General features: G+C 37.0%; 2 protein-coding genes and 1 long non-coding RNA gene across 4 annotated transcripts; 1 reads left to right on the top strand and 2 right to left on the bottom strand.

Moving 5' to 3' along the window:
* Window positions 1–19,560: 19,560 nt before the first annotated feature.
* On the bottom strand, window positions 19,561–24,454 carry LOC113470749. The gene is made up of 3 exons (XR_003393693.1): window positions 24,346–24,454; window positions 21,497–21,819; window positions 19,561–19,760 (listed from the first exon to the last, which is right to left on the bottom strand). It is a non-coding gene; the product is annotated as an uncharacterized LOC113470749 (long non-coding RNA).
* A 4,436-nt stretch (window positions 24,455–28,890) lies between these two features.
* On the top strand, window positions 28,891–53,476 carry LOC103517303. The gene is made up of 3 exons (XM_026829440.1): window positions 28,891–29,005; window positions 52,560–52,929; window positions 53,329–53,476. Exons 2-3 carry the CDS (start codon window positions 52,681–52,683, stop codon window positions 53,443–53,445), a joined length of 366 nt encoding a protein of 121 aa, XP_026685241.1. The 5' UTR covers window positions 28,891–29,005; window positions 52,560–52,680; the 3' UTR covers window positions 53,446–53,476.
* A 2,873-nt stretch (window positions 53,477–56,349) lies between these two features.
* On the bottom strand, window positions 56,350–58,539 carry LOC103517300 (ATPase inhibitor mai-2, mitochondrial-like). 2 transcript variants are annotated; one of them, XM_008482325.3, is made up of 3 exons: window positions 58,343–58,539; window positions 57,082–57,214; window positions 56,350–56,670 (listed from the first exon to the last, which is right to left on the bottom strand). In XM_008482325.3, the coding sequence occupies exons 1-3, from the start codon at window positions 58,402–58,404 to the stop codon at window positions 56,533–56,535; spliced, it is 333 nt and encodes a 110-aa protein (XP_008480547.1). In that variant the 5' UTR covers window positions 58,405–58,539; the 3' UTR covers window positions 56,350–56,532. The 2 variants fall into 2 exon arrangements, with proteins under 2 accessions (XP_008480547.1, XP_008480549.1); XM_008482327.3 differs by lacking the exon at window positions 58,343–58,539 and adding an exon at window positions 57,631–57,787.
* Window positions 58,540–62,206: the final 3,667 nt, after the last annotated feature.

Below are 62,206 nucleotides of genomic sequence, written 5' to 3'. Positions count from 1 at the left end.
GGCTTCGGATACTTTGGTTTTCTTCTCAGTGTAAATAGGCACTCGAAATACGAATGATTCGTTGGAATGTCAAGATTCGTACAAGGCGTACATTGAAAAGTTACGAACTAATTTTCATAATGAAGGCACCTAATGCCGGACACGGAAGGTAAATTGATGATCTATTAACAAATTACCAACCTACTAGATGTACATAAGTAGTCGAATAATTATCTTCACTAAGAAGTAACAAGGTGCGGAAAAAATCAGGGAATAGGTAAAGTTACAACGTAGTAGTAGATAACTATGTAGATTAGTAGAACACACATATGTACCAATTGGATTATTGGACCAATGGAACATGCTCTATTAAGAGTACAACATGCCATTGAGGAAAACATGGATGTAACAAGCTCCCGAACATAATCATTAGGTTACCTATAATTAAAATGCCAACGTAGGAAAGACCAAATGCGAGAACAATTTTCCTCATTACACGTAAATTCCTCAAAAATGTGAATTGTGTGCTATGTAATGATGCTGTGCGGAATGTCATTAGGCTAGCCACTCACTATCAGGTAGACCTGACAGGTACACTTGACCAGGTCCGCCCGTTAGGTCTAACTGATACCTGATGAGTATACACACGAATCAGGTCGATCTGACAGGCGCACCTGTCAGGTTTATCTGATAGTGAGTGGCTGGCCTAAGAGTACTTATAGTCGAGGCAGACGTATGTCTATTAAACTTGAAAATTAAAGATTCTTGGAACGTGCCCAGATTACAAACGTATTTTCCAGTCAAGCCGATACGACCTACGACAACATAGTGTTTGAATTCAGCTGGTTTTCCTGCTTGAAATAGAAACACTTAGGCCTTGTTTTAGCTTTCACCTTGACACCATAAAGTTTACCAGGAAGTGGACTGAGGACTTTATTGTTTATTGATCAAGATCAAATAGAGTGTTATGGTATCTAAAAACATCTGAGAGATACAAAGAATTATAGTCATGTTAATGTTAGTATCTATGTCTGCAAAACTGTTGGGTAGGTCTGGGACAGTTGTCGATAGGTATTCTCTGGAAATAAAGGGTAGGTTCTTTCCACTTGCAGTAGCGTAACTTTTGAAGGTACGCTACTAAATTGCATCTTTATATGCAGTTCTATTAGATGCCGGTCATTCGTGATTGACTCCTAAAGACCTTCAATTAAGACTTTAATGCTAATTCAGGTAGATAGGTACTCTTCATGAAGGGTGTGTATTTTGTTCTTACTTTATAGATACACCAAGCAATAGAAAGCGTAGGCTGAGATGTCTGCAAAACTGTTGGGTAGGTCTGGGACAGTTGTCGATAGGTATTCTCTGGAAATAAAGGGTAGGTTCTTTCTACTTGCAGTAGAGTAACTTTTGAAGGTACGCTACTAAATTGCATCTTTATATGCAGTTCTATTAGAAGCCGGTCATTCCTGATTGACTCCTAAAGACCTTCGATTAAGACTTTAATGCTAATTTATGTATAGGTACTCTTCATGAAGGGTGTGTATTTTGTTCTTACTTCATAGGTACACCAAGCAATAGAAAGCGTAGGCTGAGAGCACTACCGAAAATACCTACACACCAATTCGAAAACATAATTGACTTCCATCAAACCAACACTCAATAGTCCCATTTCACGGAAAGTTCCAGACCAAAACAAAAACAACACAATGAACAAATATTAAATTGCTATTAATACACTGAAAAAATGACTTGCACTTTATTTTGAATGTGTCAGAAATGAGCGAAGACTGCATTGTAACCCACGATGTGTCAATCTTGTGAAAGACGCTAAAGCTTGTCAAAACACATTTCAAACTAATAGACCTCCACTTCATTAGTCACTTGTGATATGGTTGTTTACCAATGGAAAATAACCAGACGCGTTGGAGGAGTTGGTAATTTGTCTTGCAACTCTGAGGAACAACTTGTAGGTACTGTTTGTAGCGTTTAGGACAGGTCAGGAAATTTTGATCACCTTTTAAATTCTCAGAACTAAACGACTTACATTCATTCATCATTCTGACCTTTGTTTTAAGTGTTATCTACAAAACAAGATTGACTTTGAAACTCAATCATAACAACAGGATAAGATGTGGAACCATTTAACCAATAAACAAGGTTGATACCCAAGTCATTTTGTACCACACAGACACAATCCTCACAGGCACGCATTTTACAAGCTTGTAGGTACTGTTTGTAGCGTTTAGGACAGGTCAGGAAATTTTGATCACCTTTTAAATTCTCAGAACTAAACGACTTACATTCATTCTGACCTTTGTTTTAAGTGTTATCTACAAAATAAGATGTGGAACCACAAGTGGATCTACAAAACAAATAACAACAGGATTAGATGTGGAACCATTTAACCAATAAACAAGGTTGATAGGTTGATACCCAAGTCATTTTGTACCACACAGCCCTCAAATTGACGCATTTTACAAGCAAGTTCTATCAATTGATTAAAAACAAGGTACCAAATACATAATATTTGGTACAGAATAAACAATAAATTCACAAATTATTTAAATAAAAATCTTCTTTAAATTAAAAAAAAATAAATAAATAAATTCGATTTTTAAAAGTCTTAAGCCAAAGTGCCTTGTTTTTTTTTTTTAATTATTATTATTATAGGTACATAAGATTTTTCCCACCTAACCACTAATCGAGGAAACAAAATGAAGTCCGACTTTCGAGCAAAAAATTAGGTACAGAAGAGTCTCCTCTAAGTGTTGTTTACGAAACTGACAAGGCAAAGATAGATGAAAGACCTATCATTATTAACAAAAGTAGCTCATGCAGGACCAATCTTTCCTTAAAGAAGTCTAGGGATCAAACAATATTACAATAACAATATTGAACGAACGAAGTGACTCCAATTTGAATGAAATTTAACAAACATGTTCAATACCTTGCTCATTAGATTTTGGGACATATGAAGCAAGTGGGGACCCCATAAAGGTCCTTCTTCTGAACAAATTCTACACTTCAATGAACCACACGTATAAAAAGAGATTTAAAAGAAAAAGAACCAGGAGTAAAGGAGCTGCTTTTGGCCATCTTTGCTGCAAAGCACAGCAAAGTCATCTTCTGACCGGTCCTGCTTACAATTCATAAACTATCTAATCATATCATTAGACCTTAATGTTGTTGTTACAACGAGGCCTACAATTATTACAATAACATATTCTACTACAATAGGGTTTACTACAGATCACGTGGTCCTCACATGACTGCCAGTGTTAACTGGTTAATCATCTTCTACAAATCTATAATCTAGCCGTATTATGATGCATGATGTGCTTCGATTACTGTTATTATACTGCTCAATCTCGACAATAGGCGTTACATAGCGTAAAGCTGCGTGCATACTTTTGCAGTAGCAGGAGATTTGATGTAGGTACCTACTGAGAGCAACATAGGTACATATTTTGCAAAGGACCATTTATAGCTTTAGAAAATTCGCAGTAAGTGCCTAATATAATATGCTTCCCAAGGGAATTCTGGAACATACATTACACAATTAATCAACCTGTAGAGACGAGTAAAGGTACCTACTTACCCAAATTAGGTAGATATGGCAAGAAGGTTTGAAGAGTTTGGACTCAAATAAAATAATGATATCAACGAAATTTCAAAAACAAAAGCCCAAGATCAAAGAGTAATGAGTTCTCCCTCTGATTACTCCCACTCACCTTCTAATCTCCTCATTTTGAGTGTGTTGACATATAGCTGGCCTTTGAGCTCCATATTGTTTATTGATTCCGAGTTGTTTTTCAAAACTTTATTTTTATCGCTCTCATTTCCCAACCTGTCTGCAGCTATTGTGGGAATTTCAACGTGCAGCAAATCACATGACTGCTTCTGAAAACGGAACAAAGTGGAATCGGAGATTAGGTTCCATTTCCATTGAATAGAGGCAGAAAGGCACGTAAAGAGGGTAGGAAATGGAAGATGTTGCCTGTTTACCAATAGATGTTGCCTGTTTACCAGAAGATGTTGCCTGTGTAAACCATGCACGAACTCTTCTTATTACAAATAATTACCCTCTAATATCCTACTGAGAAAATGAATGAGAGAATGGTATCAAGAAATAATAAGATTAGCCGATTTGATTACCAACGTTAATTAATAGACATGGTACTAGAAGAAGAAGAATGCCCTACTAATGACATTTAACTAAAATCCTTTGTTCAGTTTCACAGAATAATATGTAGTTGAAAAACCAGCAATCCACCGACCCTTTACCGCTCTTAGATCACACAAACCTACTAAGGATCAAAGATTTCTGACCGAAGCCGAAGGGTAAAAAATTGGCTATCTCACTTCGTCATCAAAAAGCAAGTTGCCTGGGTAGCCAAATAGTAGATCCTCCCTCATATCTTTAGCTTGGTGTTTTTTTTTTTTTTTTTAATGTTTTTCCTCGTCTTATGATAAGGGAAAATGCTGTCTCAGGTTTCAAGAAAGTGGGGTTAAAGGTCACAAAATTCTTTCAATGACGTTGCAGGGTCACATTTTTTTTCATAATTTTCAAATGATTCAATCAGCGAAACAATATTTTGGTCGGGATTCCAGAAATGTAGGGTTCGGCCGTTATATGCAGGACCAAAGTTCCGCTTTTGAAAGGAAAAAGTTCAAAAGGAGTTGGGGGTTCTCAGGACTTTACCATTCACATCAGATTGTCTTTTGAAAGGAAAAAGTTCAAAAGGAGTTGGCGGTTCTCAGGACTTTACCTTTCACATCAGATTGCCGAAACTTTCCAGAGAGATTCGATAAATCATATAGATCAGAAGTGTCCTTGGGGCTGGTTTCAAGAAATGTACGGTTCGGCTGTTATTCAAAGTCATAACTTTGGATTTTAGCCCAAGTCGCTGAAACTTGACAGAGAGATGCGATAATTTATGTAGATCTAAAGTGTACTTGGGCTGGATATCCAGAAGTTATATTGCCTGGACACTGGACAGCTTTCGCCCACACCGAATCTGCAGTCTGCAACGAAGAATAAAGTCAGATTTCAAGAAATGTACGGTTCGGCTGTTATTCAAAGTCATAACTTTGGATTTTAGCCCAAGTCGCTGAAACTTGACAGAGAGATGCGATGATTTATGTAGATCTAAAGTGTACTTGGGCTGTATATCCAGAAGTTATATTGCCTGGACACTAGACAGCTTTCGCCCACACCGAATCTGCAGTCTGCAACGAAGAACAAAGTCAGGCCTCAAAGAAAAAAAATCAAACTATTCTAATCAAAGAAACAAATGGCTCCTTGCTTTCAGGAAAGAAACAAATGTCAAGTTTATGTAACAATAAAATTTGCCTCCAATGTGCAGGTCTGTCTTCAGACTGGATGGCTGTCAAGCGACATCGAAACGTTCGTACCCGTCAGTGATTCTCGATATGATTCTGAGCTTTTCTTTCATGGCGAATCAAAGCAACCGATTCCGAGCAATTAATTAAATAACCGACTCCTAACTACAACGCCTTGACGTCTTCAAATCTTCAGTGAATCAGGGTTCACAGTGACAGCCACTTCTGAATAACGGCCTTCAACGTCCAATCTAAAATTCTTTTCAACAGGGCTCATATCATCTGAACAGATTTTAAGTCCAAAGGCTCAGCAAGGATGATATCTTTGAGATCCTCAAAGGGGCTTCTGGAAAACAGTGATCCAGGTGTGATTTACACGAGATGATTTTGAAGAATTTAAGAAAGACAACGGATAATTTACTTTCCAGACCATCAATCTTTTTCACAAATGGTCTGTCACGGCAGTGCGACAGCCCTAGTTCCAGTTTTCTTTTTCACCATCCAAATCTTGGCCATTCGTCAAATCAAAGATCCTCTTCGTCACAGTCAAATAGATCCATCTAGTTCCAGTTTTCTTTTTCACCATCCAAATCTTGGCCATTCGTCAAATCAAAGATCCCCTTCGTCACAGTCAAATAGATCCACATACTAATGATAGAAAGGACCAAGTAAATAGTAAGAAGACATTTTCAGGGTTTCCATTCGTCTTTTATTGGTGTTCAATAAATTTATTTCCGATCACGGTCAGATGATCAATATAAACAAGAGAATTGATACTAATGATAGAAAGGACCAAGTAAATAGTAAGAAGACATTTTCAGGGTTTCCATTCGTCTTTTATTGGTGTTCAATAAATTTAGTCCCGATCACGGTCAGATGATCAATATAAACAAGAGAATACAACAGAAGATAGATATGGCTGTAGACAACTAGACAGTATGTATGACATTGACAATGTACACTCATAATCAAGAAACCAAGATACGCTCGACACAACATTGTAGTGCAGATTATTTTGCAGAAGCAGAATTGACAGCTAGGTGCATCTATCAAGTCTGGATAAATATGAGTTTCTTGTTATAAGTACTTGAAATCAGGGCCGTAAAAAGACAGGTCGGTATATTAGGTACAGAAGAGTCTCCTCTAAGTGTTGTTTACAAAACTGACAAGGCAAAGATAGATGAAAGACCTATCATTATTAACAAAAGTAGCTCATGCAGGACCAATCTTTCCTTAAAGCTTAATTGACAGCTAGGTGCATCTATCAAGTCTGGATAAATATGAGTTTCTTGTTATAAGTACTTGAAATCAGGGCCGTAAAAAGACAGGTTGGTATATTAGGTACAGAAGAGTCTCCTCTAAGTGTTGTTTACGAAACTGACAAGGCAAAGATAGATGAAAGACCTATCATTATTAACAAAAGTAGCTCATGCAGGACCAATCTTTCCTTAAAAGGCGCGTTTTATTGAGCCTAAATCCAGGTAGGTAAACATGGTGAAATGGCATCTTAGCGGGAACTTTGTTCTCAGCCTACCGGAGCTGGAAACTATGTCAGCTATAATGTTTACCCCACATATCCCGGATAACAAAATAGTGCGTTTTTAACTCTCGTGTGATCGGTATGTTTCCAGATGAAATCTTGATTTCAACCGTTTACATAACAAAGTTATACTGGGTTCGCTATCGCTAGGAACACTTCAGACTCTAAAAAAGGGGTATCTTGATTCTTTAAAGGTCTGACAACAAAGTTTGATCCAACCTACCAAAGGAGTAGCTTCCTTCTCTAAAGGTCGGACACAAACTTTGAACGATTCTCTTTTAAAAGGCGAAGAAAAAGTAAGCCATTTGTTTCAATAAAATGGAATGCCTAGAAAGAGTTCTAGATTGTGCAGTTGGTCGGGGCAATCCTCTTTTTAGAGGGTCCGCGATCGCGATTACAATCCCAGCAGCGACTTGAGAAATTTGGGGTATTGAGGAAGGTCATTGAAAGAATAAGTTTTAAGTTTGAACTTTATTATTATTATTTTTTTTTAGAATAATTGAAATTTCATATCTTGTTGAAAATAGACGGGTGAGACCAAAAATTCCTTTTGCCCCAGCAGTGACCAAATGACCTATACCTACACTTACCTGAAAAGTAAGAGACTCATTAGAGTTGTTCTTAGACAACCACTTGTTCCTTACACAACAAATACAAAGTAGGTCTTGGTAAATTGGGGGCCCTTTCCCCACTTGTCCAAACCCTGCTGGGCGACCTCTGACCGTTTGACCTAGTCTGAAAATAGAGATTAGAATGTAATGGGTGGATAAATGTCTGATAGGACTAACCAGATAGTTCCGGGTCACGACAAAAACTGTTTCAGTGAGAGGTGGATATTCAAGGGGGGAAGGGGGTCATTTCCAAGCCTCATTTTTTTCCAACAACAAAAAGGTCATAATCAAGAGGGTGGAAAAAATAATGAAAAAATTATATAAAATAAAATAGTAAAATTAGGACAGCTTATATGAGGAGGAAAACACAGGATGTTAAAGGTGTGTCCATAGTTGACCGGCCGTTGATAGACGCCGTGAATGTTGTCGAGGCAGTGAGGACGGTTCAGCCGACATCGATTTATGAGCGGCCGAAACAAATAATAGAAGGGGGAAAACCCCTAGTCTGAAAATAGCAGAAATTGAAGAAAGTCATGGCTGAACAACCTGAAAGAATATGATAGCTCGATACATTTGATCCCAGCAAGCTATCGAGGATAAGAATATGAACCATAAGAACCAAGCTGCCACAGATGCCAAAATGATTAATTGATTACCAACCTCCATAAGGAGTTTAACAATAAGAAGAAGAAGGTTCTCGAAAAATACTCCTCGGAGGCTGTTCCTCTGCCTCACTGACTTCGCCCGGACCCCCCTCAATTTTTTCCACACTCACGTCCTTGGTTCCCGTAGTATTCGAAGCCTTATCACAAAAACAGGAAACGCCGGAACTTATACAGGGTGTCAGCAAAGTCGATCCATTCGTAGAAGGAGCCATAAACATCCTGTATAGAAATTGAGGCCAAGATTCACCTTGGAGCTGGTGAGAGGTGAAAAAGCCTGGGATGGAATAATTAACCAACCAAGGCCAGACAACCAGACACACGTGTCGCGGTATTACATAAGTTTCGTTCAGCTATCGTCAGCAAAACCGATATGGCGAACTAAAAATCCTAGACACACAAGATATGGCCTATTTTTTTGATGATGTTCGTTTATGTAATGGCTCATGACATGACTCAGCATTGAGTTACATCTCTGCTAGCTTGAATATTTAGCTATGGGTATATACGTATATATAAAGAAGTCGTATTCAAGTCTGCAAGCTGAATCAGCACAATAGATACTACATAATAGGTCCAAGAAGTTATATGTGTATTATTTTATTATCTAGCCTAGACCAAGAGAATTTGCCTGTAAGTACGTATACCTCTCTATCAGCAGATTCAGCAGTTAGGAATGAAAATTACATAAAATGTCAAGAATAATAGTTATACCTAAACATTATGATTTCCAAAATTGATTACTCAAAAAAAAATATTGTGACAAATTTAATTTCTTAGAGTCCATATTATTTATTAAACGGTTTGTAGGTACCTTTGTTTTCGAACGATTACATAATACCTAACGTTCGCGTATACCTGTACGCGTATTTGACGCCAGTTCGATTTTTTCGAGGGTTACTATTACTTGGAGAGCTAATAATAAAAAAAAAACTTGGTCATTCAAATCTCGGTTGACCTTTGGTTATTTTTTGAAGAGCCACTCTAACCTTTACACGGAATCAAAGTAGGTGGACGAAAATATTATCAACTTGGCCTTCGTCTTTTTTAAAACAAGGGCCGTGATTAGGTTTGAAGGGGTCCCTCTGTCGGTTTGTTCCCAGTTCCCATCTAATAAGGTTTATTGAAGTTTATTAACTTTATTCCCAAACCTCGTTGGACAGTACATAATTATTAGACTATAGGCTTGCACTTCAATTGTCCAGAATTCAACTCCCAGTAGAATCAAAATTTAGCTTTGTGCTCCTCAAGCGTTAGAAGTACAAAGGCCGTAATCACAGCTCATGGTTATTGGTTAAAATAACTAGATGATTTGACATTCAGACATCAGCGAACTGAAATAAAGAGCAATAATTTTTTTTTTTTTTTTTGAATAGCTAGCGCCACAAATCTGCCTCTTGGTCTTCCTCATTGGGAATTCTGGATCTCCATATTTCAGATGGTTAGAAGTACAAAGGCCGTAATCTTAGCTCATGGTTATTGGTTAAAATAACTAGATGATTTGACATTCAGACATCAGCGAACTGAAACAAAGAGCAATAATTTTTTTTTAATAGCTACATACATATATTGGTTAACTACCTACACCCATCTCCTGATGGGATCTTGAACGAAGTTTCCTATTCCAGGCATCAAAGCCATTTTCTTCTTTAGATGATACCTTTTATGCTATTACCAAAGAATTGACTTGCACTATTTTTAAATGCTGCCAAAATCAAACCCCTTGCAAATCTCTCCTAACTTAATCTCACAGAAAACAAAAGTCAGCTATTCTTGACCCTTGCGATCTTGAACGAAGTTTCCTATTCCAGGCATCAAAGCCATTTTCTTCTTTAGATGATACCTTTTATGCTATTACCAAAGAATTGACTTGGACTATTTTTAAATGCTGCCAAAATCAAACCCCTTGCAAATCTTTCCTGACTTAATCTCACAGAAAACAAAAGTCAGCTATTGTTGACCCTTGCGTTTTATATATCCAGATTTTTTTACCAACCAAGGCCAGACAACCAGACACACGTGTCGCGGTATTACATAAGTTTCGTTCAGCTATCGTCAGCAAAACTGATATGGCGAACTAAAAATCCTAGACACACAAGATATGGCCTATTTTTTGATGATGTTCGTTTATGTAATGGCTCATGACATGACTCAGCATTGAGTTACATCTCTGCTAGCTTGAATATTTAACTATGGGTATATATAAAGAAATCGTATTCAAGTCTGCAAGCTGAATCAGCGCAATAGATACTACATAATAGGTCCAAGAGGTTATATGTGTATTATTTTGTTATCTAGCCTAGACCAAGAGCATTTGCCTGTAAGTACGTATACCTATGTATTCGTCAATATTTCCATTGAATTCTTGGAATTGATTATCTTTTAAATATGACTGGACCTAGAATCGACAGGAGATAGAACACCATTTACAGCACGAATGATATGGTTGTTTACCAATGGAAAATAACCAGACGCGTTGGAGGAGTTGGTAATTTGTCTTGCAACTCTGAGGAACAACTCAGATGAACCATAAGATTAAAACATCTTTAAGCGATCTTAAGATTGAATCATCTTGAATATTCAAATTCACAGGACTCGTAAATGATAATCCTTAATAGTACGTACGACTCACACCAAAGATAGCTCGATCAGCAAAGTTTCGTACTTCCAGCTGACTTGGCTCGTGTTAGGTCAGGTTGAATGACAGATAATCATATGCCAAACGCCACTCATTTCTAAAGGGTGCGCCAGAAGAATGGAATCACAAAATGAAGTTGATAAAAGGCTTCAATTTATGAATTTGTGGAGCCTTTTAGCAAATGAAATCACCATTTCAAAATGAATCACAGAGGAACAACTCAGATGATACCCCAGGCAAAGAACTGATTCAAGAAATGGTGCTGAAAACTTTCAAGGTTTCGACAGAGATCGAAACACCACCAACAAATGGAGATCCAAAAATAATAGAAGAAGCTGCAAAGTACATAGGTACTTACCATTCCCTTGTTGTGGCTGATACTAATGATAGAAAGGACCAAGTAAGTAGTAAGAAGACATTTTCAGGGTTTCCATTCGTCTTTTATTGGTGTTCAATAAATTTATTCCCGATCACGGTCAATAAAATAAATGCTATCGACTATCGATAGATTAGGCCACAGAGATTAAACGCGGTAAGCATTCTGATTGGTTGATTTCAAAATTTTCAGGTTAATCCAAGAGTTAAACTTGAACCGAGTTCAAGCTCTCATTGTAGCTATGGGTAGCCGTTCAGAGAATGTCCCATTTACCTGTCCTAACTTACCAAACATAAACAGTTAACGGGATCTCATTGGCTCACTGTGCGACGCAAGCCGTCCAACATTGGGAACAAATTTGATGAATTCCGGACCCATAAAGTTAGGCCAAAAACAGAGAGGAGCGGAAAGCATCGATCTTGTACAGGGAAGCGACGAATTCAAACCGACAGAGCGGAGAGCAAGCTCTATGATCTCCACTCTGTTTTTAGCCCAAGTTGTTTGGTTTCTATTCTGACAACGCCTTGGAAAGATAGCCTGTCTATCCGTGAGTCACAACTCACAAGTGCCATTTCATTGTTAATCATTTGGAGCAGAAGTGTCAATTAATTTCGCAAATTCAAGGATGACTAAGAATACTGAGATGATTTGCATCATAATCGGAATCGTATACAATGTATGGAACTGAAATGTCTAGACAGGGTATCTATTCTATTGTGATTAGGAGGTCCTTGACTGCCAAATATTTTGGGCGTACGGTCGTGCGTCAAGTCAAGTTACGTTGGTTCTATGTGAGCAACTCATTTATCTCGGAATTTGTGATGCCCAGATTATAAAACTGCTCATTCCTCATATTTCCATTGAATTCTTGGAATTGATTATCTTTTAAATATGACTGAACCTAGAATCGACAGGAGATAGAACACCATTTAGAGCACGAGTCAAGTCAAGTTACGTTGGTTCTATGTGAGCAACTCATTTATCTCGGAATTTGTGATGCCCAGATTATAAAACTGCTCATTCCTCATAATTCGTCAATATTTCCATTGAATTCTTGGAATTGATTATCTTTTAAATATGACTGGACCTAGAATCGACAGGAGATAGAACACCATTTAGAGCACGAATCTTCTATTGGCAGCCAGCAATCACTAAAGCATATTCTACTACAATAGGGTTTACTACAGATCACGTGGTCCTCACATGACTGCCAGTGTTAACTGGTTAATCATCTTCTACAAATCTATAATCTAGCCGTATTATGATGCATGATGTGCTTCGATTACTGTTATTATACTGCTCAATCTCGACAATAGGCGTTACATAGCGTAAAGCTGCGTGCATACTTTTGCAGTAGCAGGAGATTTGATGTAGGTACCTACTGAGAGCAACATAGGTACATATTTTGCAAAGGACCATTTATAGCTTTAGAAAATTCGCAGTAAGTGCCTAATATAATATGCTTCCCAAGGGAATTCTGGAACATACATTACACAATTAATCAACCTGTAGAGACGAGTAAAGGTACCTACTTACCCAAATTAGGTAGATATGGCAAGAAGGTTTGAAGAGTTTGGACTCAAATAAAATAATGATATCAACGAAATTTCAAAAACAAAAGCCCAAGATCAAAGAGTAATGAGTTCTCCCTCTGATTACTCCCACTCACCTTCTAATCTCCTCATTTTGAGTGTGTTGACATATAGCTGGCCTTTGAGCTCCATATTGTTTATTGATTCCGAGTTGTTTTTCAAAACTTTATTTTTATCGCTCTCATTTCCCAATCTGTCTGCAGCTATTGTGGAATTTCAACGTGCAGCAAATCACATGACTGCTTCTGAAAACGGAACAAAGTGGAATTGGTGATTAGGTTCCATTTCCATTGAATAGAGGCAGAAAGGCACGTAAAGAGGGTAGGAAATGGAAGATGTTGCCTATTTACCAATACTGTGTAAACCATGCACGAACTCTTCTTTTTACAAATAGGTAATTACCCTCTAATACCCTACTGAGAAAATGAATGAGAGAATGAAATCAAGAAACAATAAGATTAGCCGATTTGATTACCAATGTTCAGTAATAGACATGGTACTAGAAGAAGAAGAATGCCCTACTAATCACATTTAACTAAAATGCTTTGTTCAGTTTCACAGAATAATATGTAGTTGAAAAACCAGCAATCCACCGACCCTTTACCGCTTAGATCACACAAATCTACGAAGGATCAAAGATTTTTGACCGAAGCCGAAGGGTAAAAAATTGGCAATCTCACTTCGTCATCAAAAAGCAAGTTGCCTGGGTAGCCAAAAAGTAGATCCTTGTTAACTATATATAATTATAATATATAGCCTTGACTAGTCCCCGATAGTTATCCCCAACCAAGGCCAGACAACCAGACACACGTGTCGCGGTATTACATAAGTTTCGTTCAGCTATCGTCAGCAAAACCGATATGGCGAACTAAAAATCCTAGACACACAAGATATGGCCTATTTTTTTGATGATGTTCGTTTATGTAATGGCTCATGACATGACTCAGCATTGAGTTACATCTCTGCTAGCTTGAATATTTAGCTATGGGTATATACGTATATATAAAGAAGTCGTATTCAAGTCTGCAAGCTGAATCAGCACAATAGATACTACATAATAGGTCCAAGAAGTTATATGTGTATTATTTTATTATCTAGCCTAGACCAAGAGAATTTGCCTGTAAGTACGTATACCTCTCTATCAGCAGATTCAGCAGTTAGGAATGAAAATTACATAAAATGTCAAGAATAATAGTTATACCTAAACATTATGATTTCCAAAATTGATTACTCAAAAAAAAATATTGTGACAAATTTAATTTCTTAGAGTCCATATTATTTATTAAACGGTTTGTAGGTACTGTTTGTAGCGTTTAGGACAGGTCAGGAAATTTTGATCACCTTTTAAATTCTCAGAACTAAACGACTTACATTCATTCTGACCTTTGTTTTAAGTGTTATCTACAAAATAAGATGTGGAACCACAAGTGGATCTACAAAACAAATAACAACAGGATTAGATGTGGAACCATTTAACCAATAAACAAGGTTGATAGGTTGATACCCAAGTCATTTTGTACCACACAGCCCTCAAATTGACGCATTTTACAAGCAAGTTCTATCAATTGATTAAAAACAAGGTACCAAATACATAATATTTGGTACAGAATAAACAATAAATTCACAAATTATTTAAATAAAAATCTTCTTTAAATTAAAAAAAAATAAATAAATAAATTCGATTTTTAAAAGTCTTAAGCCAAAGTGCCTTGTTTTTTTTTTTTAATTATTATTATTATAGGTACATAAGATTTTTCCCACCTAACCACTAATCGAGGAAACAAAATGAAGTCCGACTTTCGAGCAAAAATTTCCATTCCTGTATAGATCTATCACCGAGATGATGATCTTCATGTCAATCTCATGACAAACAAACAATATTGCATGCATGACTTACGTCAATCCTGACATGCACACATATTAGCGCTGGTTCAGGATATAATGTGATCCAATTTATTTTCCAATCATCATCAATAATGGGTAACCTAATCATGGAAATGCATAGGAACTGGTGTAAATTTCCATTCCTGTACAGATCTATCACCGAGATAATGATCTTCATGTCAATCTCATGACAAACAAACAATATTGCATGCATGACTTACGTCAATCCTGACATGCACACATATTAGCGCTGGTTCAGGATATAATGTGATCCAATTTATTTTCCAATCATCATCAATAATGGGTAACCTAGTCATGGAAGTGCATAGGAACTGGTGTGAAGTATCAGGCAAAGAAGTGAGAAATATTGTGGGACAAAAAGAAACTGGTTAAAATCTCGGTAAAAGAACGGGAAAGTTGGCGAAAGAAGACATCTCGAGAATGATGAAAACACGAAAAAGACGAGTGCCCATTATTTCTAAAATTGGCAAAAGAAAAGAGCTAAAGAAAGAAATACTGACACAGACCTAATATCATATGATTGAGAAAAGATTTTCCCTTGAATTGATTTATGGGCCCAGATATGAAAGGTTTGAAGGGGTCCCTCTGTCGGTTTGTTCCCAGTTCCCATCTAATAAGGTTTATTGAAGTTTATTAACTTTATTCCCAAACCTCGTGTGACAGTACATACTAGACTATAGGCTTGCACTTCAATTGTCCAGAATTCAACTCCCAGTAGAATCAAAATTTACCTTTGTGCTCCTCAAGCTGAAAATGTTGACTTTATTAAAATTAATAAATATGTAAATAAATAAATTAATAAATAATAACAATATGTAATTAATATAGTCACTGTTAATGATTGACTTTTTATAGGGAAGTGTTGGACAAATCATCTTTTAGGATTTTGTTCTGGCCCTGATATTGTCTATTTCTTAGTATACTGAACGGATTTTTGCAACTGGTTACTATTAATAAATTAATATCAGTCTAGTCTGTCTTTGGTTCTTAGTGAATCTTCAATCTGATGTACCGAGACACTTCCCAGAAGGTTATGTAAAGTCTTAGGTAGGTTCTATTTTGCATGAAGGCCAAAACGGTATTTAAATTTATTGTGTATAGATTCCTACTAAAAAATAAATAAAGCACTGTTTATAGTTTATGTTTATACCAATCCCAATTTATTGCAGTTTACTTTAAAACTAAACTATTTTAATTCAATAACAGTTCTACGCACCTAGCAGCTGACACGTACAGACACACGTGACTCTGTCCTTAGCATTTGATCAAATCTGTCACCTATGTGGGTCTCGATAATAAATAGTTCGTCTTCATTGAGTACTGATTGTACCCAATTTGTCAACGTCAATGAAAAGTGCATACGGAGTGACCTTTGAACCCTAATCAGTCTCTTCTTTTGTAGTGTCTCAAGGAAGCAGACAGAGGCAAAGTTCAAAATAACGCCAGAAAGGACATGGAAGATTTGAGCACAATTCTACGCACCTAACAGCTGACACGTACAGACACACGTGACTCTGTCCTTAGCATTTGATCAAATCTGTCACCTATGTGGGTCTCGATAATAAATAGTTCGTCTTCATTGAGTATTGATTGTACCCAATTTGTCAACGTCAATGAAAAGTGCATACGGAGTGACCTTTGAACCCTAATCAGTCTCTTCTTTTATCCCACTTTTTGTAGTGTCTCAAGGAAGCAGACAGAGGCAAAGTTCAAAATAACGTCAGAAAGGACATGGAACATTTGAGCAAGACTGAAAATTGACATAAAATCCGCCCCGGGCGGGAATCGAACCCGCGGCCTAGCGCTTACAAGGCAGACGCACTACCAACTAAGCTAACTAGGCTGGCTTGAGCAAGACTGAAAATTGACATAAGAAATTGAATTTCAAGATTAAAACAGAGGTGCATTTTGTTAAACTGGATAGAAACACCGGACGCTAGTTGTATCTAATGGCCACGTGTAATCCAGCCATAAGATTAAAACATCTTTAAGCGATCTTAAGATTGAATCATCTTGAATATTCAAATTCACAGGACTCGTAAATGATAATCCTTAAATCCTTAATAGTACGTACGAGTCACACCAAAGATAGCTCGATCAGCAAAGTTTCGTACTTCCTGCTGACTTGGCTCATGTTAGGTCAGGTTGAATGACAGATAATCATATGCCAAACGCCACTCATTTCTAAAGGGTGCGCCAGAAGAATGGAATCACAAAATGAAGTTGATAAAAGGCTTCAATTTATGAATTTGTGAAGCCTTTTAGCAAATGAAATCACCATTTCAATATGAATCACTAATTGAAGCCGCTAAAAGGATTTGGTGAAACATACGAGTAGTCTTAGAGGAACACAGTGGTGATTCCTGTCTCTAGAAAGCCAAAGTGACCACTGTATTTGAATCCTTAGTTTTCAAAGATGCAGGAAGGCGCGCGAACGTCAAGAGCTCGTAGTGACGACAAAGCGACGATAGGCCTGGACTATAAAGACAAAACAAGATAATCCTTAAATCCTTAATAGTACGTACGAGTCACACCAAAGATAGCTCGATCAGCAAAGTTTCGTACTTCCTGCTGACTTGGCTCGTGTTAGGTCAGGTTGAATGACAGATAATCATATGCCAAACGCCACTCATTTCTAAAGGGTGCGCCAGAAGAATGGAATCACAAAATGATGTTGCTAAAAGGCTTCAATTTATGAATTTGTGAAGCCTTTTAGCAAATGAAATCACCATTTCAATATGAATCACAAATTGAAGCCGCTAAAAGGATTTGGTGAAACATACGAGTAGTCTTAGAGGAACACAGTGGTGATTTCTGTCTCTAGAAAGCCAAAGTGACCACTGTATTTGAATCCTTAGTTTTCAAGGATGCAGGAAGGCGCGCGAACGTCAAGAGCTCGTAGTGACGACGAAGCGACTATAGGCCTGGACTATAAAGACAAAACACCGTAGGTTTTTCCAGGTCTTCATATTGACTTTTATTGACTTCAATAGAACGATTAAAACATACAACAGAGATGTCAAAATAACGTAAACCACGTAAAAACCATGCATAGTCATTCTATTCTTCTGGTACACCCTATATCACGTGCGAGTTGTCTTAATGTAAACAAGAGAGGGCGAAACAACGTAGGTTTTTCCAGGTCTTCATATTGACTTTTATTGACTTCAATAGAACGATTAAAACATACAACAGAGATGTCAAAATAAGGTAAACCACGTAAAAATCATGCATAGTCATTCTATTCTTCTGATACACCCTATATCACGTGCGAGTTGTCTTAATGTAAACAAGAGAGGGCAATTCCCTACTTTCTGATCATTGACTTCAGCACGCTGATCGATTTAAATTACCGTACTGATGCCAATGTTAACATCCATGCTGCTGTTGAGAGTATGAATTACTGCTGAGTCATCTTTCCAATGTACCACAGAAATTTCCATTGCGTTCTCGTAACATTGAACTTGGTGGAGGTTGTTGAAATGAGGATTTTGAAGAGGATAAATGCGATCGATAGCCGGAGCCACAGAGTTAATCGGTTCATGGGGACTTGCAGGGGAAGATAAAATAAATGCTATCGACTATCGATAGATTAGGCCACAGAGATTAAACGCGGTAAGCATTCTGATTGGTTGATTTCAAAATCGTAACACAGAAATTTCCATTGCGTTCTCGTAACATTGAACTTGGTGGAGGTTGTTGAAATGGGGATTTTGAAGAGGATAAATGCGATCAATAGCCGGAGCCACAGAGTTAATCGGTTCATGGGGACTTGCAGGGGAAGATAAAATTAATGCTATCGACTATCGATAGATTAGGCCACAGAGATTAAACGCGGTAAGCATTCTGATTGGTTGATTTCAAAATTTTCAGGTTAATCCAAGAGTTAAACTTGAACCGAGTTCAAGCTCTCATTGTAGCTATGGGTAGCCGTTCAGAGAATGTCCCATTTACCTGTCCTAACTTACCAAACATAAACAGTTATTGGCTAACTGTGCGACGCAAGCCGTCCAACATTGGGAGCATATTTGATGAATCGGACCCATAAAGTTAGGCCAAAAACAGAGAGGAGCGGAAAGCATCGATCTTGTACAGGGAAGCGACGAATTCAAACCGGAAGTGACTCCAATTTGAATGAAATTTAACAAACATGTTCAATACCTTGCTCATTAGATTTTGGGACATATGAAGCAAGTGGGGACCCCATAAAGGTCCTTCTTCTGAACAAATTCTACACTTCAATGAACCACACGTATAAAAAGAGATTTAAAAGAAAAAGAACCAGGAGTAAAGGAGCTGCTTTTGGCCATCTTTGCTGCAAAGCACAGCAAAGTCATCTTCTGACCGGTCCTGCTTACAATTCATAAACTATCTAATCATATCATTAGACCTTAATGTTGTTGTTACAACGAGGCCTACAATTATTACAATAACATATTCTACTACAATAGGGTTTACTACAGATCACGTGGTCCTCACATGACTGCCAGTGTTAACTGGTTAATCATCTTCTACAAATCTATAATCTAGCCGTATTATGATGCATGATGTGCTTCGATTACTGTTATTATACTGCTCAATCTCGACAATAGGCGTTACATAGCGTAAAGCTGCGTGCATACTTTTGCAGTAGCAGGAGATTTGATGTAGGTACCTACTGAGAGCAACATAGGTACATATTTTGCAAAGGACCATTTATAGCTTTAGAAAATTCGCAGTAAGTGCCTAATATAATATGCTTCCCAAGGGAATTCTGGAACATACATTACACAATTAATCAACCTGTAGAGACGAGTAAAGGTACCTACTTACCCAAATTAGGTAGATATGGCAAGAAGGTTTGAAGAGTTTGGACTCAAATAAAATAATGATATCAACGAAATTTCAAAAACAAAAGCCCAAGATCAAAGAGTAATGAGTTCTCCCTCTGATTACTCCCACTCACCTTCTAATCTCCTCATTTTGAGTGTGTTGACATATAGCTGGCCTTTGAGCTCCATATTGTTTATTGATTCCGAGTTGTTTTTCAAAACTTTATTTTTATCGCTCTCATTTCCCAACCTGTCTGCAGCTATTGTGGGAATTTCAACGTGCAGCAAATCACATGACTGCTTCTGAAAACGGAACAAAGTGGAATCGGTGATTAGGTTCCATTTCCATTGAATAGAGGCAGAAAGACACGTAAAGAGGGTAGGAAATGGAAGATGTTGCCTATTTACCAATAAACCATGCACGAACTCTTCTTATTACAAATTATTACCCTCTAATACCCTACTGAGAAAATGAATGAGAGAATGGTATCAAGAAACAATAAGATTAGCCGATTTGATTACCAACGTTCAGTAATAGACATGGTAGAAGAAGAAGAAGAAGAAGAAGAATGCCCTACTAATCACATTTAACTAAAATGCTTTGTTCAGTTTCACAGAAGTAGTTGAAAAACCAGCAATCCACCGACCCTTTACCGCTCTTAGATCACACAAACCTACTAAGATCACTAAAGCTATACATGCATGATTAAAAACAGACCCAAATATCTCCTAGAGATCATTGGAGCACTATTGTCTAATTTCAAACGAACTCATCCAAGTTTAAAAAATTGGCAATCTCACTTCGTCATCAAAAAGCAAGTTGCCTGGGTAGCCAAAAAGTAGATCCTTGTTAACTATATATAATTATAATATACAAAGTGACCACTGTATTTGAATCCTTAGTTTTCAAGGATGCAGGAAGGCGCGCGAACGTCAAGAGCTCGTAGTGACGACGAAGCGACGATAGGCCTGGACTATAAAGACAAAACACCGTAGGTTTTTCCAGGTCTTCATATTGACTTCAATAGAACGATTAAAACATACAACAGAGATGTCAAAATAAGGTAAACCACGTAAAAATCATGTATCCAAGTTTCAGGAATTAAGAAAAAAATTAACAGTTTAATCTCTGATCAAACTCCGTAATTAATTCTGATAATGAGTTTGAATGATTCGATCGACATTGGCACAAACTTTTTCTCGGTAAAAATTTTAAAGATAACATCCCAGATTTTGCCAGTCAGGCTATGAGACGAAAATCATTGCGATTAATTTATCGAATCAACGAACTCTTGATCTGTAAGAATTATTTGAGTTCATTTCTTCCACTGTGTGTTACATATCCAGGATTTTTTTTTCTCTCTGATCAAACTCCGTAATTAATTCTGATAATGAGTTTGAATGATTTGATCGACATTGGCACAAACTTTTTCTCGGTAAAAATTTTAGAGATAACATCCCAGATTTTGCCAGTCAGGCTAAGAGACGAAAATCATTGCGATTAATTTATCGAATCAACGAACTTTTGATCTGTAAGAATTATTTGAGTTCATTTCTTCCACTGTGTGGTACATATCCAGGAATTTTTTTCCCCTCTGATCAAACTCCGTAATTAATTCTGATAATGAGTTTGAATGATTTGATCGACATTGGCACAAACTTTTTCTCGGTAAAAATTTTAAAGATAACATCCCAGATTTTGCCAGTCAGGCTAAGAGACGAAAATCATTGCGATTAATTTATCGAATCAATGAACTCTTGATCTGTAAGAATTATTTGAGTTTATTTCTTCCACTGTGTGTTACATATCCAGGATTTTTTTTTTCTCATGATTGATAGATAGAAGTTTTATCACTTCATTATATCTGCAAGCTTGTGCTCATTTTTACATGCTTCATGCTTCCACGATAAGGAGGATGAACTTGGAAATGCAACATTTTCCTTTTAAAACTAACCTAGTTTGAGGTAGGTAGGCATGTGTTTTCTTATTATACCTCCTAGGAGGAGAATGGTGAGCCAACACTCATGTCAGGACTTACTTTCCACATCCGGTCATGCTCCAGGTAAATGTACACGGATCGCCAATGGTATGCCAACTGCAGCTTCAACTAAAAAACTGGGTCAGACCATCAAAAACGAGGTCAAGGGTGGTGAAGATTGGAGCTCCATCTTGATGCCAGCAGATGAAAAACCGTTCCGGATCTTGAAAAGTAACGTAGCGCCACAAATCTGCCTCTTGGTCTTCCTCATTGGGAATTCTGGATCTCCATATTTCAGATGGTTAGAAGTACAAAGGCCGTAATCACAGCTCATGGTTATTGGTTAAAATAACTAGATGATTTGACATTCAGACATCAGCGAACTGAAACAAAGAGCAATATTTTTTTTTTTTTTTAATAGCTACATTAATCTACTATTTACATTATGCACGTTATTGACCCAGCAAAGTGAGATCCTCAGCCTTTTGGCATATTTTTGTCATAAGCCTAAAAAAATTGAAATATGCCAAAAACCAAAATTGACAAAATTTACAAAGTGAGGACACACATGTACCTATTGCTGTTATAATGGGACCACACACGTCCTGCTAAGACTGTCTATAAATAACTGGAAAGCAGTGGAAACACATTTGTGCAACAGGTTGCACCGATTTTATCTGACTGACATTTAGGTACTTCTAGACAAACTAAGGATTAAATCCTTGCCAACTCACATCTAACTAATTAATAAATTGGTCTTCTAATAAATTATTTACTTGAGGTTATTTATTAAGTTAAGTACATTATTTATGGAGATAATTATGTTGTCTTACACGGTAACACGATGTATTCAAATTATGCGTCAGATAATCGTTGTAGGAATCTCATTCATTATCATTATAAATTTAAATACATAATTATGTGCATACTTACTTATGTATAAAGCAACATAATTTACAACCTTACCCATAATATTGATGAATTTTTTCTTGTGACGCACAGGCTGCGAGGCATTCCCTCTATTGTGCATTTGCTTAGTGATTCCTGGGGCTAAGGCTTTGACGACCTATTAATTAGTGTTCCCATTACTATCTCGCTAGAATTGGGTCTTGGCTTAGATTCTGCTAGGATTCAGGAATATGTACTTCAGTTTTTAATCTGGAATGTGTGGATCAGGCCAAGTTATCACTTATCTCAATAAGCAACTCCATTTGGGCACACGGAGTGTCGTCTTGAGAATCAGCTAGCAGTTGTGTCTTGAAAAATTCCCCTTCGTACATTCGCATAAGCTTAACCCATCCTTTGGGGCAGTTGCCCTTACACCTAAGCCTCAGAGTGGGAAAAAAATCCCCCTTTGTTCAAGTTTCGCTGATCGGCAAATAGTGAGCAAATGAAGACGTTGTACGTACGTTACGTACGTACGTACGTTACGTACAGACCATGGGCTAAAAATCACTTTTTTGACATCAGGGGATCCCAAAACGGATATCTCCAACCATTTCCCGATTTTGAAAATTTGGACCGATTGCAATACTTTCATTACTAGTATAGCTCCGCTATACTGTAGTAATAGAAAGTGAAAAAAGTCGTCGTTTGTTAAAAGTGCAACATTCTTTGGATAGTAAATATTTTTCAATTAAAACCTTTGTTGACAATTATATCAAACCTTTATATCAAATTTCATATCTCTCTTAACAATCTTACCTAATTGAAGAGACAAAGTTTGAGATCTACGTCGTCGTTTGTTAAAAGTGCAACATTCTTTGGATAGTAAATATTTTTCAATTAAAACCTTTGTTGACAATTATTAAAACCTTTATATTAAATTTCATATCTCTCTTAACAATCTTAATTGAAGAGACAAAGTTTGAGATCTAAATTAGGTATTTGTTTATTTCTTCGAAATTATTATTTTATCATCAGAACAGCAAATAAAACCTTATTTAATAAACGATAAGCGAGTCCGGTTCCAATTATACATAATACACCTACTCAATTATTGCAAGTACCTATAGGTATCTAACAATTAATATCATTATTATGATTACAAGTGATAACAATTTTCCCACCAATGTTTGACACCCAGTACCTATAGGTATCTAACAATTAATATCATTATTATGATTACAAGTGATAACAATTTTCCCACCAATGTTTGACACCCGAGAGTTACAGTACCTATAGGTATCTAACAATTAATATCATTATTATGATTACAAGTGATAACAATTTTCCCACCAATGTTTGACACCCGAGAGTTAGTGTTGTAGTTTATTTTAAGAACTTTTATCAGAGGAGTAGTGGTTACAGTAAGAACTTCATTGGATAGCTAGTTCGTTGGGTCGTGTGCTACTATTATAATGGGCATGATTTGAAACCTATTCTTGTCAGTTTGCAGTTGACTTGCAAACCCATCTCACCAGCTCAGTGCTTCTCCTAAAGCAGTGATATTTTATTTATGTACTACAAAATAAGTGACCACAGTGATATTTAAATATATTTTATTTTTTAAAGAGTTAAAAGTTCCGTTATTTTTGTGTTGAAATTTTTGTGCGCGAGTTTTTCTTTCAAATTTTGTAACTCAAATATGTTTGGGTCCATTTAACTTTTTTGACAAATATTCTTTCAAGTTTTTTTGTGATATATTTATAAATGCTCTACTGCTTTTAGGTAAGTTGATGAATATTTTTGGGGCACCTGTCTGGTCTTCTTTTTAATTGAATAAAAATTATTATTTTTGAATTCCATTTAACTTTTTTGACAAATATTCTTTCAAGTTTTTTTGTGATATATTTATAAATGCTCTACTGCTTTTAGGTAAGTTGATGAATTTTTTTGGGGCACCTGCCTGGTCTTCTTTTTCTTTAATTGAACAAAAATTACCATTTTTGAAGAGGTAGTAAATTTACCCAACTCTGTGGCTAACGGTAAGAGGCACTGACTCCCAAACTCTCAACTTTGAAGTGCTGGGTTCAAACCCCGGCGGGGATGGGACGGAAATTTTGAATCCAAACTTTCCCGTTCTCGGTTCCCGGATTTTTAAATAAATAACTTTAGCAAATTTTACCCAACTCTGTGGCTAACGGTAAGAGGCACTGACTCCCAAACTCTCAACTTTGAAGTGCTGGGTTCAAACCCCGGCGGGGATGGAACGGAAATTTTGTATCCAAACTTCTCGGTTCCCGGATTTTTAAATAAATAACTTTAACAAACGGGTTCAAACCCCGGCGGGAATGAGACGGAAATTTTGTATCCAAACTTCCCCGTTCTCGGTTCCCGGATTTTTAAATAAATAACTTTAGCAAACGTAAAAGGAACGGTCAACGGTTTTGACTTTGCGGGGCGGAGAGCTACTGCGCTCCTTTTAATTTAATAAGAACACCCATAACTGGTAGGATAAGTACTACTTAAACACACTTTTTGACTTTGCGGGGCGGAGAGCTACTGCGCTCCTTAATTTAATAAGAACACCCATAACTAGTAGGATAAGTACTACTTAAACACACTCTTTGACTTTGCGGGGCGGAGAGCTACTGCGCTCCTTAATTTAATAAGAACACCCATAACTAGTAGGATAAGTACTACTTAAACACACTTGGGTAACAGTAATTTATTTCAAGAGCTGCAATTAAAGGATCATTATCAAGGAGATTTGTTCGAATTTCTTTGTTCCTTCTAATCTTAATTTCTAATCAAGGTCAGAAGGTATTACTCGGTGCAATTAAAGGATCATTATCAAGGAGATTTGTTCGAATTTCTTTGTTCCTTCTAATCTTAATTTCTAATCAAGGTCAGAAGGTATTATGAAAAATGGCCACAATCAATCACACATTCCTCAGATATACCAAGCTGATATTTAAACCTACACACATTAATTAGTACCACCTATGTATTTTTATACCTCAAGTACCTGAATACCTATGTACTGAGTACAATTGCATCTACATAAAATATGTATCTAGTATATCTCATATATTAATTTAGTCTCTCGTACATATGTACATACTCATAAATACATATGTTCATACATATCCAGTCCAGTCTATTACCAGAGATCTCGTTTCAAGACAATTATCTTCTGTCTAACGGGCGAGAGACTAGCGCATTTATATTTGTAGAACTCTTTGTCCATAAATTATTATCTCGTTTCAAGACAATTATCTTCTGTCTAACGGGCGAGAGACTAGCGCATTTATATTTGTAGAACTCTTTGTCCATAAATTATTTACATATCTATCCTGAATTCCTGAGGCAGCCATAGATAGAACAAAAACTCACTCCTCTGCTCCCGTTTCTAATGGTTCAATTGAGAGTCTTCGTTGAACCATTGCAACTCGCGAGGCCAGCCAAGGACATCCTTGGAAACTGGGTTGAGTTATGATTAAATCTCAATCTCAAATGTTAATAGTTTGCTGCTGAGGCAGCCATAGATAGAACAAAAACTCACTCCTCTGCTCCCGTTTCTAATGGTTCAATTGAGAGTCTTCGTTGAACCATTGCAACAGGCAAGGCCAGCCAAGGACATCCTTGGAAACTGGGTTGACTTATGATTAAATCTCAAATGTTAATAGTTTGCTGTAGATAGTTACATATGTACAATTGTACATACATATATCCTCGGTAAATTACCTAAACGATTACAGAACCAACTCATACAAAAAGATTCAAACATTTCTAAGTCAACCTTAGAAAAGGATCTCTAAGTATCTTGTAACGTCAACATAGTCACATGAAAAGTCAAACTTCCAATTGCGATTTCCTATACATATATAAGTCGGTGTTTTTGACATACATATCACCATATAATTATTCTGAGGGTGCGATATGTCAAACCATTTGATAATTTTGGTATGTCAGCATTTGGTACATTATCAATTGGTAAACCAGGCGCTTGCTTTTTGCCCAGCGCCAACGTTTGATAATAATCCAAAATCTCCAGACCTCCCACTTTGCAGCATCACTCCAGGTTGTATGTCAGCATTTGGTACATTATCAAATGGTAAACCAGGCGCTTGCTTTTTGTCCAGCGCCAACGTTTGATAATAATCCAAAATCTCTAGACCTCCCACTTTGCAGCATCACTCCCAGTCTACTAGGTAGGTCAGTACGTGCCGCTAGGTGTTGTATTTCACCCATAGAGTCACAATGACAAATAGATCATTTAAATCAGCTACTAGCTTTTCTCAACTTTTGTCTCAGGACATACCTGTGAAATTCACAAATCAATGGACCTGCGTTCCACAGTTCAAGTAGTATGTCCTAAAAAAAGATCTAAGCGCCAAAATTACGAAGTAATTTGTCGCATAAGAACGTTATGATAGCTTTTAAATCTTCCAACAGCCGCGTAGGACTAGGAGCCCAAATTGGATGCCCTTCGCACTCAATCTTTGCTATTTTCTTTTTGGTTAAGCTAACGTGTCACACTGTCACATAAAAAACTTACGAGGACCACATAGAAAAGCATAGCGGACCAAAGGTTGAGAATGGCTGATCTAGAGATCTACATAGATGCACGTTATTGACCCAGCAAAGTGAGATCCTCAGCCTTTTGGCATATTTTTGTCATAAGCCTAAAAAATTGAAAAATGCCAAAAACCAAAATTGACAAAATTTACAAAGTGAGGACACACATGTACCTATTGCTGTTATAATGGGACCACACAAGTCCTACTAAGACTGTCTATAAATAACTGGAAAGCAGTGGAAACACATTTGTGCAGCAGGTTGCACCGATTTTATCTGACTGACATTTAGGTACTTCTAGACAAACTAAGGATTAAATCCTTGCCAACTCACATCTAACTAATTAATAAATTGGTCTTCTAATAAATTATTTACTTGAGGTTATTTATATTAAGTTAAGTACATTATTTATGGAGATAATTATGTTGTCTTACACGGTAACACGATTTATTCAAATTATGCGTCAGATAATTGTTGTAGGAATCTCATTCATTATCATTATAAATTTAAATACATAATTATGTGCATACTTACTTAGTATAAAGCAACATAATTTACAACCTTACCCATAATATTGATGAATTTATTATGATTGATCCGATCTGGTCTGATTGAACTGTCAAAGGAGAAACTTTGATTATCCAATCAGAAAAAAGCTCAACTTCGAAATGATGTTCTGATTTTGAACATATGAACCCAACCTCAACCTGAGGCGGTAATAAAAAATGGGTTTAAATTTTAGTCCCAGAAACGAAAAACAAATTTCTCATTAGGTATAACACACTTGTTAATATTGATGAATTTATTATGATTGATCCGATCTGGTCTGACATTTGATTGAACTGTCAAAGGAGAAACTTTGATTATCCAATCAGAAAAAAACTCAACTTCGAAATGATGTTCTGATTTTGAACATACATATGAACCCAACCTCAACCTGAGGCGGTAATAAAAAATGGGTTTAAATTTTAGTCCCAGCAACGAACAACAAATTTCTCATTCGGTATAACACACTTGTTAATGAAGTTAAATAAAACAGCATAGCACCAACAAGTTCTCCAATCAAGGAACTAGCTACATTCGGTAGAAAGCGTGAAGTAGAGGCCAACCAGTAGCCTCTAGCACAAACAAAAAAGATCATAAAATTCACCAGGATGCCTAGGGCAAAGGCCATCAAGTCTGGAAAGACAAAACCATCGATTGAGAGTAATAAAACTTATGGAATTGTCATAGTCATAAAATTTATAGAATTGAAATATTAATAAAATTGTGGAACTTTAGCCAGTTTTATGACTGCAAAAAACCAATAAATGTATTTTAAAGTACCAAAATGTTCATGATCTATCAGCGTGATCAAATAATCGAAATTGCAATCGTAAAAGTAGTTTTTGTCAAATTATCTGGGTTTAGCAATCACCGAGGTGGAAGGGACAAGATTTCAAAAAATCTAGTTATCATCTTTGCAGAATGAACACTGAACAGTAGATACTCGTATATCTTGACAGTTCTGTAGGCAGTATAGGCCCATCCAATGTTCATCAGGCAAATTCTCTGATAGCTTGATGAGTTGTAAAAAGAGAAGACTAAAAAATCCTCAAGACCTATCTTGACTCCTAGTTACGAATACTCGTATAGCAATTAAAGTGAGATTGCCGATTGGTATGCATGGTGAAGACATAAAGTTTATGATCTTCTGTTTTAAGAATACCTGAACGATTGAACACTCAGGATTCCATTAGCGAATTCGTAAAGGTAATTAATTGAGCTTATTACTTATGCGCTTCCACATTTCTCATGGAGCCTTGTTATAAATCATGCAAGGATTTACAGAATGGCCCTTTTACTTTGTGAACCTGGATTTCAAAAAAATCCGTACCCTATCCAATAGATTGAATAGATAGATCATAGATTGTTGAAGTTCGATATAAAGCTAAAGGAATACCTACAGTATACAAATAGGGGATCATACATAACACCCTTGATTTTTCCAGACGAGGCCAAGAGAAGAGTGAGGCGAGGGATTGTGGATGAATGTTGCATCAGGACATGTTCCCAAAGGACACTACAGCTCTACTGTTCAGGACCTCCACTTGATGAACCAATCAGGTGAGCTTTTTTTTTAACTAGAAAAAAGAAATAAATAGAAAGTTGCACTAATGCTTTAACCCCCAGATTATGGGGTTGGACGGACATTTCTTCTCAAAATTAACCTGTACCTCGTAATGTCCCGCTCGGGGCGAACTTTATCAAGTGAGAAGTCGTGAGATAAGGTTCTTTCTCGGAAAGGCTGGCTTTCTCCTATCCTGTCCTCGTTCTGGCAAATTCTCTGATAGCTTGATGAGTTGTAAAAAGAGAAGACTAAAAAATCCTCAAGACCTATCTTGACTCCTAGTTACGAATACTCTTATAGCAATTAAAGTGAGATTGCTGATTGGTATGCATGGTGAAGACATAAAGTTTATGATCTTCTGTATTAAGAATACCTGAACGATTGAACTCTCAGGAATCCATTAGCGAATTCGTAAAGGGTGTAAGTGTAAGTACCAACAGAGGCCCTGAACCAACAGCTAGATATCTTCGTTTTTATTATTGAAGGAATTTTAACTACCAACAGAGGCTCTGAACCAACAGCTAGATATCTTCGTTTTTATTATTATTGAAGGAATTTTAATTGTTGTTATACATAATTTATAAATGCTCGTCACAAATGTCGTTCCCCGCTTAATATACTACTCTAAATATTATGACATGACTTGGACTCAAACCACAAACCTCCAATCGCTTCGGTATTTTCGTTTTTATTACTTACGGAAAAGACCAAAAGACTGAATATGCCATTCGGTTATTCTGTGTCATGAACATATGAACCCAACCTCAACCTGAGGCGGTAATAAAAAATGGGTTTAAATTTTAGTCCCAGCAACGAACAACAAATTTCTCATTAGGTATAACACACTTGTTAATAAACTTAAATAAAACAGCATAGCACCAACAAGTTCTCCAATCAAGGAACTAGCTATGTACATTCGGTAGAAAGCGTGAAGTAGAGGCCAACCAGTAGCCCCTAGCACAAACAAAAAAGATCATAAAATTCACCAGGATGCCTAGGGCAAAGACCATCAAGTCTGGAAAGACAAAACCATCGATTGAGAGTAATAAAACTTATGGATTGTCATAGTCATAAAATTTATAGAATTGAAATATTCATAAAATTGTGGAACTTTAGCCAGTTTTATGACTGCAAAAAACCAATAAAAGCATTTTAAAGTACCAAAATGTCCATGATCTATCAGCGTGATCAAATAATCGAAATTGCAATCGTAAAAGTAGTTTTTGTCAACCCAGATAAAAACGATTTAGCAATCACCGCGGTGGAAAGGACAAGATTTCAAAAAATCTAGTTATCATCTTTGCAGAATGAACACTGAACAATAGATACTCGTATATATTGACAGTTCTGAAGGCAGTATAGGCCCATCCAATGTTCATCAGGCAAATTCTCTGATAGCTTGATGAGTTGTAAAAAGAGAAGACTAAAAAATCCTCAAGACCTATCTTGACTCCTACCGATTGGTATGCATGGTGAAGACATAAATTTTATGATCTTCTGTTTTAAGAATACCTGAACGATTGAACTCTCAGGAATCCATTAGCGAATTCGTAAAGGGTGTAAGTGTAAGTACCAACAGAGGCTCTGAACCAACAGCTAGATATCTTCGTTTTTATTATTATTGAAGGAATTTTAATTGTTGTTATACATAATTTATAAATGCTCGTCACAAATGTCGTTCCCCGCTTAATATACTACTCTAAATATTATGACATGACTTGGACTCAAACCACAAATCTCCAATCGCTTCGGTATTTTCGTTTTTCTTAGGTACTTACGGAAAAGACCAAAAGACTGAATATGCCATTCGGTTATTCTGTGTCGTTTTTGTGCATATTTAGAATTTGCTAGTTGCTAACACTAACATTAAGTAGGTAGGTATGTACCTTCAGAGTTCCGATTATCTTATGCTTTTGATCTGAACAAAGCATACCAATTAAGGAGCGCTTTTTGTGCATATTTAGAATTTGCTAGTTGCTAACACTAACATTAAGTAGGTAGGTATGTACCTTCAGAGTTCCGATCATCTTATGCTTTTGATCTGAACAAAGCATACCAATTAAGGAGCGTTTTTTGTGCATATTTAGAATTTGCTAGTTGCTAACACTAACATTAAGTAGGTAGGTATGTACCTTCAGAGTTCCGATCATCTTATGCTAAATATGGAGGGTAATCTATGGCCTTTGATCTGAACATTCTGAACAAAGCATGTTATACCAATCAACCAATAGAAGTCAGGCTGGGAATACTCCATAGTTGTTACAACAGTTCTTGGACTTGGTTATTGAACTTTCTGCTGCAATTTTGTTTTGTTTTCTTCCATACGCCGGCTTCCTATTATCAAACAAACACACAACACAGGTCTATTTGAAATTTGCTCTTAGGTTGTTTTGTTTTCTTCCATACGCCGGCTTCCTATTATCAAACAAACACACAACACAGGTCTATTTGAAATTTGCTCTTAGGTGATAAGTGATAAGACAATATCTTCACGTGGTCAAGACATGTTAGTAAGAATAATAAGATTTCGGTGGTTTTCTTTCAACAATGGAATTTTATAAATCATGAACGATCGAGAGTGATAAGACAATATCTTCACGTGGTCAAGACATGTTAGTGGGAATAATAAGATTTCGGTGGTTTTCTTTCAACAATGGAATTTTATAAATCATGAACGATCGAGGCTGACATAATGATGATGTCAAGGATTCAAATGCCACGGTTGGGGATCATGGAACGGAGGAAAAGATACAGAATGGAATCATGGAACGAAGGAAAAGATACAGAATGGACCGAGGAAAAATATGCAAATCGAAAATAGGTGTTAAAGGAAAAAAAGAAAGAGTCAAATGCTCCTATGGTTACAAATTTCAAGGCATACAATGAGATATTTTAACGAGTTTTCTAAAAAAGACCAATGTACAATTCGATTTCAAGGAAGCCTCGCGTCAAATTTGTATAATGGGCACGCTTTGGTTCGAGAAGACAGGTCGAAACAACCTAAATTGTAGTCGTGTTAGTAAATAGAGCGCCTAATCTCTCGCGCAATTACTCCTCTTGTCCTAGATTGGACAGGCCCCGCCAAGTCAAGAAAGTTTGACCGCGCTACTAGAGATATTATACGCGACAGGGAAATCAACCAATAGAAGTCAGGCTGGGAATACTCCATAAATGTTACAACAGTTCTTGGACTTGGTTATTGAACTTTCTGCTGCAATTTTGTTTTGTTTTCTTCCATACGCCGGCTTCCCATTATCAAACAAACACACAACACAGGTCTATTTGAAATTTGCTCTTAGGTGATAAGCTGATAAGACAATATCTTCACGTGGTCAAGACATGTTAGTGGGAATAATAAGATTTCGGTGGTTTTCTTTCAACAATGGAATTTTATATGTAAATCATGAACGATCGAGGCTGACATAATGATGATGTCAAGGATTCAAATGCCACGGTTGGGGATCATGGAACGAAGGAAAAGATACAGAATGGACCGAGGAAAAATATGCAAATCGAAAATAGGTGTTAAAGGAAAAAAAAAAAGAATAAGAAAGAGTCAAATGCTCCTATGGTTACAAATTTCAAGGCATACAATGAGATATTTTAACGAGTTTTCTAAAAAAAGACCAATGTACAATTCGATTTCAAGGAAGCCTCGCGTCAAATTTGTATAATGGGCACGCTTTGGTTTGAAAAGAAAGGTCGAAACAACCTAAATGTAGTCGTGTTAGTAAATAGAGCGCCTAATCTCTCGCGCAATTACTCCTCTTGTCCTAGATTGGACATGTTAAGTAGAGCTCACTTATTCAATATGCCCTATTTATAAGAGCATCACTCTGAATTAAGCAATATGATTAATAGATATGCACTATTAGCATGTGCCAATTGTGTCACATCACCTCGTGTTATTATTTATCAACAGTATGGTTGTTTATGTTGGGGTTCTTGGGATATGTTACATTGACATTGGCTTCTTTTCTTCAACCTACTGTGGCATGTCTAATTGCTTTCTTGCCAAGCCAATTTCTTCTGGTGTTTTCGTTAAACATCATAAATCATAAATGACTGAATAGACAATAAACACGTGTTAGGTAAACCCATTCCCAATTTACAATAAAAGTGAATGAGCATGAATAATTATATTTCTAGTTCCCAGAACAGAAGAAATAAGAGGAAATGGTTCATTGGAATAGACAGGGCCAATTAGCAAACGGTTCAAAGATGCTTCGTTTTATTAGACTGAAGCAGATGAGGTCAGAGTTTCGTAGGGAAATGGAGTCTCACTGGAAAAAGTGATCTGAATCATCTTAACTATCTTTCGTCCCAATTTGTTTAGTCTAACATAAAATAGTTTTAAAGGTAAAAGACTAAAATTTATAAGAGCATCACTCTGAATTAAGCAATATGATTAATAGATATGCACTATTAGCATGTGCCAATTGTGTCACATCACCTCGTGTTGTTATTTATCAACAGTATGGTTGTTTATGTTGGGGTTCTTGGGATATGTTACATTGACATTGGCTTCTTTCCTTCAACCTACTGTGGCATGTCTAATTGCTTTCTTGCCAAGCCAATTTCTTCTGGTGTTTTCGTTAGTGTTATCTCGAATTTCAAAGTTCTTTCGTTGATTGTATTCGGTTACGCATTTTCCTGCTCTGTCAGACTGAACTTTCGAATACTTGGACCAAAATTTCCGTAAACAATAACAAAAATTCCATCCCCTACAAACATGTGTTTCCAAAAGGTTTATGATCAATTTGTTTTCAGTTTTACGTTTGAGGTCCATAGTTCTCATAAGTAGTAACTCTGCATCATTCTTTCATAGCTCTTTATTCAGCTTATACGTGAATCTATTAGGTTAAATGAACACTGAAATATAGTGTTACTTCCCTCTTGCATAGTGTCATGTCATATTAAATGACTTGCAATTTTTAACGGCAATTGACAGTTTGACATAGATGCGAGATGAATTATGATTTCTTTCGCCATACCATGAGAGGGAAAGCATAGAAACTCTTACGTAATATCACTTTAGAACAGGGAATTTAGCCCAAACGTCTGAACACTTCTTGGAAAAAATGCTTGATGCATTGATATTTCTAAATGTTTAGTGGAATAGTCTATTCAAATTATCCAATCTGAGGCATACAGTTCCAAAGCGTGGAGATCTTGAACTCTACCAGGGACAAGTTGCTTAAGTGAGGTCAGAGCTGTTACTTATAGCAGTCAAGGTTGTTGACACACTTTCTTTGTCTGCAAAGTTTCAGCACTAGATTTCTCAGTACTGCAAATGGAGAGTCATTAGAATAAAATAGCATTAAACCATTGTCTGAAGAGAAACACCCAAGTAACTGAAGTTCAAAATAGGTATAAATGCCAAGGAAATATTTAGAACAATGGGTAACTTTAGTCACACTGTCGGTGCTTCCGTAAACAATAACAAAAATTCCATCCCCTACAAACATGTGTTTCCAAAAGGTTTATGATCAATTTGTTTTCAGTTTTACGTTTGATAATAGTAATAGTAGGTCCATAGTTCTCATAGTAACACTGCATCAATGCATCATTCTTTCATAGCTCTTTATTTAGCTTATACGTGAATCTATTAGATTAACTGAATACTGAAACCAGTAAAATATAATGTCATTCGAGTCAGCAGATTATCAGGACTGCAATATCTAAATCTAGATGGATAGACGTCTCTCTAATCTAGATAGTGGATAGATACATAGATTTAATATAAGTTGGTACACAGTTAGGTACCTATTTGATATCAGATTCAAGTAGGTATATGATTACCTCGTCTATTTTTAGATTGCAGTCTGCAGTTTCATTTTGTCAACCACAGACAGACTGAATAATAATACATGCATTATAATAAATTATGTACAGACTAAAATCATGTATTTATGTGGGTATTAGGTTCTACAGACAGACCATTAATCTACTATTTACATTATGCACGTTATTGACCCAGCAAAGTGAGATCCTCAGCCTTTTGGCATATTTTTGTCATAAGCCTAAAAAATTGAAAAATGCCAAAAACCAAAATTGACAAAATTTACAAAGTGAGGACACACATGTACCTATTGCTGTTATAATGGGACCACACAAGTCCTAATAATACATGCATTATAATAAATTATGTACTTATGTACAGACTAAAATCATGTATTTATGTGGGTATTAGGTTCTACAGACAGACCATTAATCTACTATTTACGCACGTTATTGACCCAGCAAAGTGAGATCCTCAGCCTTTTGGCATATTTTTGTCATACGCCTAAAAAATTGAAATATGTCAAAAACCAAAATTGACAACTTCAAGTTGGATGAGGAAAACAGAATCAAAATCAACATTACTTTCAAATGAACAACTCTCAACATCTCAATCTAGATTTCTTCCGTACAAATACACCATTGGATTCCTGTGGTTGAATTCCACCTTTGTCCGTAGTACCAACACTCAATTAACACATGCATATCAAATTGTTAGGTAGTGAAACATCGGGTGTGAGATTTCATGGTTTTAATCACCCAGAAATTTTTGTTCGACAACACTCACATTTAGCCTTGACGTGTTCAAGTCCGATAGAATAGGGAGGAGAGGGGGTGCCAGACAGCACGTGTATGCAATCAGTAAAATATAATGTCATTCGAGTCAGCAGATTATCAGGACTGTAATCTCTAAATCTAGATGGATAGACGTCTCTCTAATCTAGATACTGGATAGATACATAGATTTAAATCAGTAAAATATAATGTCATTCGAGTCAGCAGATTATCAGGACTGCAATCTCTAAATCTAGATGGATAGACGTCTCTCTAATCTAGATACTGGATAGATACATAGATTTAATATAAGTAGGTACACAGTTAGGTACCTATTTGATATCAGATTCAAGTAGGTATATGATTACCTCGTCTATTTTTAGCTTGCAGTCTGCAGTTTCATTTTGTCAACCACAGACAGACTGAATAATAATACATGCATTATAATAAATTATGTACTTATGTACAGACTAAAATCATGTATTTATGTGGGTATTAGGTTCTACAGACAGACCATCAATGTTATCTCGAATTTCAAAGTTCTTTCGTTGATTGTATTCGGTTACGCATTTTCCTGCTCTGTCAGACTGAACTTTCGAATACTTGAACCAAAATTTCCGTAAACAATAACAAAAATTCCATCCCCTAGAAACATGTGTTTCCAAAAGGTTTATGATCAATTTGTTTTCAGTTTTACGTTTGAGGTCCATAGTTCTCATAGTAACACTGCATCATTCTTTCATAGCTCTTTATTTAGCTTATACGTGAATCTATTAGGTTAAATGAACACTGAAATATAGTGTTACTTCCCTCTTGCATAGTGTCATGTCATATTAAATGACTTGCAATTTTTAACGGCAATTGACAGTTTGACATAGATGCGAGATGAATTATGATTTCTTTCGCCATACCATGAGAGGGAAAGCATAGAAACTATTACGTAATATCACTTTAGAACAGGGAATTTAGCCCAAACGTCTGAACACTTCTGGGAAAAAATGCTTGATGCATTGATATTTCTAAATGTTTAGTGGAATAGTCTATTCAAATTATCCAATCTGAGGCACACAGTTCCAAAGCGTGGAGATCTTGAACTCTACCAGGGACAACTTGCTTAAGTGAGGTCAGAGCTGTTACTTATAGCAGTCAAGGTTGTTGACACACTTTCTTTGTCTGCAAAGTTTCAGCACTAGATTTCTCAGTACTGCAAATGGAGAGTCATTAGAATAAAACAGCATTAAACCATTGTCTGAAGAGAAACACCCAAGTAACTAAAGTTCAAAATAGGTATAAATGCCAAGGAAATATTTAGAACAATGGGTAACTTTAGTCACACTGTCGGTGTACTGATGTCTTCAATTTCGTGCGAGTCTTCGAAGTAATGATGTGATCGTCTTTGTTAGGCCCAAGGATGACATTTAATCATTCATTTAATGTTATTATCCATGTTAATGTTATTATTAGCTTATACCGCAAAATGGGTAGGTATAAAAGATTTCAAATGCAATCGTTTCAATATTCGAGTGAAGGTAATGAAATTTAAACTCTTCCTGAAAGTTGAATAATGTCAAACGGGTTTTACTATACATTAGGTAAAACCTAAGATAATACCAACAATAGGTAGGTATACATTCCATTATATCACAGAGCGATAAATTGGTCCTCGGCTCTTGGATAGGTGCCTATCATAAGGAGATCAAAGTTCATCTAGTCTTTTGTTTAATCTATTTATAACTCGAACCAAGACCTGTAACCTTATGTTGATTTATCGTGTCTTTGTTCAAGTTGGATGAGGAAAACAGAATCAAAATCAACATTACTTTCAAATGAACAACTCTCAACATCTCAATCTAGATTTCTTCCGTACCAATCCACCATTGGATTCCTGTGGTTGAATTCCACCTTCGTCCGTAGTGCCAACACTCAATTAACACATGCATATCAAATTGTTAGGTAGTGAAACATCGGGTGTGAGATTTCATGGTTTTAATCACCCAGAAATTTTTGTTCGACAACACTCACATTTAGCCTTGACGTGTTCAAGTCCGATGTTACGTATTCAATGACTTCGTGAAAATGTAAAGCAGGGGGTTTAATAGCAAACACCTTCAATGTTTGTTCAGTATTTAACAACCGAGAAAATAATTCAATCACATGAAAGTTCAATTCAATCACATGAAATTTTTTTCCAAAATATCTACGGGTAGCTAAAACTTTTACAACACCCAGAAAGATACAATTTTCAGCACGGTTTTGAATGAATTCGGGGTAAAAATGTTCAACCGACAATGTTCTCAGGGTAGATTTCACCAATATTTTTTAGCCCATAACAGGCCTGTTAATTTAACAATTAAGTTCCATTTGGTTTGTATCGACTTAAACAGGACTGGTAAAGTGGGTTGGTGAAACCCACCCTCAATGTTCACAACTGACAACGTTCTCTTACCAATCCATATCTTAAAACTCTTTATTTTATATATACAAAGCGCTTTAAGTTTCAGTTCCATGATGTTTCAACTCTTTTCCTTTCTTCTGTTTCAGGACGTAGCAATGTTGGTGAGACAAATCATAGCAACTGTTTTACTATGCGACATGGTTTTTGTGATCAATGCCTCCTCTAATCAGGAATACGATGACGACGACAAAAAGGACAGCAAGGAGAGGTTTTGTGGAAAGAGGCTGGCGACGGTGTTGCAGTTGGTGTGCGCAAAGGGCTACAACATGTACCCTGGCTACAACTCGTACAAAAACAACCCTGGTTAGTTTCTTTTGCCACCCACAAGATGTAGGGTCAGATAGCGTCATAGGATTGCTCTAATATTCTTATTAGGAATTCCTCTTATTAACTAGACATGATTTCAATTGAGAAATTGGAAATTTTTGTATACAATTTCTCGTTTTGTATACAAAATATCTCGTTTTCCTGCGAGGGTCAAAGCAAGGAGGTTCTCATCAATCGGGACAGGAAACATCAGAACAAAGCATTCAGGGGCAATCACAACCGGAGGAATGCAGCGGGCAGAAAAAGAGCCCAGGGCATGATTCCATCCTAAGTCCGTGCCTGATGGCTGGCTTTATACAGCAGGGGTGGCCATAACGTGGCTCGCGATCCTGTGCTACTCTCCAATCATGGTTCATACTTGTTGAAAAATTTCTCTGGTACTATGCGACATGGTTTTTGTGATCAATGCCTCCTCTAATCAGGAATACGATGACGACGACAAAAAGGACAGCAAGGAGAGGTTTTGCGGAAAGAGACTGGCGACGGTGTTGCAGTTGGTATGCGCAAAGGGCTACAACATGTACCCTGGCTACAACTCGTACAAAAACAACCCTGGTTAGTTTCTTTTGCCCCTCTTTTTTCACTTTCGATCCTAAAGCACCAATTCCGTTTTATTCAGACAAATCCGCACGGTATTGTTATCACTGGCAAACTCCACAACAAACCAATCAAATTGGTTGAGATAAACCTGGGTCCAAACTTCCCTCATATTACTTCCCCTATGTAGAGAGCAAGGGAGAGTCAGGTGATCACATAGCACTTTGAATAGCACACTGCACTCGAGTTCTAAACCGTATTGTAACTCCTCGAACGGGAGAATGGGGGAGTTCTGTTGAATCTGGAGAAGAAGAAGGAGGAGAAGAAAAGGAGGAGAAGAAGAAGAAGGAGGAGGAGAAGAAGAAGGAGGAGGAAGAGAAGAAGAAGAAGAAGAAGAAGAAGAAGAAGAAGAAGAAGAAGAAGACGAAGAAGGAGGAGGAGAAGGAGGAGGAGGGGGGGGGAGTAGGAGAAGAAGAAGAAGAAGAAGAAGAACGAGGAGAGGAAGAAGAGGAAGAAGAAAAAGAACCAGTCTAGTTAACTTGGAAGGTAACTCCTCTACCTTGTCGCGGGAAAGATTCCCGCCCGGGGCGGATTTTATCCTCCTCGGACCGAGAGACTTTTTTTGAACAATAGTGCTATGTGCCGAGCGTGCACAATTGTGCACATTAAACATGTGTTTTTTAACTGCTCCCTACGTCAAGTGGGTGACTCTAGTGATGACGTCACGAGTTCTACTCACCCACAAAACACCTCTACTTTACACCTAGCGGGAGGTTTTTGTACTTTATTTGTTTTGATTTCGTTTTTTTCCAAAAAAATTCTGTTGTGCAGGTTCTATTTGATTGATGCTGGAAAGTGGATTTCAATCAACTATTTAAGGTAAGTTGCCTCCTATCCACCATTGTATGTGAAAATAGAGTTGTTTTTACTTTCATATTGACTTGTAAAATTAAATTCCATAGCCTAACATGCCCTCAAATGCCGCAGTAAAAAATGTGTTCAATTGTGCACACTCGGCACATACCACTACAGAAATTTCAACATATTTGTATTGTTCTTATCAGTGATAGTGTGGTAATTCATCTTATCTCATTCTGATCTAGTTTGTCTTTTCTTTATTCCAGGATGGGAGATAGAATATTCCTGACACAGGATCAAATCCTCGAACTACTTGAAAATGGTAACACATCAGATCTTGAGGGTGCTGATGGTGAAGATGAAGATTTCACATCATCATTTTATGCAGGACTTGCTCAAGAAGCAAACATTCAGATTGATGAGGATATGCTCATTGAAGCCCAAGTTGAAAATTTAGAAGATACAGTGACTCATGGTGATGCAGTTGAAGTTGTTGAAGAGCAGCCAGTAGTGGAGAATGAAAACCTTGGACTAGTAGAAGCACAACCAGCACAACAAGTGGATGAGGTAACAGTAAATAATACAGAACAACCCTTGCTTACTTATCAAAACTCTATGAGTTGGAAGAAAGCCACATTCCGAAAGAAGAGGATTATTAGAGAAGACCCCATTTTGGGTAGTAATTACTACCAGGAGAATAGTAGGAGAAATTGGGTTCCAATGACTTACTTCAGCCAATACATAAGTAATGAAATTGTGGAAAAATTGGCATATTTCACCAATATTCGAAGTGTGCAAGATACAGGGTCCTCCATCAATGTTACTGCTTCAGAAATGAGGGTATTTCTGGGTGTGAATATATACATGGCTACAGTGGGGCTCCCACGGATTAGAATGTTTTGGGCTGCTGACACCAGGGTGCCCCAAGTTGCTGATGCCATTACAAGGGATCGCTATTGTCAAATCCGTAAACACCTGAAAATAATTAATGATTTGGATGTTACCCCTGATATGAAGAGAAATGATGTCCTTTGGAAGGTGAGACCACTACTTGATGCAGTTAGAAATGGCTGTCTGCAGTTAGTGAGGCTTAATAGATTATCAATCGATGAACAGATCATACCATTCCAAGGTAAATCACAGATCAAACAATATGTCAAAGGCAAACCAAATCCTATTGGATTAAAAAACTTTGTACTTGCAGATGAAAATGGTCTAGTTTTAGACTTCCATATTTACCAGGGAAAAGGAACATATATTGCCAATGACTGTCCTTACAAACTATCTGTAGGGGAGTCAGCAGTTTTCAAGCTGGCAGAAACTGTGCCACCAAGAACTAGTTTGTTTGTTGACCGATATTTTACAACACCTAAAATTATTGACATCCTTCTCCCTAGAAAAATATATGTAACTGGCACCATCAAGAGGAACATCATACCTAAAAATATTAATCTTCCAAATGCCAAAGAATTTGAAAAAAAATCAAGGGGGTTTTCTACAGAATATGTTCGAAGTGACCATCAAATGGTGTACGTCCAGTGGCTGGACAGCAAAACCATACCACTACTTTCCAGTGAAGTTGGGAGGAATCCAATTAATACTTGCCTTCGTTGGAGTAAAGTAGATGGAGCTAGGATCAACATACCCAGACCAGAGTGTGTGAGAAAATATAATGATAGCATGGGGGAAAAAAAAAAAAAGAAAAAAAAAAAAAAAAAAAAAAAAAAAAAAAAAAAACAACTAAAAAAATACTACAGATTTTTGCTCACCCAAATTCATTGATTTTTCTTGGACTTTGCTATCACTCTTCCAATAAAATAGAAAAAAATAACCCATGGAAATGCAACAACTAAATTAATATAGAAATAGAAAATATAAAATGAAAGATTAAAAATTAAATATTGGACAGTTAAAAATACTTCGTAAGTCTAATGATTGGTGTGTTTTATATTTGCGAGAAAATATAAAATGAAAGATTAAAAATTAAATATTGGACAGTTAAAAATACTTCGTAAGTCTAATGATTGGTGTGTTTTATATTTGCAAGTAATAATGTCTATCTAACCGTTCTGTTGCTCACTCTCAGCAAGTAGTTTCTGGTGTCTGTCAATGGCTTCCTGGTGACGTTTAATCTGCTCCTCGTGGAATGCAATTTCCTTATGTGTATGGTCCTTCAGTGATGCAAGTTGTTCTTTTTGCTGAAAAAGTTGAAGTTATAACTATGTCATCATTTTTTACAGATTTCTGGGATGAGTCACATTTAGAAGATTTAAGTGATAATCAGAAATCAAAGGTATAATGAAAGCATGGGGGGAGTTGATCTTTGTGACAGGTATATTGCATTATATCGCATAAAAGCTAGAACGAACAAATGGACAGTGCGAGTCATAAATCATTTTATAGATTTGGCTGCAGCAAATGCTTGGGTATTGTATAAAACTGATCAACAAAATTTTGGGACACCCAAAAAAGACATCCAAGACTTCATGGAGTTTAGATTTTCACTGGAGAAAGATCTGATTGAATATGGGAAGCATGGTGGTATTGGTGCTGATAGTGAATATGATTCAGAAGACCCTGATGTATCATTCAATTTGGAGACAGCTAGTTTTGATAACAATGTTATACTACCAAGTTTAGCTTTTCGACAGAAACAAGCAAAACATTTACCAGTACATTTGGATCTTCCTTATGCTCATAGGTGCAGATATCCAGGTTGTACCAGCAAGTCCCGTATAAAGTGCTGTAAATGCAATGTCATTTTGTGCTGCAATAAAAATAAGAACTGTTTCTACCTATTCCATAGAGCATAAACATCTATCTCATCTGAGATTAATTATTTGGATCTCATCTAAGACTAATTAATTATTATAAGTTGTCTGATGTTTAGACTTAAGTCTTAACTGGTTGACTGATGACAGGTTCATTGGTTTTTACTTTTTAGTTGTTAATGTGATGTGCTAAAAGTACAAAAATCGATTATTAATCGATTATTGATAATCGATTATGTGAAATAATCGATTGTTCCCAACACTAAGTGTGGACGGTTCAGTCGAAATCGATCGAAGCCCGGTCGACTATGTGTGGACACATCTTTTAGACACAACCTCGCCTAGTGGTTACCTTCCACTCGAAAGAGTCTATTGTTATTGTTAATACACACTTTATCTTGTTTACATTGTTGACGTATTTCTGACCTTCTGATGGTTCAGGTTGAAAGCTTACCTGTTAAGCATAAACTGCATTGATAACTCAGAACTTCCCTAATTACGTGTAGCTATTATTTTTATTTTCATACGTCATGTCCTTAGGGAATAGATGGGTCGATGCATAGACTATGTTATCTCTAGAACATAGAATACATAATAGGAAACTTAAAGTTCAATTTCATTTTTAATTTAACAATTCTGTCTGAAAAATATGCTGTGTCGTTTTGGCAACCCAAACTTTGGGCAGTCGATCAATAAATTTTAGAGCAGTGTTTCCCAACCTGGGCGATATCGCCCCCTGGGGGGCGATCGAGATTTTCATGGGGGCGATATGGGGGGCGATCAATAAAAGGAGCGACAAAGGGGGCGACGGCTATCTAGGGGCAAAAATGTAAGTAGGTACCTAAGTACTTAGTTATTTTAGTCTTAAAAAATAAATCCGAAGAGGAGAGAGAAAAAATATTGCACGTGCGTCCGAGTTTTGCCGAGCAATCCCGAGATCCTGGTTTCATTCAGCTCTGCTTCTGACGCGTGCGGTTTAGTTTTTATCTTTCTAATCACAGAAATTGAGTGTTGACAATCTGCTCCTCGTGGAATGCAATTTCCTTATGTGTATGGTCCTTCAGTGATGCAAGTTGTTCTTTTTGCTGAAAAAGTTGAAGTTATCATAACTATGTCATCATTTTTTACAGATTTCTGGGATGAGTCAGAAATCAAAGAGGCCTATTCTACAAAAAGATGTCATACCCCAAACTTTGCTTTGGTATTTTACTTTAGGTACTCCTCTTTGATTTGCTTGCAGAGTGTGATTAGGAATCAACTGAAAAGGGATTCCTTTGATTGTTCAAATGTTCTTTGCTTATCAATCCCTCAGGAGATATTGAAACTAATATTCTCTCCTAAATTAAAAACTTTTCAACGTAACAATTTTGTCTGAGATCTATGCTGTGTTGTTCTGGCAACCCAAACTTTGGGCAGTTCAATAAATTTTATTGATTGTTTCAATAGTAATATGCTAAAATGGGATTATTTCTTAACAAACCTATTTGACGGATATTGAACCTGACATAACCAGCCTCTGTAAAGCTCACCAGGCCCAAGGGAGCCATTAACCATGAAGCTCAAATAGAAAAATAAACATGATCAGATATGTTTAAAATAAAAAAAGAAATAAAACATTGTCTGTCTTTTTTGGGTTCGGAAATCTTAATCATTAGTATTTATTTTAAAACATATTTATGTTGGGGGGGGGGCGATCACAGTTCCGATAATCTATACAAATTCTGAAAGGGGGCGATCGTAGAGAAAAGGTTGGGAAACACTGTTTTAGAGCATCTCCAGCCTAGTTAGCTTGAAAGGTAGCGCACCTGCCTTGTAAGCGCTAGATCACGGGTTCGATTCCCGCCCGAGGCGACCTTTGTCCTGAACAGACAAGGTTGGTTTTCGGGCTGGCTGGGTTTCTCCTATCCTGTCCTTCTTTCTTCGATTTCGGGATGATAAAACCTTCGTTGTTACAGTTCCCTCTACCAAACCTCTGATCGAAGGTTTTGGCAACAAGAATATGACGAGTGGGATGCCCATCGCACTCAACCTTGGCTATTTCTTTAGCCAGGGAAATTTCAAGCTGGTATCCTTCCTGTTCAAAGTTCCCCAGCCAATCCCCAGAAACGTCTAAATAAATAGGTTGGGGCACGGTTGGTCCAGTGGTAACGCGCTTGCTTGCCATGCAGAAGGTCCCGGGTTCGAATCCCACCATCGACAAAAATTTGTACTCGTTTTTCGATTGCAAATATTTCAACGGGTTACTTTCTGGTGTTCCCGTGTTGACCCAGCACCTAAATGGGAAGTATAGTGTCTCTTCTCGCCCATCTGATGAGAGGCATACTACAAAATATTTATATTTTGACCAACTTCGTCAACGCTTGACAAACCATTCGGTTATTTATTATTTTTTTTAAAAAAAAGAGGTGGATATTTGGTTTTGGCTACAAATTTTACGAGTGGACTCAACTTTACACTCAACTTTTTTTTAAGAGGTTTGACAGAGGGAACTGTAACTGCAGCTATGGTCTTATCGTCCCGAAATCGAAGAGAGAAGAAAGACAGGATAGGAAAAAGCCAGCCGTTCCGAGAACGAACCTCATCCGTTCAGGATAAAAACAAACATTATCCGTTCAGGATAAAGTCCGCCCCGGGCGGGAATTGAACCCGCGGCCTAGCCCTTACAAGGCAGACGCGCTACCAGCCAAACTAACTAGGCTGGCTAAGGGGGGCTTCGAATGATTCGGTATACAATATACGTACAGACAGTAGATAAACCCTATGTATTAATAGGTAGATAGGTACTCAGGTTGTGAGACCAGGTCATAATCATAAGTATGATGAACAATTTTGTATGAACGCCTTAAATCAGGTTAGTTATGCAATGTGCGAAGCATAAAAATCTCTTACCTAGTGCTACATTATAAATTTGGAACTTGGGAAGTAATCGACCAAGAACTCGGACAATTCTCACTCAATGGAGGAGTTGATATTGAGAAAATATTTTTAATAAAAGGTTGATTCCTACGTAAAAAGTTGTGAAAAATCCAAATCTGAGGTCAAAACTCCGAAAAAGTAACTTTAAAAGGTCGAAAATTTAAATTTTAATTGCTGTTTTAATGAAAAAGTTTAAAGAGCTGTGACGTCAGACTTTACGTCAAAATGCGCAGAAACGCTTGCGCACAAACAAACGAAGCGGGAGTCATGAATTATGACGTCATCGCCTACGGGAGCGTATGCCGTGACGTCAAACTTCACGATTTACCGGTATTTTTTAAATCGATTTATCTCGGTATCTAGAAGTCGTAGGAGAAAAAGAAAAATTCCGTTGGTCCTCATTTTTCCTGCTCTATGACTTTGAAACATCACTCAAGTGAGCGCAACTGATCTATTCTGAAGATTGTAGACCTACAGTAGTCTACAGTCTTCCTCTTTCTACATCTACATCCTACAAGTCAGAAGAACAGCAGACCAACAATATCTTCAAAAATTTCGCCCGCGCGTGGCTCGCCCCGAATCGGCTTTATGGGTTTGCGGCTCCCGAAGGTAAGGTTATTGGCCACCCCTGATACGGTGTGTTAATAGTCCGCCACCTCCTGAACTTTTGAACAGTTCTCATGGAGGAGCGTATACCGTGACGTCAAACTTCACGATTTACCGGTATTTTTTAAATCGATTTATCTCGGGATCTAGAAGTCGTAGGAGAAAAAAATTCTGTTGGTCCTCATTTTTCCTGCTCTATGACTTTGCAATATCACCCAAGTAAGCGCAACTGATCTATTCATGATTTGATTGATTCTATTAATGGGTTTAATGTCACTGCTAAGGTTTTTAGTGACGGGGATTTCACCCTTTATTCGGCAACAAGCTATCCACCTCCTCACCATAACCTTACCCAACCTGAGTGGGCCAGTAAAAACCAAAACAACCCACGATTGCTAAAATAATCATTTGTTCGTATACCAACCACATGCAAGGTTGCTTATCTTCAGTGATACTTTCTGAACTTGTGTGTTCAACTTGCTGTGGCAGTTGGCTTGCTTTTTTTCTTACATTTATTTATTTTAACAGGAGTTTTTAAAAAATATCGCCGACCCCCCTGAGTGGGAAAAGGCTACGAAGAAAAAGAACAGGAGTTACCGCCATTCACGATCAGTTTTAACTGACAGTTCAAACTGTCAGTTAAAACTGTCAGTTAAAACTGATCGTGAATGGCTGGCCTTAGAAAAGAATCTCTAGGTATCTTATAACGTCTACATACCTAGTCATGAAAAGTCAAACTTCCAATTGCGATTTCCTATAAGTCGGTGTTTTTGACATACATTATCATACATATCACCATATATAATTATTCTGAGGGTGCGATAAGTCAAACCATTTGATAATTTTGGTATGTCAGCATTTGGTACATTATCAAATGGTAAACCAGGCGCTTGCTTTTTGTCCAGCGCCAACGTTTGATAATAATCCAAAATCTCCAGACCTCCCACTTTGCAGCATCACTCCCAGTCTACTAGGTAGGCCAGTACGTGCCGCTAGGTGTTGTATTTCACCCATAGAGTCACAATGACAAATAGATCATTTAAATCAGCTACTAGCTTTTCTCAACTTTTGTCTCAGGACATACCTGTGAGATTCACAAATCAAGTGGACCTGCGTTCCACAGTTCAAGTAGTATGTCCTAAAAAAAGATCTAAGCGCCAAAATTACAAAACAATTTGTCGCATAAGAACGTTATGATAGCTTTTAAATCTTCCAACAGCCGCGTGGCAGCCATAGATAGAACAAAAACTCACTCCTCTGCTCCCGTTTCTAATGGTTCAATTGAGAGTCTTCGTTGAACCATTGCAACTCGCAAGGCCAGCCAAGGACATCCTTGGAAACTGGGTTGACTTATGATTAAATCTCAATCTCAAATGTTAATAGTTTGCTCTAGATAGTTACATATGTACATACATATTTATATCCTCGGTAAATTACCTATACGATTACAGAACCAACTCATACAAAAAGATTCAAACATTTCTAACTCATTTTTAACGGCAATTGACAGTTTGACATAGATGCGAGATGAATTATGATTTCTTTCGCCATACCATGAGAGGGAAAGCATAGAAACTATTACGTAATATCACTTTAGAACAGGGAATTTAGCCCAAACGTCTGAACACTTCTTAAAAAAATGCTTAATGCATTGATATTTCTAAATGTTTAGTGGTCGCCATACCATGAGAGGGAAAGCATAGAAACTATTACGTAATATCACTTTAGAACAGGGAATTTAGCCCAAACGTCTGAACACTTCTGGGAAAAAATGCTTGATGCATTGATATTTCTAAATGTTTAGTGGAATAGTCTATTCAAATTATCCAATCTGAGGCACACAGTTCCAAAGCGTGGAGATCTTGAACTCTACCAGGGACAACTTGCTTAAGTGAGGTCAGAGCTGTTACTTATAGCAGTCAAGGTTGTTGACACACTTTCTTTGTCTGCAAAGTTTCAGCACTAGATTTCTCAGTACTGCAAATGGAGAGTCATTAGAATAAAACAGCATTAAACCATTGTCTGAAGAGAAACACCCAAGTAACTAAAGTTCAAAATAGGTATAAATGCCAAGGAAATATTTAGAACAATGGGTAACTTTAGTCACACTGTCGGTGTAGCACTAGATTTCTCAGTACTGCAAATGGAGAGTCATTAGAATAAAACAGCATTAAACCATTGTCTGAAGAGAAACACCCAAGTAACTGAAGTTCAAATTGATAGGTATAAATGCCAAGGAAATATTTAGAACAATGGGTAACTTTAGTCACACTGTCTTCAATTTCGTGCGAGTCTTCGAAGTAATGATGTGATCGTCTTTGTTAGGCCCAAGGATGACATTTAATCATTCATTTAATGTTATTATCCATGTTAATGTTATTATTAGCTTATACCGCAAAATGGGTAGGTATAAAAGATTTCAAATGCAATCGTTTCAATATTCGAGTGAAGGTAATGAAATTTAAACTCTTCCTGAAAGTTGAATAATGTCAAACGGGTTTTACTATACATTAGGTAAAACCTAAGATAATACCAACAATAGGTAGGTATACATTCCATTATATCACAGAGCGATAAATTGGTCCTCTTCCTGAAAGTTGAATAATGTCAAACGGGTTTTACTATACATTAGGTAAAACCTAAGATAATACCAACAATAGGTAGGTATACATTCTATTAGATCACAGAGCGATAAATTGGTCCATAAACTCTTCCTGAAAGTTGAATAATGTCAAACGGGTTTTACTATACATTAGGTAAAACCTAAGATAATACCAACAATAGGTAGGTATTATCGGTTCTTGGATAGGTGCTTATCATAAGGAGATCAAAGTTCATCTAGTCTTTTGTTTAATCTATTTATAACTCGAACCAAGACCTGTAACCTTATGTTGATTTATCGTGTCTTTGTTCAAGTTGGATGAGGAAAACAGAATCAAAATCAACATTACTTTCAAATGAACAACTCTCAACATCTCAATCTAGATTTCTTCCGTACCAGTTAAATGAGGAAAACAGAATCAAAATCAACATTACTTTCAAATGAACAACTCTCAACATCTCAATCTAGATTTCTTCCGTACCAATCCACCATTGGATTCCTGTGGTTGAATTCCACCTTCGTCCGTAGTGCCAACACTCAATTAACACATGCATATCAAATTGTTAGGTAGTGAAACATCGGGCGTGAGATTTCATGGTTTTAATCACCCAGAAATTTTTGTTCGACAACACTCACGTTTAGCCTTGACGTGTTCAAGTCCGACGTTACGTATTCAATGACTTCGTGAAAATGTAAAGCAGGGGGTTTAATAGCAAACACCTTCAATGTTTGTTCAGTATTTAGGTAACAACCGAGAAAATAATTCAATCACATAAAAGTTCAATTCGATCACATGAATTTTTTTTTTTTCCAAAATATCTACGGGTAGCTAAAACTTTTACAACACCCAGAAAGATACAATTTTCAGCACTCTCAATTAACACATGCATATCAAATTGTTAGGTAGTGAAACATCGGGTGTGAGATTTCATGGTTTTAATCACCCAGAAATTTTTGTTCAACAACACTCATGTTTAGCCTTGACGTGTTCAAGTCCGATGTTACGTATTCAATGACTTCGTGAAAATGTAAAGCAGGGGGTATAATAGCAAACACCTTCAATGTTTGTCCAGTATTTAACAACCGAGAAAATAATTCAATCACATGAATGTTCAATTCAATCACATGAATTTTTTTTTCCAAAATATCTACGGGTAGCTAAAACCCAGAAAGATACAATTTTCAGCACGGTTTTGAATGAATTCGGGGTAAAAATGTTCAACCGACAATGTTCTCAGGGTAGATTTCACCAATATTTTTTTAGCCCATAACAGGCCTGTTAATTTAACAGACCGACAATGTTCTCAGGGTAGATTTCACCAATATTTTTTTAGCCAGGCCTGTTAATTTAACAGTGAAATTAAAATTAATCGAATTGGATTAATTTTAATTTTAGGGTCTAGCCCTGGGAATTTATTTAGGTTTGGTATATTATGGAAAAAAAGATTATGTAGGTGTTCAAAATTTTTAATAAATCTATGAGTAATTGAGTATCTCGGATAATTATGTTATAATCTAGATATTCAATTTATCTACACTTTTGAGCCTTTTGACTCGGCCGGATGTCTCGGATAATTAATCTAGATATTCAATTTATCTACACTTTTGAGCCTTTTGACTCGGCCGGATGATTGGGTTTTCATTTATGGCATTTTAATTCTTAATTTAACAGTATTATTATTCACGTGTTTCCGCAGTTTTGGTGTATGGATAGCCATGTGCAATGTTCACAAAATTTAATGAAACGCCTAAACTTACTGTTGAAAATTTCCTTTTTAGTCCGTCCTTCCTTTATTATTACTAATAATAAAAGGTATAGTGGACGGACTAATTACCATGTAACAGTTGATTGAAAATGTGGCCTTATCTACTATGAAGTAATAGCGCGAAATAGTTTGCAAAATTAACGTTTAAATTAAATTAATTAATTGAGCTTATTACTTATGCGCTTCCACATTTCTCATGGAGCCTTGTTATAAATCATGCAAGGATTTACAGAATGGCCCTTTTGATCACTTTGTGAACCTGGATTTCAAAAAAATCCAGGCCCTATCCAATAGATTGAATAGATAGATCATAGATTGTTGAAGTTCGATATAAAGCTAAAACGAATACCTACAGTATACAAATAGGGGATCATACATAAGACAACCAGGAAGGTTATGGTCGTACATTCTCTGATCCCATAATTTCTTTATTTGTCATTAGCCATTATCATTAACTGGATATTTTCCTTATTTGAAGACAATAAATGTCAAAGCAAACAATATGGCAGTCAATTTTTTTCACCTTTTGTAGAAATTAGGAAACACAGAGGGTTCGAAAAGAACGAAAGGGAGTTGAAGGAAACGAAAAAAAAGCTCACAAAACACTGTTGTTTACTTCAAAGGAATCCCAGTATCAACCTAAAAGGAGACTTTGAAATGTATGGTGATAAGCAAGGTGTCGGGAAGCCTGTGAGATAACATGTAGTTCCTTTGAAATAGTTTTTGAACCACGATGAACAACAAGCACTTTATCTATCCAACAAATGCTTCAAATACCTGCCTCGTTATCAGAGTAGTCAATGTCTTTTTTGAACCACTACACCTATGGTTTATGCGTTGGAGCCAAAGTAGGAAATACTGGCGGAAGAGTAGTGCGGTGCATCGGAGCAATGAAGAGGAACTTGAAGTTGAAAATAGAAACGCACAAGTGAACTTTTGCTGAATTCATAGATAAAATCGAGTAATTTAACAATTAGGAAATACTGGCGGAAGAGTAGTGCGGTGCATCGGAGCAATGAAGAGGAACTTGAAGTTGGAAATAGAAACGCACAAGTGAACTTTAGCTGAATTCATAGATAAAATCGAGTAATTTAACAACAAAAAGAATCAAAGACATGAGAATTTCCAATCACAGTGAGAATTAACCAGTCCATTGAGTAGGTACAATAGATAATTATAATATAACTGCTTGCATAATTGAAAAGAGTACATCATAACAATAAAAAGAATCAAAGACATGAGAATTTCCAATCACAGTGAGAATTAACCAGTCCATTGAGTAGGTACAATAGATAATTATAATATGACTGCTTGCATAATTGAAAAGAGTACATCATAAATGACTGAATAGACAATAAACACGTGTTAGGTAAACCCATTCCCAATTTACAATAAAAGTGAATGAGCATGACTAATTATATTTCTAGTTCCCAGAACAGAAGAAATAAGAGGAAATGGTTCATTGGAATAGACAGGGCCAATTGGCAAACGGTTCAAAGATGCTTCGTTTTATTAGACTGAAACAGATGAGGTCAGAGTTTCGTGGGGAAATGGAGTCTCACTGGAAAAAGTGATCTGAATCATCTTGCCCAATTTACAATAAAAGTGAATGAGCATGACTAATTATATTTCTAGTTCCCAGAACAGAAGAAATAAGAGGAAATGGTTCATTGGAACAGACAGGGCCAATTAGCAAACGGTTCAAAGATGCTTCGTTTTATTAGACTGAAGCAGACGAGGTCAGAGTTTCGTAGGGAAATGGAGTCTCACTGGAAAAAGTGATCTGAATCGTCTTGACTGATTTGGACACTTCAATTGATTTTATGGGCAAGAATCCAACTTATATTTGCCTTTTGTCAACTTCTTATCTTTCGTCCCAATTTGTTTAGTCTAACATAAAATAGTTTTAAAGGTAAAAAACTAAAAGAAGTCCGATGTTACGTATTCAATGACTTCGTGAAAATGTAAAGCAGGGGGTTTAATAGCAAACACCTTCAATGTTTGTTCAGTATTTAACAACCGAGAAAATAATTCAATCACATGAAAGTTCAATTCAATCACATGAAATTTTTTTCCAAAATATCTACGGGTAGCTAAAACTTTTACAACAAGACTAAAAGGGCAATTAACATGAACACAATCCCATTCTTATTTCAGATCTCCACACAAAAGGAGCAACACCAATCAACTGGAAGGGTCAGATCTTACAGGAGAATCCAAAGAAAACAAGAGCATCCTACTGAATAAAATCCTTGACAAGAATCCCCTGAAAACGGAAATGAAAAATTCCATGAACGAAATGTTCAGCAATGAAAATCACATCCGACACAAATCGCACGGGAAAAGCTTACACAGCAAGCGGGACATCAAGCAAGATGCTAGCACCATGCTGGATGTTGCTCATCATGAAGAGACCTCTCCTGATGATCTCATTAATAATACTGTAGACAATAGTTCCTCCAATAACAACATGATCAGGCATCCAACTCCCAGTAGTCTATTCAATGTACTTAACGAAAACATCAAGGTAAGTAGTCAAGATGAAGGGATAGGACTTTGTATTGGCCTGCAAAAAATGTAGGTGTACGTACAGGCACAATAGTACAGAATTATTATAAAAGTTTGAACAGACAATTAAATATGATACTGAAACAGAGTATTTATTGATGTACCAGTAAATGTAAGAATGTTCTAGTGAAAAGAAAATTCAGGCGAACTTGATACTGAAACAGAGTATTTATTGATGTACCAGTAAATGTAAGAATGTTCTAGTGAAAAGAAAATTCAGGCGAACTAAAAATTACCCTAACTGCTGTCCTAGCTCATAAAGAATACCTTCTCTTTACCGCAGAATCAAACAAGCTTTTGACAGTGAATTTCCCAATCTGCAACACATTATAACATCTTCCGTCATTTTATGTTTCAGCCATCAGCTTCAACAGAAAGGAGGACTCGCCGACAACCAAAGATCGGATCAATACATCCTTACTTCTACAGCAAATCCTTGCATGTGCCAAAGTTCCACTCTACTCTACCTCTGTGATTAGGACCCATGCTTAGACAATTGTTACTAGCAAAGATCGGATCAATACATCCTTACTTCTACAGCAAATCCTTGCATGTGCCAAAGTTCCACTCTACTCTACCTCTGTGATTAGGACCGATGCTTAGACAATTGTTACTAAAGAACTTGAAACATTGACCATGGTCATCCTGAAACCGACAAATGGAAACCCAAAGATTTTATACATACTTAAAAGAAAAATAGCTTGAAAGTTCTAAGGCGGATTGAGCCATTAATGACCCCACACTTGATGCTGTCAGAACCCGGAGGAAATGAGGGCCCGCGCTGAACAGAGGCGAGCAGCTAGACAGGGCCAGCGCGGCGGAGGGGGCGCTAAGGCCGCGCCCACACGGGACGTGAAAGGTAAGTATCGGGACCTATTCCTGAAATGTTTTTAGACTTTTTCGATTTGACAAGGACATGTAGCTCGGATTTTAAGGACCCCCCAAACGCCCAATCTGAAAGGCCCCCTAAAGTCAGATCGGTGATCGGTTTGAAATCCGTTGATCAAAAGTCCTCTATCTGTTAAACAAGTTAAACATGTTTACCAAATTTCGTCCAGATTGGACTTAAAAAAAAAAAAAAAAAAAAAAAAAAAAAAAAAAAATGGCGAAACTAAGAATTTATCAAAAAGGATCTCTCTGGGGTTTGGGAACATCCCATTGGCCCCAAAATTCAATGAGGAAATTCCTTATTGTTATCAACACGCAAGTTCAATACCAACCAAGGCATGGTTTTTTGATCCTGTTGAAACTTTGACCACTTAATATTGAAATGAAACTCCAAGGTTGTGAGAAAATGTCTAAAGGCCCACACATAGTCGACCGGCCGTCGCCTCGATCGACGGGGTGAATCTATGTCTATGTTGTCCAGGCAGTGTGGATAGTGTTTGGAATAATCGATTATTATTGATAATCGTAATCGATTATAAAAAATAATCGAAAGTATAATCGAATATGAAAAATAATCGGAAAATCACATTTTGGTATTTTTGCCATTGTGAAGTTTCATTTCATTCAATAATTGTTATCGATTTAAGTTTAGTAACAGTATGATACAAGTGATAAGGGATACAAGACTTTACCTTTAAGAGAGAATGATAGGATAGAAGAAAGTCAGCCGACCACAAACTTTATCTGATAATGATAAAATTCACCCTGAGGCCTGAATGGGAATCCAACCCGCCAGTCAGCACTCTCATGACATTTGTGACACCCTCAATTAGTAGATGAGCTATTAGTTAGCTCTTAGTTCTTTAAATAAAATAGGTAGGTACATAAATACTGATTTTCTTTAACCAAGATCGAAAAATTCCCGGAGGGACGGGCCCCGCTTGTTATCTAGTTGTTTGATATGCGTCAGCGGCTATAACACGTTGAGTGATCTTGTTCCTAATGGATCACTGAAGTTGAACACTGTTGAGTGTGGTTGTTATCCGGAAGGGTGATCATCTGGGAAATTGTGGACTCACTCAGGATGGGTAAGGTGTGAGAAAGTAGTTAGCTTGTCGTCGAATGGCGGGTTAGATCCCCGTCAATAAAGACCTTAGATATACATTAAACATTACTTTCCTTCCTATAGAAAAAGGAAAGTAAAAATTGGTATTTTCTTGATCTACACAACACCAAATCTACCCTCACATAACTCTTGTGATAGGGCCCAGACCCTAGCTACGTTGTTTTAAAAACTTTTAATAGTATAGGTATTTTTTAAATAGCATGTCGATAGTATGGTGAAGCAAGTTTTGCGTTCGCCATGCTACCGGATTTTGATGTCAATTCATAGTTTTATTTTTTGTACTTAACCCATTAGCGCCTGAATTATTTTTTCCCTTTGATTTTTATTTACTGTTAATACTCGCATGTTCTGCCATCTAGGATCAGCAAAAACCGAGACAAGTACGAGTGTTGCCACATGGCAACGCTAGGCGCTAATGGGTTAAATTAGATATTTTATTCTGTCTCACAAGGGTAAGTCGGAATAGTAGACCCTTATAAAGATAAAGTTAGAAATCCAAACTATGTATCGTGCAAAAAGATACCTGCCGTATCTTCATTGGTAAATCATCCATCATCCACATTTATTATTCGGTACCAAGTACCTAATGTACATTTTTCACATAATTTTCCTCAATTAATCTTAATTGCGGAAAAGTTTCAGAAAGATTTTGTAAACATGGAATTTGTAATTTTGAATAGAAATATACTTGTATTATTTTCCCTTAGTTTGAATATTTTTATTTGATTCCAAGCAGATAGATTCCACACATAGTCGATGCCGTCGATTGACGAGGTGGATCTGTTGTCTAGGCAGTGTGCGGTTTCAGTCGCCATCCATAGACGGCGTCAACTATTGTGTGGACACAGCTTTAGGTAGGTATATTTCCTGCATTCAGTTGGAGTAAGGACATTCTACATCTCCTAAAAGGATTTCATAATTTTCAAAAATTGGGAAAAAGGAAGGATGTGAAAATAAAAAGATTAACTATTTTTGGTGATAATCAAAAGAGAATCAACATTATTTATTTATGAAATAATATACATAGGTACCTATTGGGACCTATATCACCACTATAATGACTGAGTAAAAGCATACTAAAATTAATATTAAGATAAAACAATATAAACCATAAAATTAAAGGCACTGGACTTTTTTGATGGGTGAAAAATAATGTTGAACCCATTTCCTCTCTAACTCACACAAAAATGAAAAAAAAAAAAAAAAAAAAAAAAAAATTTAACACCCCAAACCCCATAAAAATAAAAAAAAAAAAAAAAAAGATGAAAAAAAAAAAAAAAAGAAAAAAAAAAAAAAAAAAAAAAAAAAAAAAAACAACTAAAAAAATACTACAGATTTTTGCTCACCCAAATTCATTGATTTTTCTTGGACTTTGCTATCACTCTTCCAATAAAATAGAAAAAAATAACCCATGGAAATGCAACAACTAAATTAATATAGAAATAGAAAATATAAAATGAAAGATTAAAAATTAAATATTGGACAGTTAAAAATACTTCGTAAGTCTAATGATTGGTGTGTTTTATATTTGCAAGTAATAATGTCTATCTAACCGTTCTGTTGCTCACTCTCGGCAAGTAGTTTCTGGTGTCTGTCAATGGCTTCCTGGTGACGTTTAATCTGCTCCTCGTGGAATGCAATTTCCTTATGTGTATGGTCCTTCAGTGATGCAAGTTGTTCTTTTTGCTGAAAAAGTTGAAGTTATCATAACTATGTCATCATTTTTTACAGATTTCTGGGATGAGTCAGAAATCAAAGAGGCCTATTCTACAAAAAGATGTCATACCCCAAACTTTGCTTTGGTATTTTACTTTAGGTACTCCTCTTTGATTTGCTTGCAGAGTGTGATTAGGAATCAACTGAAAAGGGATTCCTTTGATTGTTCAAATGTTCTTTGCTTATCAATCCCTCAGGAGATATTGAAACTAATATTCTCTCCTAAATTAAAAACTTTTCAACGTAACAATTTTGTCTGAGATCTATGCTGTGTTGTTCTGGCAACCCAAACTTTGGGCAGTTCAATAAATTTTATTGATTGTTTCAATAGTAATATGCTAAAATGGGATTATTTCTTAACAAACCTATCCTGTCTCTCACCTTCTTGTAGAAATACTCCTCTTCTTTGGCAGCTCCCATCTCTCCCATTTTACCTCCGGACTCCCTAATGGCTCCTCCAGCACCGCCTCCTCTTCCCGCACCACTTCCACGCTCACCTGCACTGTACATACATCTGGAAACACAGACACATATTGGAATTTAGTACCTATCAAGATATACCAAGTCTTTCATCAAGATCTTTACCTGTCTGTAAAATATCCAAATATTGGAATTACTTTCTCCTGGGTTCAAAGTTTTTTGTTTTTCAATGGAGATGCTATTGCCAGAAAGCAAGGATAGAAGGAGGCCAGGGATGGAGAAAGCTAGCTGTTCTAAGAAAAAACCTGATTTGTATGGGAGAAAGTTTGCCTTGGGTGGGAATCAAACCCATGAACTAAGTGCTTAGGAGGCAGACTACCTTCCTAGCTAACCAGATTAGCTGATTGGACTGTATACCTTGTAAAGTTGGGTGCCTTTACAGAGTTACAGTTGAACTGACTTTGGTTCCACAATATTTTGGGTAGATACAATAGGTAAATAAATACTTACTGCATAGCCTCCATGGATAGACAACTAACAAAAGAAAGCTGGGGTGTTTGGAAAAGCACTTGCAAGTTAGGTGCACTTAAAAACACTCGAAAGATAGATTAATTAATTAACTAGGTAGGTAGGTACCTAATTAAATTCAATTTTCTAATGACAACTAGGTACCTAATGAAAATTAATGAAAATACCTTGTAAAGTTGGGTGCCTTTACAGAGTTACAGTTGAACTGACTTTGGTTCCACAATATTTTGGGTAGATACAATAGGTAAATAAATACTTACTGCATAGCCTCCATGGATAGACAACTAACAAAAGAAAGCTGGGGTGTTTGGAAAAGCACTTGCAAGTTAGGTGCACTTAAAAACACTCGAAAGATAGATTAATTAATTAACTAGGTAGGTAGGTACCTAATTAAATTCAATTTTCTAATGACAACTAGGTACCTAATGAAAATTAATGAAATAGGTTTTCTACCTTTCTAGTTTCTCAATAATGGGTTTCTACCTTTCTAGTTTCTCAATAATGGGTTTCTACCTTTCTAGTTTCTCAATAATAGGTTTCTACCTTTCTAGCTTCTCAATAATGGGTTTCTACCTTTCTAGTTTCTCAATAATGGGTTTCTACCTTTCTAGCTTCTCAATAATGGGTTTCTACCTTTCTAGTTTCTCAATAATGGGTTTCTACATTTCTAGTTTTATGAAATAGGTATACTCACTTGTGCAACACATTGATACTACGAGCAGAAATGGGTGATGCAAGTATTTTCCTCAGTGACATTGTTACGTTTGATGACGATTATAATTTGTGCAATCCAAAATTTCCACTAATCACCGGTGTCTGGGATTACGAAACACAAATCTATTTTTATCAAAAGAAAATTCACGAAAGAAAATGATTGATGAATGGCTTCTGAATCTTCTGATAACGGCTGATTATTTTTTTGTTTACAAAATTTTTTCCTAGGTCAAGGTCATAAAGATCCGTTTACAAGATACACGAAACGTTGTAGTTTCTCGGCTCAATTCAGCCTTAAGATGAGTCCAAACATAGTTGACCGGCCGTCAATCGACGTTGATTCTCATCGTTCGACGCCCGTCGAGTATGTGTGGATACACCTTTATATTAATGTGAGAAATCTGGTGTGAACATCACACGACTTTCCTTATCCTGTTGTAGTTTCTCGGCTCAATTCAGCCTTAAGATGAGTCCAAACATAGTTGACCGGCCGTCAATCGACGTTGATTCTCATCGTTCGACGGCCATCGACTTTGTGTGGATACACCTTTATATTAATGTGAGAAAGCGGGTAGCTTGTGGCCGAATGAAGGATGAAAACCCCGTCACCGAAAACCTTACCATCTGTTCACACAAGTACAAATGGAAAGTATGAGATCTACAAACTCCGGGTGGCTGCTCTACAATCCGATTGGCTGATAGTCTACTCAGTACTCTAGCGGCCAACATCTCAACTAGAAGTCGCACACTAGAAGTTACATCTATGCTGGGTTTGGATTTAGCGACCAATGTGCTGTATTCTTCGTCCAAAGAAATGCTCCCGGGCGAGGTTTTGCGACTGAGGGAACAAGAGAAAAGAGCCTTTAGCTTCAAGGGTAAAGGCCCGTTCACACTTCTCGTTCGGACAGAAATCGTACCGTGTGTAGTGGGAACACTCTCATTTAAATTACATTGCCTACAAGGACATTTTGTGTCGTTCGGACAGAAATCGTGTCGTGTGTAGTGGGAACACTCTCATTTAAATTACACTGCCTACAAGGACATTTAATTTGTGTCGTTCGGACAGAAATCGTGTCGTGTGTAGTGGGAACACTCTCATTTAAATTACATTGCCTACAAGGACATTTTGTGTCATTCGGAAAAAAAAACGTGTTGTGTGTAGGTAGTCGGAACACTATCTTACATTGCCTACAAGGACATTTTGTGTCATTCGGAAAAAAAACGTGTTGTATGTAGGTAGTCGGAACACTAGCTTACATTGCCTACAAGGACATTTTGTGTCGTTCGGAAAAAAAACGTGTTGTGTGTAGGTAGTCGGAACACTATCTTACATTGCCTACAAGGACATTTTGTGTCATTCGGAAAAAAAAACGTGTTGTGTGTAGGTAGTCGGAACACTATCTTACATTGCCTACAAGGACATTTTGTGTCATTCGGAAAAAAAAACGTGTTGTGTGTAGGTAGTCGGAACACTATCTTACATTGCCTACAAGGACATTTTGTGTCGTTCGGGGAAAAAAAAACGTGTTGTGTGTTATGTAGGTAGTCGGAACACTATCTTACATTGCCTACAAGACATTTTGTGTCGTACGGGGAAAAAAAAAACGTGTTGTGTGTAGGTATAAGTCGGAACACTATCTTACATTGCCTACAAGACATTTTGTGTCGTTCGGGAAAAAAAAACGTGTTGTGTGTAGGTAGTCGGAACACTATCTTACATTGCCTACAAGACATTCCGAAAGAATCGGATGAAACTCACGACAAGTAGGAACGGGCCTTAACTCGTCTGCCTTGTAGGCGCCAAGTCGCGGGTTCGATGTAATTAAATCAAAACAAATGGGTAAAAAATATAAATAAATGGTCGATTCCTATGTAAAAAGTTGGGAAAAATCCAAATCTGAGGTCAAAACTCCGAAAAAATAACTGTAAAAGGTCGAAAATTCAATTTTCATTTTCCGTTCTAATGAAAGAGTTCAAAGATGTGTGACGTCAGACTTTACGCAGTTGTTTTTTTCGTCCGTTAGGTAGCGCCACTATGCAAGCGCGCTAGCGGAGGAGCAGAAAGAAGTGCGCAGAAACGTATGCGCACAAACACATTAATGCGTTGCCTGCGAGGAAGCTTTGCTCGGGACATTTGATGTGACGTCTTCGCCTACGGGAGCGTATGCCGTGACGTCAAAGTTCACGATTTACCGGTATTTTTTAAATAGATTTATCTTGGGATCTAGAAGTCGTAAAAGAAAAAGAAAAATTCCGTTGGTCCTCATTTTTCCTGCTCTATGACTTTGGAACATCACCCAAGTAAGCGCAACTGACTATTAAATCAAATATCTATGGAGTACTTACTTGGTTGGTTTGTCACATTGTGGAGGGAGATAGCAAGTGTCCGGGGCGCTACGATTATCCAAGTCCAAACTATCCTGCTGATTGGATAAAGACATATTCTCCTCACTAGATTCAGATTCACTTCTACATATTGGCAACTCACTGGCATCATACGCTGAACAGAATCAAGTAAGAAGACAAGATATGGGTCAATTTATTGACAAAACGAACACAGTTCTTATTTTATTAATATTATTATTTAAGACGTTTAATAGAGGGAACTGCAACTGCTAAGCGAAGATAGAGAAGGAAGACAGACAGGACAGGAGATTTTTAATAATAATAGATGGCATTCACAAACACAGCATGTAGTGTAGGAAACAGGGCGGGTTCTAGAACAAATAGACAGTGCCTGATCGGATCTTGAATGCAGAGAGAGAGCAAGAGGGCGGACTTGTATTGGATATCGGGGTTGGATGACTGAAAATTTGAACGAAAAGGAGTAGCCAACAGTTAGAATTTTGATGGGATAATGTTCGTTCTCAGAATGGCTGGCTTTTTCTTATCCTTTTGGATTTAGCGACCAATGTGCTGTATTCTTCGTCCAAAGAAATGCTCCCGGGCGAGGTTTTGCGACTGAGGGAACAAGAGAAAAGAACCTTCAGCTTCAAGGGTAAAGGTCCGTTCACACTTCCTCCATCGCGTCTCACCATGGCTCCCAACGCCTCCACAGCTTTCACCCGCTCACACCAGGGGCACATCTTACCCCCCTTGTTCACAATACAACACAGGATACCCAGTATGTGGTCCTGTTCCTGACGGAGAGACGAGAAGCAGAGGTCCTCCAGGATAAGATGAGAGATGAGGGAACAGCCGTGGCCCACGAAGCAACAGTCCTCGTCTTGAAGACAGGTCAGAATCAGGTCGGCTATTTGGTTTTCCGACATGAGCTGGAAGGAAAGGAAATATTCGGGATGTGGTGCATTATTTGGTTCTTCGACATTAACTCAGAGCTAGAGAGAACTGTAACTGCTAAGGTCTTATCGTCCCGAAAGTGAATAGAGAATGTAGACAGGATAAGAGAAAGACAGCCGTTCCGAGAACGAACCTTCCAAGCTAACTCGGCTGGAAGAGCCAATTTGAATTACAGTAAAACAGAAACGCGGCTTTAATTAACCCCGAACAGCCTTATATAAGTACTAGCTGAATTCCGTCGCTTCGCTCCGGAATCCCGCTAGTTCATCCCGAGGCATGGCCAAACTTGTGGAAAAGGCATGGCCGAACTTGTGGAAAATAATAAAAAATACGGTCGCGCTGCGCGCTCCCTATTAGCTGCATAGTTATCAAACTAAAAACATAAACGAAACTCAAAGTTATTCCTTTCCTAAAAAACGCTCTTTAGCATTTTGGCTAGGACTCTATACTAGTTAAACAACTAAGCGATTTTAAGAGGTATTCTCTTATGTGTCTCACGTCTCTGACCGCCCTCTCTTTTGTGAAAAGGGCGAGCGCGATTATA

Source organism: Diaphorina citri, unplaced genomic scaffold, assembly GCF_000475195.1.
Source record: "Diaphorina citri unplaced genomic scaffold, Diaci psyllid genome assembly version 1.1 scaffold1799, whole genome shotgun sequence".
In the NCBI taxonomy this organism is placed as follows: domain Eukaryota; kingdom Metazoa; phylum Arthropoda; class Insecta; order Hemiptera; family Psyllidae; genus Diaphorina; species Diaphorina citri.
This window is presented reverse-complemented; position numbering and strand designations above follow the sequence as displayed.

What these genes read in the sequence shown, in the direction of transcription:
- LOC103517303 (XM_026829440.1), top strand. Translation starts at nt 52,681, where the DNA reads ATGAAAAATTCCATGAACGAAATGTTCAGCAATGAAAATCACATCCGA. An exon ending in TACTTAACGAAAACATCAAG is followed by an intron (nt 52,930 to 53,328) that starts GTAAGTAGTCAA and finishes TTTATGTTTCAG; the next exon opens with CCATCAGCTTCAACAGAAAG.
- LOC103517300 (XM_008482325.3), bottom strand. Translation starts at nt 58,404, where the DNA reads ATGTCACTGAGGAAAATACTTGCATCACCCATTTCTGCTCGTAGTATC. An exon ending in AGTATCAATGTGTTGCACAA is followed by an intron (nt 57,215 to 58,342) that starts GTGAGTATACCT and finishes CTGTGTTTCCAG; the next exon opens with ATGTATGTACAGTGCAGGTG. An exon ending in AGGAGTATTTCTACAAGAAG is followed by an intron (nt 56,671 to 57,081) that starts GTGAGAGACAGG and finishes CAACTTTTTCAG; the next exon opens with CAAAAAGAACAACTTGCATC.